General features: G+C 42.4%; 1 protein-coding gene across 1 annotated transcript; it reads left to right on the top strand.

Annotated features, from left to right (window-relative positions):
- Positions 1 to 14,805: 14,805 nt before the first annotated feature.
- On the top strand, positions 14,806 to 59,934 carry LOC106585440 (protein crumbs homolog 2). Its single transcript, XM_014171636.3, has 13 exons — positions 14,806 to 15,085; positions 20,501 to 21,196; positions 21,433 to 21,628; positions 22,231 to 22,370; positions 22,978 to 23,163; positions 23,336 to 23,449; positions 50,096 to 51,088; positions 51,318 to 51,877; positions 52,059 to 52,224; positions 54,688 to 55,549; positions 55,665 to 55,781; positions 57,589 to 57,715; positions 57,974 to 59,934. The coding sequence occupies exons 1-13, from the start codon at positions 15,016 to 15,018 to the stop codon at positions 58,193 to 58,195; spliced, it is 4,449 nt and encodes a 1,482-aa protein (XP_014027111.1). The 5' UTR covers positions 14,806 to 15,015; the 3' UTR covers positions 58,196 to 59,934.
- The last annotated feature ends 12,155 nt before the right edge of the window (positions 59,935 to 72,089 follow it).

Here is a 72,089-nt window from a genome sequence, read left to right as displayed (position 1 = left end):
AGCTTCTCTTATGTATTTCATTTTGAGTTTGCATCTCAATATTACATTTTATACTGTATACATCACAGAAGACTGAAATATAACAAAACCTATTGACATAGAAACACGTTTTTTTTCGGCTGTTAAAAAAAAAGGTTTATTAATTAGGAAATTATGAAAGATATTAGTAACATTCCACCCATGAGGCCACTAGAGGGCGAGTTGGTCATGTGACTCCAGGATAGGGCAACACGCTTGATGTCATCTCTAGTGTAAAAGCCCCATCAGGCGTGAGCTGCTTGTTGAAATCTTACACTGTAGCAGCGCAAATCTCTTGTGGAGCTGGCGTGTTCATGCCCAGGTTTCGTTGAAATTAATAGGAGTGTCTCACGCTCTGCAAAAGTTAGGCCTATGCGTTCCATCTGATGGAGCAGGTCAGTAAAGCAGATTTTTCTGCTACCTCATTGTTGTTTTATTAAGAGACTGACAAGTTATAGCATTTGTGTGTGTAAACAACTATTTTCCCATTTCTGGGCAAGTGAACATAATCTTCGGGCAATCAAAAAATACGACTGATTTGGCAGATGGGAAATACCTTTCTGACCTTAAAATTAGTCTCTGTGTGGGACATGACAGTGATTAATCAGATGTAAAACGGTTTTATATGAGCTTTGATGAGAACAGAGTTTTTCTAATCAGGTCACAGTTTTAAACTCCTGGAAAAACTCCTGGCCCTGTAGGGAGGATGAAAACCCTATCAAACAGCAGCAACCTTGTACTTGTTCATACTTATTATATTTTAAAACTTACTGGGGGTTTCAGTTGCACAGACAGAACTGGAATTAGACAATATAACTAACTAACAGGCATGAGCTTCTTTGATGTAGGGTTGCATCATGTAGGCCCATATATACAGTACATTTGTAATTCAAAAGTTACAGGTCTAGCCTGTTACAGGTCTAGCCTGTCATCACTATTTGTTGATTTATAATATTTTTTTATTATGGGAGGTTTCGTAAATTCACTCTGGCTATCTACTCCGATTTCAGAGCACTCTCATCTGAGTGTGCCAGAGCACAGAATAACTGATTAATTTACGAACGCTCAACACCAGTTGAATATTTTAATATGTTTTAAAATGTAATCTTTATTTAACTAGGCAAGTCAGTTAAGAACAAATTCTTATTCATAATGACGGCCTCCTGGGGAACACTGGGTTAACTGCCTTGTTCAGGAGCAGAACGACAGATTTATACCTTGTCAGCTCAGGGTTTCGAGCCAGCAACCTTTCGGTTACTGGCCCAACGCTCTAACCACTAGGCTACCTGCCACCCAACAATCAGTTAGCAAGTCTGAAATGTCATAGTTTCCTCGGTCCGACTAGCACGTGAACAAAGGATTCCCCACTTAATTCAATGAGGATTACAGTTGCGTTTGCAAATCATTCTTTACCTTTAACCTAGCAATTACATTACCAAACGTGTGCACTTGAATAGTGATGGGTAACCAAGGCTTTCTGAAGGCTTTGGCACTTTCACCGAAGGTACCACGTTCATCTGTACAAACAATAGTACGCAAGTATAAACACCATGGGACCACGCAGCCGTCATACCACTCAGGAAGGAGACGCGTTCTGTCTCCTAAAGATGAACGTACTTGGTGCGAAAAGTGCAAATCAATCCCAGAACAACAGCAAAGGACCTTGTGAAGATGCTGGAGGAAACAGGTACAAAAGTATCTATATCCACAGTAAAACGAGTCCTATATCGACAACCCGAAAGGCTGCACAGCAAGGAAGAAGCCACTTCTCCAAAACCGCCAAAAAAAGCAAGACTACGGTTTGCAACTGCACATGGGGACAAAGATCGTACTTTTTGGAGAAATGTCCTCTGGTCTGATGAAACAAAAATAGAACTGCTTGGCCATAATGACCATCGTTATGTTTGGAGGAAAAAGGGGGAGGCTTGCAAGCTGAAGAACACCATCCCAACCGTGTTGTGGGGGTGCTTTGCTGCAGGAGGGACTGGTGCACATCACAAAATAGATGGCATCATGAGGGAGGAAAATTATGTGGATATATTGAAGCAACATCTCAAAACATCATTCAGGAAGTTAAAGCTTGGTCACAAATGGGTCTTCCAAATGAACAGTGACCCCAAGCATACTTCCAAAGTTGTGGCAAAATGGCTTAAGGACAACAAAGTCAAGGTATTGGAGTGGCCATCACAAAGCCCTGACCTCAATCCTATAGACAATTTGTGGGCAGAACTGAAAAAGCGTGTGCGAGCAAGGTGGCCTACAAACCTGACTCAGTTACACCAGCTCTGTCAGGAGGAATGAGCCAAAATTCACCCAACTTATTGTGGGAAGCTTGTGGAAGGCTACCTGAAACATTTGACCCAAGTTAAACAATTTAAAGGCAACGCTACCAAATACTAATTGAGTGTATGTAAACTTCTGACCCACTGGGAATATGATGAAAGAATTGAAAGCTGAAATAAATCATTTTCTCTACTATTATTCTGACATTTCATATTCTTAAAATAAAGTGGGGATCCTAACTGACCTAAGACAGGGAATTTTTACTACGGTTAAATGTCAGGAATTGTGAAAAACTACATTCTTATCACACACATAATATGAAATGACCTAACATACAGTCAGAGATGTCATGGCTATCCTACTGTGAACATTAGGAATGTAATCTTTACCTTACAGCTCTCCACACCTGGTACATGTCAGAGCGAGAATAAGCATCAATGGACAGCCAATCAGCAAAGAGCTCTTCACCAAATACTTCTGGGAGGTGTATGCCCAGTTAGAGGCTACAAAGTTATAGTATGTCTTCATAGAGAGTTGAAGAATGAACACTGATGTAGCCCATCACTCTCAAAGAAACTCTCTGACCCTTTCTTGTTATGACTGTGTCACTGCACTGATCCTTAGGACTCCCATGGAGTTAGTATGCCGGCCTATCTCCGCTTCCTCACGATCCTGGCGTTCCATGTCTTCCTATAGGAGAGGGTAACATTCACATACCCTGTCACATGTACAGTTTGTTTACAAATGTACTAACGACCAAATCAATTGATAACAGTTGTAAACCATTCTGAGCAGTATCTCTCTATATAACAGATGGATTTATCTGTAGAGGCTGTGATTTGAAGGGCCTATGACTGTACAAACATCATCAAGTATTTTTGCTGCATATCATAAAGGCTATATTATCAAAGTCAAACATAAGATTGATTAGTTACAGAATCCGTATTCACTTATTTTTCTTTCTGACATTTGGTGAACAGGAAGCCATGGGTTTCTGGGATCTCCTCCTTAGGAATTGATCAAGTATACTAGGAGACACCATAGAGGAGAAAGCATGTATATTTCAGATGAGAGTAATGCATGTTGTGTTGTGTGAGGTCAACCTATGCACTGTGTACCTGTGGCATTATTCTTACTATCTATTTAAAAAAAAAATTGTATTTAACTAGGCAAGTCAGTTAAGAACAAATTCTTATTTACAGTGACGGCCTACCCCGGCCAAACCCGGACGACGCTGGGCCAATTGTGCGCCGCCCTATGGGACTCCCAATTACAGCCGGATGTGATACAGTCTGGATTCAAACCAGGGATTGTAGTGACGCCTCTTACACTTTGATGCAGTGCCTTAGACCGCTGTACCACTCAGCCTGTCTGGAGGGGTGAATGTAGTTGAATAAAGTCCTATCTCTCCTCAGCCAGGGGTGCCAGCATTCACTGTTCTACCGGACAGAGCCGAAGAGACTGGGGTGAGTCACTGGGGCATTTTCTCATGGCTTTGGCATAAAACCAGTAGATTTGCATTGATTTTGCTATGCATTTGTTTGAGTGCACGCATATTTCACATGCTGAGTTGAACCCCTCTCCCCTGCCTTGTGTAGTGTCCCCTGTGGGTATGTCCAGATCTGGAGCAGTATGAAGTTGGGGCTGACCCTCTATGTCTGGGCCTGGCTGGACAACAGCAGCGCTGCAATGCATCACTTGCCCTGCAGCACAGCAAGACCTGGCTACACTGCTACCAACAGTCTGGTGTGTGTGTGTGTGTGTGTGTGTGTGTGTGTGTGTGTGTGTGTGTGTGTGTGTGTGTGTGTGTGTGTGTGTGTGTGTGTGTGTGTGTGTGTGTGTGTGTGTGTGTGTGTGTGTGTGTGTGTGTGTGTATGTGTGTGTGTGTGTGTGTGTGTTAGATTATAACTTGCAAAGTATGACAATGTTATTCTAGCTAGTGTGGGAACGTATTTCTCAAAATAACAGCACACATTCCAATTGTGATGAGGTTCAGTGACTGTGTGCCTCTGCTTACTTGCAGATGACACAACACAGATTAAACACTGAAATAGACAAAATATCAAATCTTCTCACTTTGTTGTCCTAGCAGCCATGCTAGTTTGATTCGACTGTGTTTTGTCCCAACATCACTGAAACTATTACAGAAAACAATGTAGGTGAGTTATCTTCTCTCTCTGGGCTTCTCTGTCTGGGGTTTTAACAGACAAGTCGTGCAAATAAATGTTTATTTACTGGAGCAAAACTGCCACAATAAATATATGATTACACAAGTTGGAATATTTGTTTTCTTGGCTGTGTAAAAAATCATGCTACCACATTCATTGTCCAGCTGTGAAAAATGTCTTAGATGTGTGTGTGTAGTCCTTTACTCTCTTTGTGTGCTCTGCTTTTTTACAGATCAGCAGAATTTCAATGTGTTGGTGGAGAACATGCTCACCCGTTGCCTGGACAATGAGAGCAGCTAGCAGAGCCTGAGTGGGAGAGAAGCAGCAGGGATCTGAGTCAGGCTGCTGATACAGGACAGGTTCCCCCTGCTGGCCAAGACCATGACACACACCCTGGTCTTCCCCTGCATCGTCAGCGCCCTCCAGTGGATCAGTCAGGGAAGGGACACTGTGCTGGCTACTGCAGGGAGCCACTATCTCAAATCAAATTGTATTTGTCACATGCACCGAATACAACAGGTGAAATGCTTATTTAACAGTTTAGCTCGGCCCAACCTGGGCTTGAACCAGGGACCCTCTGCACACATCAACAACTGACACCCACGAAGCATCGTTACCCATCGCACCACAAAAGCCGCGGCCCTTGCAGAGCAAGGGGAATAACTACTTCAGGTCTCAGAGCGAGTGAGTCACCCGATTGAAACGCTATTAGCGCGCACCACCGCTAACTAACTAGCCATTTCACATCGGTTACATTTACATACAAGCCCTTAAGCAACAATGCAGTTCAAGAAATAGAGTTAAGAAAATGTTTACTAAATAAACTAAAGTGAAAAAAAAAGAAAATAATTAATAATCTATATATTTTTTTAAAGTAACAGAAGAAAATGACATAACAACAACGAGGCTATATACAGGGGGTACGGGTACCAAGTCAATATGCAGGGGTACAGGTTAGTCGAGGTCATTTGTAAAGTGTCTATGCATAGATAATAAACAGCGAGTAGCAGCTGTACATAGTCCGGGTGATTAATTGTTCAGCAGTCTTCCAGTACAACCCAGTGTCATGGCTAAAGCAGCACCACTAAGAGAGGCAGCCCACGTCTCTGGCCTGGTCGCAGGTAGTCTACACTTGGTAGGAGTGGCTCTGAAACACCTGGACCCCTCGCTCGACTCCTAATGGATTATTGGCACAGTGGTTTGGATTCTGCTTGGATCAGTAGTTAGTTTGGATCCGTCTGGCTGTTTTTTATGTAGGACATTGAGATACACTCAATGTTTGACAGGTATTATATTTGAGGTGTTTACAGCTAAGGGTCATCTTGAATAGAGGTGTGCTCTTTGTCCAGTGCGCTGTACTCATGTTGCTCTGTCAGTGCAGGAGCTTTTATACTATGAAGTTATGCTGTTGGCCTACTGTCAGCTAGTTATATTTCTTCCTGATAGAACTTGAAGTTTTTTGATTTTCTCAGGGTGATTAAATTATGATTGTGTTGGATTGTATTTTCTCTTAGAAGTATTTTTTTGACTAATGTACATAACGAAAATTAAAGTAGAAATTGTTTCTAAATAGTTGTCATTTTTTTAAAATGAATTGTGAGTAAATATTTATTTTCATGTTCATTTGTACCCTAGCCTAGCACTGCCTGTTCATGCGTACAGACTGCCACATATTCCCCGACCTTTGCTAGAGTTGCCCTGAAACAGAACAACATGCCTGTCTGTCTCTGTCTGCATGCCCCCTCAGTGAATGAATTCCCTGTAATGTCTTAGGTAAGCTTACAGACAGACACAATCTTAAAAGCTAAATGGAATGCAATATTTTGCCATTAGCTTTACCTTCAAAATATTACGAGAGGAAGTTTGCTCCAATCCCCTTATCCTGTCTGAATCCTTTCATTACTTCAGCATCTGAGGGGGGTATCGCTATGGCCAGGCCGGTGAAAGAAAGGGTTAAAGTGGGATGTTTGTGTGGGTTCAGGGCCCCGCTAGGGGACTAGTGTCTCTCTCTCGCTTATTAGCCTCTCATCAAGATTACCATAGACACAAGGTCATAGGAGAGGAGCCCTACAATCTTAGAAAAGAAATTAGAACCTAGAACCTAAAAAACAATCTTCCTGAACTTTGAATAGAAAATATGATTAGTGGCATTTAATGAAACTGTTATACGAATCAGTAAACATTTTCATGCTGAGCACAGAGATTTAGCCATACATCCTCTCAGGATATATTGGATATTGCTGCTGGACTGCATGTTACAGTAGATTGAAAGCCTCAGTGACAAGCACATCAAAAGAGCAGAATATACACCAAACACACAATGAAACTAAAAAGACGATCCAATAGGATGTTACATTGAACATATACATTTCAATACATTTAGTCAATAGGATTTCAGAGGCAATAGAGTAATTAGAAAGGCTAGTTCTGATGAGGATATTAGTGTAGCTGCTGCTTGCTGCTAGTTGACGGAGATCACCTTTCCCCTTCAATGAGAAACTGCAGGGATTTGGTCATGAATCTGCAGCGCCTCTGCTCTCTGAGAAGATTGTACTATTTAGAATCCCATTACAGCAGGGACTCCTATTACAGGTCCCTGACTGAAGCTCTGGGAGTGGCGGCGGTAAGCAGACCGCAACACTGCAGTTATACTGTATCAAAGTAGGGTGTCCAATCCAAAACAAATTTAGAGCAATGGGTAAAATAATACATTGTGTAGATCATTCTCTAAGAAAATCAATGGTCCAAACCTAATGTCGCTACCATAATCTGTTCAAAAGTTATTGGAATGTTTACCCTTGTAGGATGGCTAGATTTTAGGTGACTTAATCAATTGAGGCTAGAGAAAAAAAAACTGTAAAATTGCATGGCGTCAGCTAGGCTGCAAGAATTAAGGCTACTGGCTACCTGACAGACTCACTTTCCCATTGAACTCCTCATCTTTCTCCTCGAATCCGCTGGACATAAAACAATATAGAGGTAAGATGGATATCGATTTTGAGTCATGACGTAGTATTTGTCATATTTTAGAATACGCTCTTCATATTAATTCAAAATAATGTTATTTTCAAAGATTTAGAATATGGTGTAATTGCAGACCACAATTCGGGGTGTTTATTGATGTGGCTGTTCGCTGATATCAGGAAATGCCCATTGATAAACTCTATGGGGGTGCCACAGGGTTTAATTCTCGGGCCGACTCTCTTCTCTCTATACATCAATGATGTCGCTCTTGCTGCTGGTGATTCTCTGATCCACCTCTACGCAGACGACACCATTCTGTATACTTCTGGCCCCTCTTTGGACACTGTGTTAACTAACCTCCAGATGATCTTCAATGCCATACAACTCTCCTTCCGTGGCCTCCAACTGCTCTTAAATGCAAGTAAAACTAAATGCATGCTATTCAATCGATCACTGCCCGCACCTGCCCGCCCGTCCAGCATCACTACTCTGGACGGCTCTGACTTAGAATATGTGGACAACTACAAATACCTAGGTGTCTGGTTAGACTGTAAACTCTCCTTCCAGACTCACATTAAGCATCTCCAATCCAAAATTAAATCTAGAATCGGTTCCCTATATCGCAACAAAGCATCCTTCACTCATGCTGCCAAACATACCCTCGTAAAACTGACCATCCTACCGGTCTTCGACTTTGGCGATGTCATCTATAAAATAGCCTCCAACACTCTACTCAACAAATTAGATGCAGTCTATACTGTGCCATCCGTTTTGTCACCAAAGCCCCATACACTACCCACCACTGCGACCTGTACGCTCTCGTTGGTTCGCCCTCGCTTCATACTCGTCACCAAGCCCACTGGCTACAGGTTATCTACAAGTCTCTGCTAGGTAAAGCCCCGCCTTCTCTCAGCTCACTGGTCACCATAGTAGCACCCACTCGTAGCACGTGCTCCAGCAGGTATATCTCACTGGTTCCCCAAAGCCAATTCCTGCTTTGGTCACCTTTCATTCCAGTTCTCTGCTGCCACTGACTGGAACAAACTGCAAAAATCACTGAAGCTGGAGACTCATATCTCCCTCACTAGCTTTAAGCACCAGCTGTCAGAGCAGCTCACAGATCACTGCACCTGTACATAACCCATCTGTAAACAGCCCATCTATCTACCTCATCCCCATATGGTATTTATTTATTTATCTTGCTCCTTTGCACCCCAGTATCTCTACTTGCACATTCATCTTCTGCACATCTACCATTCCAGTGTTTAATTGCCATATTGTAATTACTTCGCCACCATGGCCTATTTATTGCCTTAACTCCCTTATCTTACCTCATTTGCACTCACTGTATATAGACTTTTTGTTAATTTTTTTCTACTGTATTATTGACTGTATGTTTTGTTTATTCCATGTGTAACTGTGTTGTTGTATGTGTCGAATTGCTATGCTTTATCTTGGCCAGGTCGCAGTTGCAAATGAGAACTTGTTCTCAACTAGCCTAGCCTACCTCAACTAGCCTACAGTGGGAAGGCTTTCCACTGGATGTTGGAACATTGCTGTGGGGATTTGCCACAAGAGCAATAGTGATGTCGGGCCCTGATGTTGGGAATTTAGGCCTGGCTCGTAGGTGTTTGATGAGGTTGAGGTCAGGGCTCTGTGTAGGCCAGTCAAGTTCTTCCAAACCGATCTTGACAAACCATTTCTGTATGTACCTCGCTTTGTGCACGGGGGCATTGTCATACTGAAAAAGTAAAGGTCCTTCCCCAAACTGTTGCCACAAAGTTGGAAGCACAGAATCGTCTAGAATGTCATTGTATGCTGTAGCGTTAAGATTTCCCTTCACTGGAACTAAGGGGCCTAACCCGAACCATAAAAAACAGCCCCAGACCATTATTCCTCCACCAAACTTTACAGTTGGCACTATGCATTGGGGCAGGTAGCGTTTTCCTGGCATCCACCAAACTCAGTTTAGTCTGTTGGACTGCCAGATGGTGAAGCTTCATTCATCACTCTAGAGAATACGTTTCCACTGCTCCAGAGTCCAATGGCGGCAAGCTTTACACCACTTCAGCCGATGCTTGGTTTGCGCATGGTGATCTTAGGCTTGTGTGCGGCTGCTCAGCCACGGAAACCCATTTCATGAAGCTCCCAACAAGCAGTTATTGTGCTGACGTTGCTTCCAGAGGCAGTTTGGAACTCGATAGTGAGTGTTGCAACCGATGACAGATGATTTTTACGTGCTATGCGCTTCAGCATTCGGCGGTCCCGTTCTGGGAGCTTGTTTGGTTTACCACTTTGCAGCTGAGCCGTTGTTGCTCATAGACGTTTCCACTTCACATTAACAGCACTTACAGTTGACCGGAGCAGCTCTAGCAGGGCAGAAAATTGACGAACTGACTTGTTGGAAAGGTGGCATCCAATGATGGTGCCACGTTGAAAGTCACTGAGCTCTCCAGTGAGGCCATTCTATTGACAATGTTTGTCTATGGAGATTTTATGGCTGTGTGCTCGATTTTATACACTTGTCAGCAACGGTTGTGGCTAAAATAGCCGAATCCACTAATTTGAAGGGGTGTCCACATACTTTTGTGTATCTATAGTGTACCTGCCATTGGTCAGTTCCAATGTTATGAGACTGATGGGTTCTCGACACATATGATTTGTTTACATAGCAGGTTAGGGTGAATTAGCGTGGCAGGTTAGGTGAAATAGCGTGGCAGGTTAGGTGAAATAGCGTGGCAGGTTAGGTGAAATAGCGTGGCAGGTTAGGTGAAATAGCGTGGCAGGTTAGGTGAAATAGCGTGGCAGGTTAGGTGAAATAGCGTGGCAGGTTCGGAGACTGAGGTTTAGGTTAAGAAAAGTGTTAGAGTTATTTTTACAAAAACAAGCGTATCTCTGTGAAATGTCAACGGAGCACTGAGTGTGTTCCAAGCTTTTTATTTTCAAAGCCTTTTACATGTAATTCTGCTCGTGTCGTGTTAATTTAGCTTTTTGCAACCAGCAAACAACTTTGAAGACGACAATCACGAAAATGTAAAATCCTCAAAAGTTGTTATGAGAAATCAGCACCGCTATGTCAGCAGAATTCTGTGCTTGTTATGTATTAGGTTACGACATCCGACTTTTTTGATATAATGTTAAAGATATGTTAGAAAAAGTCCCCACTGAATGATTCAGAACACGAATAATCATATTTGTCTCGGTAAAATGTATTTTATAACATAAGGAAGTGAAATGTCATCTTCTGTCTGGACACCCTAATCAGAGGCTCAATACTCTGTGAGGTAGCAGCAATGCAACTACTGAAGTAACTTAGAAGAAAATAAGATTTTAATGGGGAGAAAACATTCTCCTTCTTCAAAGTGTAGCTGCTGTGGATGTAATCCGATGAATGTGAGACAACAAAGGTAATGTTGGATTATATATCCAATGGGGTCTGAATGCCCTCCAGTCTTCTGCTGTTCCTGCATTCTCTGTTGTTAAAATGAAAAAGAGGAACTATAAGCCAGTGGAGCTGGGGGTCACAAGTGGTACACGGACCTCTTTGAGATGTCAAAATTGTTTAGGGTCAGGCTTGAAGTTCAGCAGCTTTTCTAAGGTTTTGCACAGAGTATGTCTCCATGTGAATATGTGTGTGTGTGTGTGTGTGTGTGTGTGTGTGTGTGTGTGTGTGTGTGTGTGTGTGTGTGTGTGTGTGTGTGTGTGTGTGTGTGTGTGTGTGTGTCTGCGTGCACGTGTGGGCTTTAGGGAGGACAGTGCAGAGTGTGTGATTGAACAGGCAGATTAAGCTCCAGTCTGGGCCTTTATAAGAAGTCTCATAAATCCTGGGGGTTCCCCGTCTCTAAGAAAGGTGGGCAGTGTCAGATGGTACTTGGTCTGTGAAAGCTCAGCCCCAGAGGCCATCACTCTTTCTCTCAGCATCACTCATGCATGCTCTATTCCCTCTCAATGGCAGTAAAAGTGTAGTAAAAGTGTTAATAGATTCAGTGGCATGAGATCATAGCAGAGGGAAGTCGGGGTGCTGAAAAATCTGATTACATTTCTAAAATTAATAATAAATAAACACATACCACAAAAGTAGTGCACTGGGCCTTTAATAGTTCTGTATTATTAGCAGACCGATATAGCTTTCTGCAGCTCGCCCCCCCCCCCCCCTAAAAAACTACTTCCCATGGCTATGCATGAGATACGCTGCCATAAACCTCTATTATTGCTTAATGACAGAATTAGCATTAGTTGGTCATCACCTCCCCATACTCATCCTTCCACCCCCTGTAAACAACCCACTGTTAAAACCTGCTTGTTCTAACAGCAAGCCAGCATTCAGTCACTGGTCTACCTGTAGATTCTCAATATTACAGTGCCAGTGCCACCCATATCAAGGAACAGCGCCTATAAACAGGAAGCCGTCATTGATTCACAACATTTCCATACAATGCTGCTGTAAAGTCAGAGGTGCTTTGGGCTTCCTGTCACAATGGTAATCTCAGAGGCACAGAGCAGAGGGGATGTCATGGCATGTGTGTGTTTTAATCATAGTCTAATGGTCATGTTTGTTTGCTCACAGACCACCTAGCTTAAAGGGGTTTCTTTCTAAAGCCTCTTCTCGATCACTAGCCCAGCAGCCCTTTAGCCCAGCCCTTTAGCCCTTTAGCCCAGCCCTTTAGCCCAGCCCTTTAGCCCAGCCCTTTAGCCCAGCCCTTTAGCCCTTTAGCCCAGCCCTTTAGCCCAGCCCTTTAGCTCTTTAGCCCTTTAGCCCAGCCCTTTAGCCCAGCCCTTTAGCCCAGCCCTTTAGCCCTTTAGCCCAGCCCTTTAGCCCAGCCCTTTAGCCCTTTAGCCCAGCCCTTTAGCCCAGCCCTTTAGCCCTTTAGCCCAGCCCTTTAGCCCAGCCCTTTAGCCCAGCCCTTTAGCCCAGCCCTTTAGCCCTTTAGCCCAGCCCTTTAGCCCAGCCCTTTAGCCCAGCCCTTTAGCCCAGCCCTTTAGGCCATATGGTATATGACTGGTAAACTGGAAACTCCATAGTGGGCAGACAGATTTGTTGTGCTTCCAGCACTAATCTGGGTAGTATACTGTTTTATGACGTAGGATAACTACCCTTATCATGGTTACCCAAATTGCTGGTGGGACTGGGATTAGTGCATATAGCTTTTCCGTAGTACATCACTTCTCTGCAGTAGATCTTGTTTCACTAGTTTATTTTTAGCAGGCTAAACACTGATAAGCTCCTAACTTATCATTCACATAATAAGCTGTTTATGTTGATCAATAAGAACATTTAGACCCTATGTATAACCAATTGTTATAGACTTCAGATAATAACTTCATCGACTTTATATAATTATTATAAACATGTCTCCAGGATTTCAGCAGTTTTATAAAAATTCCTGTCTTTTTACTCAGACTAGGGAAGAAGATTACCTCATCAATCATGTCTGCCCACAGACCCTTGACCACATATAACAAACATTGGTCTGGGGGTGTGTCTATGACTGAGGAGGACCTACACAGGCACAGCTATAAATCTAATGATAAAGCATACGGCCAGGGTCCTACAATAACAAACATCCTCTTAGATAGATAAGGCATTTCACTGGAACCTGAAGATTAAACATAAGTAACACAAGTAATTTTAAATAAAGTTTTCAAATGTTCCAATTACCATCAGAACTATTTAAAAAACAATAATTTTTCAGAGATCAAAAGGGATAAATAGTCTAGTGATCTTGAAATTGTTTCTACTTTACAACATCCACTCTAACAGATCAACTATTCAAATGCTTAAATGATCTTCTCATGATTTCTTCATCTGCCTGTGCTCATTACTGAGTTGGCCGAACAACTGACAAACTGGAACTGTCTTTAGGTCCTTCCCTCTCTTTTGTCTTGGTGCTTAATGAAAGCTGCAGCCGTCACTGTGATCCTGCCAGGCAGTAATGCTGAGAGGTGCTCTGCTCTGCAGTCTGTCACTCTGTCACACTCAGGCTCCCATACTGCAGGTTGGGTTTGCGTGTTGCTGGGATGAATGGAGCTAGACTTATCTCTGGCCTGCTCTGGTGCCAAGTGTTTAATTAAACTCTGTGTCATTCCACTCCCAGTATGCTGTAGTTATGCCTGGCCTGGGTTTAGGACTGCTCTGGGGGGCGGAGGGGCTACCCAGCTGCCATGGGGGGCTCCTCTGTCCCGCTAGGTGTTAGAGCGCGGTGGGATAAGTCCCCCACTCACAAAGGATCCGGCTAGCCATTGATGGACCCCTCGTACACTCAGTAAACCTGGACTGGACCTCTCTCCACTCCAGAAACTGTTGTAAGGCTGGTGCAGGAGGCTATAGTGACATTAAAGTCTGGCTTAACACATTTATAAAAGAGGCAGGGATACTTTTGAGAGAAAAATCTTGTTAAAGTGGGTTCAGTATCATGGTCTACTTTGATTCATATCAACAGGTGCATTTGTTGTTGGTCCACACTGCCATAAAACTACACTGAACAAAAATCTAAACACAACATGTAAAGTGTTGGTCCAATGTTTCATGAGCTGAAATAAAATATCCCAGAAATGTTCCATATGCACAAAAAGCTTATTTCTCTCAAATGTTGTGAAGAAATTTGTTTACATCGCTGTTAGTGAGTATTTCTAATTTGCCAAGATAATCCATCCACCTGACAGGTGTGGCACATCAAGAATCTGATTAAACAGCATGATCATTACACAGGTGCACCTTGTGCTGGGGACAATTAAAGACCTCTCTAAAATGTGCAGATTTCTAAAGTGTTGAGGGAGTGTGCAATTGGCATGCTGACTGCAGGAACGTCCACCAGAGCTGTTGCCAGAGAATTTAAAGTTAATTTCCATACCAACAGCCTCAACGTTGTTTTAAAAAATTTGTCAGTACGTCCAACCGGCCTCCCAACCACAGACCACGTGTATGACATCGTGTGGGCGAGCGGTTTGCTGATGTCAGTGTTGTGAACATGGGCAGGCATAAGCTACAAGCAACAAACACAAGACCATTTTATGGATGGCGATTTGATGTGATTTGCAATTTGAATGCACAAAAATACCATGACGAGATCCTGAGGCCCATTGTGAGCCCCATTTTTTTTTATATGTCTGTGACCAACAGATTGATTGATTTCCTCATATGAACTGTAACTCAGTCAAATCAATGAAATTGTTGCATGTTGCGTTTATGTTTTGTTTCAGAAAGTGAAATAAAGTGGGGAGAGAGGAATGAAGAGAGAGGAGGAAAGAGGACAAAGGGGTGTAGTAGAAAGAGAGAGTGCTAAAGAGAGAAACAGTCCATGTCAGTGAATCCAGGCCATGTTTTCTTTGGCCTCTCTCTGCAGGGTGATTACTCTGCCTTACTCTAGCCAGCCAAGCTCTGTCCCCAGAGAGCTCACACACACACTCACAGTACTGACTACTGACCAAGCATGGAGAGCCTGCAGCACACTTCCAGCTAACTTCTATTAGAGCAGAGAGTTGATCGGCTGGACCAGTATGCTGGGCGGGGACCCTGTGGAGGAGTGACAGGCAGCAGTTCTCAGGCTGGACGTTACGGGACCCAGTGGGTCCCATCACTGCCATGGAGTTTGGGAGGTTTCTTTTCAAGTCCCAAAGAACTTTGCTGCTCAGCATGATAATGTTCAAACTGGGTAGGACTGTTGATCAACTACTAGGTGTATGAATACTAGGATATTCCATGTGTTGTTGTGAGTGTGAATAGTGAGAAGTGTGTGTGCACTTGTATGTGTGAGTATTAATGGGGAAAGTAGTGATGTGAAAATGTGTGTGTGTGTATATCTGTGTATGTGTGTGTGTGTGTGTGTGTGTGTGTGTGTGTGTGTGTGTGTGTGTGTGTGTGTGTGTGTGTGTGTGTGTGTGTGTGTGTGTGGGTGGGTGTAGGAGATAGGGACAGGGCTGTAATAGGGCATTAGCAAGGTGGGAAGATGTTACAGGAGGACAAGTGGTAGTAGCCAGCTGGCAGACAGGTTGTTGTAGTTGATGTTAAGCTGAGTGCAGTCTCCCTTCAATAAGTCATTTATTCTTTAATTATACGGCTGGTCCTATTTATACATCTCTTTAAGAGAACCAAGATAGACTTGCCCCAAGAAGAGAGCTATCAAACATTTGTAACATAGCATACATAAAACAAGAATTGTGGTAAAACATATGTCACTATAATTTATCATCCACTACTATGTTCGACAACTAAAGATATAATTGTTTGAGCGCTTATCATTAATTAATTCATAGTTCACAGTCAACTAACACGGTGAGATAATTGGCTTTTGTTATTAATCTCTGATAACCCATGTCTTCTATGATAGGAGCATTAAGATTAGTAGAGAGATGAAGACAGGAGGGATTGTGGGGTGGGATTGGGGTGCCGTTGGGTGGAGGCTATTTTGAACCCCACCTAATGATGCATTGACCCATTTTTCCTGCGGCCCTGTGGGAAGCGTCTGAACCTCGTTAAATTGGGCAGACTGACAGGACGGGACGGCTAGAGTGGATTGCATGCAGGGGCCATTGTTACCCATCACCATGGTGACGGGTTAAGAGTCTGCACCACTTTTTGTCTAATCTATGAATGGAGAGAGAGGCAAGTGTTCGGAGAAGTGTGGAAAAACAAACACTATATTTAGATTTTATGGCTGATGGAAAAATATCTACAGTATTGAATCAACCATTGTTCATAGAAAATACTATCTTGACAACAATATGGCTCCTTTAATGTTAAACCCACACAAAACACAAACCTTTAAATCTCTGACTGACATCACAGGATAACTGTGACTAAATGTGTGAGAATTTGTGCTTTTTAAAGCGAAGTGAATCACCACAGTGTAGCCTTTTGAGTATGAATACAGTTTAGGAGAAAGCTCAACACTGGCATGGCTTGGATAACAGTCCCCTGTGGTGACCAAATAGAATTCCTCTAACTAGAACTTGTGTTAGAGCCAGGAGCGTCCTCTCACATTAGTCATGGCATCATTGGTCCATACCTCACAGTGTGGGTTTCAATTGACATTTGACTTGGAGTATATGTAAAGGTTATGTTTGGCTAACTATTGTTGGTAACTGTTATCACGGGGCAGGGGAAAGAAGTTCTCCTATATAATAACTATTAATCATCTATTATCTTCCTGCTGCGTTCTCCCACACTGTTAGAGGGATGCTCTGACAGACTCACTCTAGAGTTGAGGCTGACAACTCTCTGTTCTTTTACTCTACCTGCGTACTAAGTTAGGATGGTCCCATGACAAGTATCTGGCTCTGCTCTGTGTTTATCTTGATTCCTGGGGGTCAAGTGCTTGGTGCAGTGCAGTGCCAGAGAACAGCGCTGTAATCTGCCCATAACCATGATTTATGAACTGTTTCATGACACGGGAGGCAGCAATGACATCAACACATTGGAATGTTTCAGGGATGACTGGTCTGGCTGCAGCAGGATAGACCAGTCAGAGACCCCCACTGTCTAAACCAATCACCACCCCCCACACTACTACTAGTCTGATATGGGGTCCATGTGTACCAGCTACACTACACTACTTAAGCATCTTTGGGTCTTATAAAACTGCTATATACACTGAGTGCACAAAACATTAGGAACACCTTACTAATATTCAGTTGCACCACCTTTTGCCTTCAGAACAGCCTCATTTTGTCAGGGCATGGACACTACAAGCTGTTGAAAGCGTTTCACAGGGATGCTGGTCCATATTGACTCCAATGCTTTCCACAGTTGTGTCAAGTTGGCTGGATGTCCTTTGGGTGGTGGACCGTTCTTGATACACACGGGAAACTGTTTAGCATGAAAAACCCAGCAGTGTTGCAGTTCTTGACACACTCAAACCGGTGTGCCTGGCAACTACTACCATACCCATACCAGATCCTGTTCAAAGGCACTTCAATCTTTTGTCTTGCCCATTCACCCTCTGAATGGCACACATACACAATCCATATCTCAACTGTCTTAAGGCTTAAAATCCTCCCCTTCATCTACACTGATTGAAATGGATTTAACAATTGACATCAGTAAGGGATCATAGCTTTCATCTGGATTCACCTGGTCAGTCTGTCATGGAAAGAGCAGGTGTTCTTAATGTTTTGTATACTCAGTGTATATACGATATTACATTACTGACATACTGCTCTTCCCCCAGGTATCAGTAACGGCACCTTGGAGAGCAATGCTCTGCAGTTCACTGCTAACGGCTCGCTAGTTGCCTCTGTGACCAGTACCTGTTCCTAATGTTTTGTACACTCAGTGTAAATCCTATGCATTATGATTATGTCTGGAGGATGAGAGTGTTAACATGTGTGCATGTTAAACACACTCTCTAGTATAAAGGGAACACCATGAGTTAAGGGAAGCTTGTGGGTTGATGGGTTGAGAGTAGGAGGAACTGATTAAACTGGGGGCTGAAACCAACATTCCAGTGTGTCTGGGGTATCAGGGCATTAGTAGAGAACAGGGAAGGTGTTTCGAACAGACAGATTACAGCAGGGGAAGCAGACTGACTGACAGCAAGTAGACAATGACACATTGCCTTACAGTAGTAAATGATCAGTGGTCAGTGGTCTCCAACACTTGTCATGGAGAGCAACAAGTTGTGCTGACTTTTGCCAATAATCACAAACCTGATCACACACAACTAATCTATGTGATGATAAGTTGATTGATTGAATCAGGTGCTGAACTCGATCAAAAGCCTGCCCACCCTGCAGCTCTTCAGCACGATGGGTGGTCACACTACAGTAACAGGTGTAGGTGTTAGGGTTAACATGAAGGTACCAGATAGGTGTTAGGGGTGACAAAGGAGGGATATACTGTATGTAGACGTGCTAAAAGGCATGGGGCGACAGGTAGCTTAATGGTTAGAGCGTTGGACTAGCAACTGAAAGGTTGCAAGATTGAATCCCCGAGCTGACAAGGTACAAATCTGTCGTTCTGCCCCTGAACAAGGCAGTTAACCCACTGTTCCTAGGCTGTCATTAAGAATATGAATTTGTAGTAGGTGTTACTATGGATAGAGGGATGGGTGTTTTATAAGGAGTGGTGACTAACAACCCACTGGCATACACTGGTTGAATCAATGTTGTTTCCCCTCATTTAAATTAACCAATCAACCAATGTGGAATAGACATAGAATTGATGTCTGTGCCCAGTGGGAAGGGACAGAGAAGTATTCACAATGTGAACCCTTTAAGATAAGCTGTGAGTGACAGAAACAACTCTCATGTTAAAAATCCCTTAAATACAATATAAACAACACCAGCATATTGAATAACTCTGATAAGCCAGAAGCTATACATCTGTGTTCATTAAGTCGATACTTTAGTAATCTAATCAAATCAGGATTTAAGACAACATACACATTTCAAAAACGTAATGTTTTATGAGGAACACATTATCAGGACTCACACAGCATTTACATTTGACATTTTAGTCATTTAGCAGACACTTTTATCCAAAGCAACTTATTTACTATGACTGATGTGGTTGTCTCATCTATCTATCTTAAGATAAATGCACAATTTACAGTTAGTACCTTTATCTTAACATAGATAGATAGATGAGACAACCACATTTTTCTTCAATAAAGCAGCAAAGAGCAAAGTCAGTGCTAGTGGGGGGAGGAGAGGAGGGGGGGGGATGTGGGTTTGTTTAAGATACTCTTTGAAGAGGTAGTGTTTCAGATGTTTTCGGAAGATGGGAAGGGACTCTGCTGTCCTAGCTTCAGAGGGAAGCTGGTTCCACCATTGGGGTGCCAGGACAGAGAAGAGATTGGACTGGGCTGTGCGGGAGGGGTAGGAGGGCCAAGAGACCAGAGGAGTACTTGGGTTGGGGTGTAGGGTTTGAGTATAGCCTGAAGGTAGGGAGGGGCAGTTCCACAGTTTTGTCCCCTTTATATTCAAATATTTTAGCACTGTAAGCTTATTCTTTTCCATAAAGGAAATTCTGCAAAGATAGTGTTTGCTATGTCCTCAACAACTATAGCGGAAAATCGAACCAGGGTCAAACAGTCTGTGATTATTAAACTAGTGAATGACAACCTGATGCATTGTGTATTATGATGGGCCGTGCGGTCTGAACCAAGTTAGAGAAGTAGTGGTCAGAGTGAAGGGATCTAACATTGATGAAGTCTCAGCTAACAGCTGCTCACACAATGATTGTGTAATGAAGTTACTCCTAACACCATCCGCTGTGTTCACGGTAGAGACTAGAGAGAGAGGGAAGTGGGGCTTTTTACTCTTCATTAAGAGAGTGCTCTGTAAGCGCCTCAAAATCAGAGACAAAGGGAGATGTCAAAGGTACTGTAGCTGGTGTATTAGTCTACTAATGAGCTTGTAGGATGTCACGCCTATAAAAACTCTCAGTGCTACTACTTGGTAATCTCACTGGCAATGTTCCCTCAAAAAAAATGTAGGCACTGAGCAAATTTCAGGTCTGCTGAGCACAAACTTGAACCTTGTGAAAATTCTGTGCGACTTCTGGCATGCGTTTATTGTGAACACTGAGGCTGTACCCGCTTTAGGCTACTGTGGATATTTGATCATAATGTAGGCCTATCAGAATGGCCTACTATCAAAATCAATGGATAAAATGCATCCCATAACATTTTAACATGGAAAAACTGCAGCGGCTCTATCATTCAGCCTACAGTAGCAGTTAATGTGTGGTGTTCAATGTAGGCCTACATTCCATGAGACTTTTGAAAAAAACATGCAGGGCTTGACATTAACCTGTTTATCCACTTGTCCTTCAGACAAGGAGGTGACTGACAATATGTTGTTTGATGCAAGAAACCACTTTACAAAATAAAGTCAATTATTATCCCCATACCAATATTACAGAGAATCAGACACATTATGCTACCCTCTGCCTATTGGCTACTTAACTTATGCAAGCCTGTCTCAAAATACAACACTGCCCCTTTAACAGATAAAATGCTCTTTACCTGACTCGCTTTTGAAAGCGAGTTTCATCAAGTCATACTTTGGAGCTTGATAAGGTCTACTTGTTCATGTTAAATACTGAGTCTTTTATTTCTTGCCAACAGGTATACTGTGCACAGCAGCAGACCAGTGTCTGTCATCCCTGTGTCAGAATGGAGGTACGTGTTTGGACTATATGGGTAACTACACGTGTCTCTGCCCCAGATGGCCAGTCCACTACACAGGCAAGGACTGTAAGGAGCTGTACGACCCCTGTGTCTACGATGCCACTTGCACCAACTGTACCAGCACACTGGGCACAGGGGTCTACACTTGCCACTGCCCCGTCGGCTTCGCAGGGACCAACTGCACACTCAACATCAGCAGGTGTTTGAGCAACCCATGTAAAGGAGGTGTCAGGTCTCACTGTGTGGACACGGTGGATGGCTACACCTGCCACTGTCCCCCTGGCTATGGAGGAGAGGAGTGCCAGGAGAGGATCAGGGACTGCTCTGAGGAGCCGTGCCATAACGATGCCACCTGTGTTGGCACACCGGATGGGTACGTGTGCCAGTGCGGCCCGGGTTTCCAGGGGAGGGACTGTGAGGAGAACATAGATGACTGTAAGTCAGTCCCCTGTCAGAACGGAGCCATCTGTAAAGACGGCGTCAACGGATACCAGTGCTTCTGTGTGCCTGGTTTCCAAGGCTACCACTGCAACCTGGACATTAACGAGTGTGCATCGCGGCCGTGTGAGAACAACGGGACCTGTGCCAATGAGGTGGACCACTATGAGTGCAACTGTCTTCTTGGATTCAAAGGTGAGACAGTCTCTGTTTAGGTCAGTGCAATACATCCTGCTGTCTTAGAGTGTTAGGGAACTACCCTTTCTTCTTAATTCAATGCCTTTAGTTAAGAGTTCATTACTGAACCAACCTCATATAGAAAATACAAACGTTTGACACACCATGTTCAGTGTTGCTCCATTAGACCTCAGAGTTGTTTTCCTCATGGTGAAACCCATCATATGAAGCTGTGTCTGTGCTGTGTGTGGCAGGAGTGAACTGTGAAGTGGAGATAGATGACTGTGAGGAGCAGCCCTGCCAGAATGGAGCCAGCTGCCATGACCATGTGGGTCTGTACACATGTGAATGTGTGTCCGGGTACGAGGGCCATGAATGTGAGCTGGACATTGATGAGTGTGCCAGTGGACCCTGTCTCAACGAGGGCAACTGTACAGACCTGGTGAACAGGTAAGGCGGCTCCTACTCTCTCTCCTCTTATAGGCTGAATCAGCTGCTTAACCCCAATGTGTCGGTGAGCAGTATGTCAGCCGAGGGATTCCTTCCAGACAGTAAAGTTTAACAGGGCAAGGATAAGGATCAATCCGCTTATTCGGATGGTAATTAATCATGAGGTTGGGAAGTTAGGAAAACCTGATAGAGCTTCATCAGACCTGGGTTGATAAGACAGAGATACATTAGATTGAACCAATTACATTTGTTTGTCAAAAAATGCCCTAAAGGTGGTCTAAGGAGTCGTAGAGGTCTAAGCTGTTTAGGATCAGGCCCACTGCTGTTTCAACATAATCTCACCTCTATCTTTCCTCTCTACCTTTGTCCTGTCCAATAAAACTAAATAACGCAAGGAGTGGGACTGCCCCACAAAAAAACTACTTGAGGGTGGAAAGCCTGTAGCTCAGAAATCATATACTAGATTAGAAACTTCACAGCTAAGGCTGTTTAACATATCTACTGGCTGCGCTGAGATCCCACCGCATTTTTATACATCAAAGCTGTCCCAGTTTCACTGAAATAAGATGGATCTAATTTGCCTCTGTAACTTTCCTCCTCAGCTATGAGTGTGACTGCACTGGGACAGGCTTTACAGGAGAGCAATGTGAAGTGGACATCCCAGAGTGTGCTTCTGACCCCTGCCAGAATGGAGCTACCTGCGTAGAGGGAATCAACCAATATGGCTGTGTCTGCTGGCCAGGTACACACACCAAATACTCCCGCTGTGTACCCACTTCTCACTAAATGAGGCAGTGGTAACATGTCTGCATTGCTTTCGCTACACTACAGGAAGTACTACACATGCAGAGATTATTGGACAAGGCAATTTGATCTGCTATCTGACACTAAAACAGCGAGTGTATGGCAACATCCTAAGTGTCAGGAGTATGATGAAATGAAAAACTCCAGGCGCAGTCTTTTAGAGACATTTGAAACCCTCTTCTTGGTAAGATTGGGTTCTTGGAGTTACCCAGACGTAAATCAATGAGATAAACGGTAAAAGGTATGTAGTTTAGAGGACAAGAAGGAGGAGTGGTATGAGACATAGTGAAAAACCTATAATAGTCTGTAATAGTGTAGTACTGTGGTGTTACACCACAGTGCCATCTAGTGCAGAACTGGTGCAGCTGCAGGGCCATGAGCAGTAGGAAAACAAAGATGACCCTCAATAATATATCATAATATGGGAGAACACATCATATTGTTGTGTTTTGATGCATAAAGACATGATGATAGATACTGTATGTGTGTATTGAACAAGGTGGTACTGTGTGGTCCTGTTTTAACAATGGCTGTGTGCAATGCAGGTTATGAAGGGAAGAACTGCCAGGTGGATATAGACGAGTGTGAGCCGGAGCCCTGTGAGAATGGAGGAGAGTGTTTCCAGCGCTCAGAGTTGCTGTACTATGGGGTGCTGTCTGGACTGGAAGACAGGGAGTTCAACTATGAGGATGCAGCTGGGTTCCTCTGCCACTGTCAACCTGGGTTTGCTGGTAAGCCAAAAGACTCATATTCATACTTGATGACCTCATGATCATTGAATAGGACAGGATCCTTTAAGAATAAGATCTGGTTGAATTGGAATCCTTTGATATTGTAGTCAATGTTAATTTGAGTTAAGGGTAAGTTATTGAGTAAGTAAGTAATGCGTCCTGTCTCTTGCAGGAGAGAGCTGTGAAGTGAATGTGGACGAGTGTGAGTCCGCCCCGTGTCAGAACGGAGGGAGCTGTGAGGACCTGGTCAACTCATATTGGTGTGTCTGTCTACCTGGGTTTACAGGTAAGACTGTCTCTCTTTTTCACTGTGTAATAATACAGCTCTTTATGTGCAAAGAACCCCTGACCTGCTCTTAATATATTTAAGTTTACAGAGAAAATGAACCCTCCCCCCTTGACGGTAGAGAGAAACATGTTTGTTTTAAAGTTAATTTCCTGCAATTCTACATATTTTGCCAAGGGGCAGAGAGAACACTTTTCTAGTTTTACAGCTAATTTCCTACAATTCTGCACATTGTGTAATGACTTATGCCATCTTAATATGATGTGTGTGTGAGAATGACTAACACAATCAATGGGGGCCCCCTGAAGATCAGGGCCCCTGGGCATGTGCCCTGAGTGCCCGTTCGGTATTTGGCCATGATTACTACAAGTTTAGATAGCTGGCTAGACTAACTACCAATCTGATGCATAACCAAAATGAAACCTGGTGTATTCTACTATTCTTACTCTCAATAGTAAGTTGAGACCCCGACTGAGTTCTTTATTGGGTCGGGGACCCCCTGATGGCCGGGGGCCCTAATTGACCGGTTATTGCACTTATGCCTAAACACGGCCCTGGAAATCCCATAGTGATATCTCTTTGGAGATGCTTGCTGAGCAGTGAGAAAAACAATAATTGGTTAATCCTGCCACTGCTGATCATTCCGGCTGGAACTGGTCTGCTTGGGCATTAGAAAACTTTAATACCGCCATCAGTCAAAACAGAGATAAAACCACTTTGAAAGTTTGACCTTGAGTTTTAGTACAAGTGAAGGTGGGAAGCAAAACCACCCATGAATAACTCTGAAAAACAACTGAATATAGTATTTATCCAGTTTCTTGGGTGACCTGCCGTGTACAGGGGTTTGACAGGGCAGGTATTTGTTCATTTGGATCCCCATTAGTTTTTGCAGAAGCATCAGCTACTCTTCCTGGGGTCCTCAAAAAAACTTTACAAAACAAAACACTGATACACTAACAGACATGGATAGTCACAAAGTGAAAATGCAATGATTCACAAACAATACAACTAAAAAACGAATATAAACAATACAACTAAAAAACAATGTGTGTGTTAGAGTGTGTCTGTGTGTGTGTGTGTTTGTGTGTCCCCGCCGTTCCATGAGATGTTGTTAAATCCGTTTTGAAAGGTGATTTTGCTGTTTGCTTGAGTAATTGGAGATGGAAGGGAGTTCCATGCGATCATGGCTCTGTATAATACTGTGCGTTGCCGTGAATTTGTTTTGGACTTGAGGACTGTGTAGAGGGGAGTCCATATGGAGGGGCAAGGCAGTCGAAGAACAACAAAGCCCGTAAAACCTGCTGCCATATGTCAATAGTCCTGGCTGGGCATTAAACATAGGTCTTTCCTCTAGTTTACCAGGGGAGAGAGAGATTACCTCAAAGCTGCTTAGGCCTTATCAACTGCTAATGAATGAAAGCAGACACGAAGACCCTCTCATCACAAAAACAAAACCTGTTACCAATTAGTACAGAATGCATTGTGATACTCCTAGTCCTAGGCTATTTGCACTGTAAGCATACTTCCATATATTGTAACCAGGCATCAGCAAAATAGAGGGGACATAACACATACGTGCACAACAAAATAATATGACTGCATATTATCTGTAATTCCATGAGTTTCCTTTGCACGTGCAGATATAGTACTCAGGAACTGGATACACAAATGACATAGAACCCCCCCATCCCAGCCCACCTTGACCCTCCTTTCCCCCGATGTTTTACTGAGCTAAAAAAAAAAAATGTTAGTCATTTACCAGAAGCTCTTATCCAGAGTGACTTACAGTAGTGAGTGCATACATTCTCATCTATTTTTTCTTTTTTTCTTTTTTGTTAGTCAAGCTCAGCCCCTCTACTCACAAGCCCATCTCTTGTGATTAAAATGTCATCTGCCACGAGTGGGCATCCATAACATCAATCAGGAGGGACTGCAGCCCAACATTCCTGTTGTCAGCACTGAAAGAAGCCAGCTGGGTGGGAGGCTTAGAGCCCTGGCTGGGCTGGGCTGCCGAGGGAAGGAGGCATGCAGGCAAAAGGGAGGGAGAGAAGGAGGGTGGGCTAGGCTTGTGTAATCACTTCTGCCTGCCTGGTACAGAGGGGAGTGTATGGACTGTGTGTATGTGTGTGTGAGTGTGTGTGTGTGTGAGAGAGGGAGAGAAGGGGCACGAGTTGGATCTCTTCTGTTAAGCTATATGTGTGTGATTACTGCTCTGGGAGAATGAGGGGGCTACTGCTACTACTGCTGCTGGTGTGGTGTGGGTCATGGGGACAGACAGGTAAACACCTCCGATTTACAGTACAGGGAAGGGCTGCTAGGACAGGCTGTGTGTTTATGTGGGGGAGGTATGGGGCTGGAGGAGGGTGCATGGAGAATTGTTATTGTTTTTACTTGTGTGGAGAGGAGTTTTAGTAGGTTTTGCTGATGCATAAACTTTCTGGGCTCATTTCTTACTAAGTGTATTAAAGTCCCATTGATTTACTATATATATACTGTAAATAATCTGGCAATATTCTTCACAGCAAGTGTTTTTTTTACTGTGATTTGGCTGGAATGCAGAAAGAAAAGGAGCAACTGGGCTACCATCCCTATCGATATTTCTACTGTCAGATCAATTCAATTAACTTCCCAGTCATTACTTTAATAGTGTAAGGCTACCTTCATCAGTAATTTCATCATTAGTAAACTGTCATAGACTAATCAAGTGCTTCCTGGTGTACACTGTCTCATGCGTGCCAGTGGACTTAGTTCCATATCTGATTAACTTATTGGTTTGGTTAGGGAGACTCTGATTAACTTATTGGTTTGGTTAGGGGGACTCTGATTAACTTATTGGTTTGGTTAGGGAGACTCTGATTAACTTATTGGTTTGGTTAGGGTGATTGATTAACTTATTGGTTTGGTTAGGGAGACTCTGATTAACTTATTGGTTTGGTTAGGGAGACTCTGATTAACTCATTTGGTTTGGTTAGGGAGACTCTGATTAACTCATTTGGTTTGGTTAGTGAGACTCTGATTAACTTATTGGTTTGGTTAGGGAGACTCTGATTAACTCATTTGGTTTGGTTAGGGAGACTCTGATTAACTAATTTGGTTTGGTTAGGGAGACTCTGATTAACTCATTTGGTTTGGTTAGTGAGACTCTGATTAACTTATTGGTTTGGTTAGGGAGACTCTGATTAACTCATTTGGTTTGGTTAGGGAGACTCTGATTAACTCATTTGGTTTGGTTAGGGAGACTCTGATTAACTCATTTGGTTTGGTTAGGGAGACTCTGATTAACTCATTTGGTTTGGTTAGGGAGACTATGATTAACTTATTGGTTTGGTTAGGGAGACTCTGATTAACTTATTGGTTTGGTTAGGGAGACTCTGATTAACTCATTTGGTTTGGTTAGGGAGACTGATTAACTTATTGGTTTGGTTAGGGAGACTCTGATTAACTTATTGGTTTGGTTAGGGAGACTGTGATTAACCGATTGGTTTGGTTAGGGAGATTGATTAACTTATTGGTTTGGTTAGGGAGATTGATTAACTTATTGGTTTGGTTAGGGAGACTCTGATTAACTTATTGGTTTGGTTAGGGAGACTCTGATTAACCTATTGGTTTGGTTAGGGAGATTGATTAATTTATTGGTTTGGTTAGGGAGACTGATTAACTTATTGGTTTGGTTAGGGTGACTCTGATTAACTTATTGGTTTGGTTAGGGAGACTGATTAATTTATTGGTTTGGTTAGGGAGACTATGATTAACTTATTGGTTTGGTTAGGGAGACTCTGATTAACTCATTTGGTTTGGTTAGGGAGACTCTGATTAACTTATTGGTTTGGTTAGGGAGACTCTGATTAACTTATTGGTTTGGTTAGGGAGACTGATTAACTTATTGGTTTGGTTAGGGAGACTCTGATTAACTCATTTGGTTTGGTTAGGGAGACTGATTAACTCATTTGGTTTGGTTAGGGAGACTGATTAACTTATTGGTTTGGTTAGGGAGACTCTGATTAACTCATTTGGTTTGGTTAGGGAGACTCTGATTAACCTATTGGTTTGGTTAGGGAGACTATGATTAACTTATTGGTTTGGTTAGGGAGACTATGATTAACTTATTGGTTTGGTTAGGGAGACTCTGATTAACTTATTGGTTTGGTTAGGGAGAATCTGATTAACCGATTGGTTTGGTTAGGGAGATTGATTAACTTATTGGTTTGGTTAGGGAGATTGATTAACTTATTGGTTTGGTTAGGGAGACTCTGATTAACTTATTGGTTTGGTTAGGGAGACACTGATTAACCTATTGGTTTGGTTAGGGAGATTGATTAATTTATTGGTTTGGTTAGGGAGACTGATTAACTTATTGGTTTGGTTAGGGTGACTCTGATTAACTTATTGGTTTGGTTAGGGAGACTGATTAATTTATTGGTTTGGTTAGGGAGACTATGATTAACTTATTGGTTTGGTTAGGGAGACTCTGATTAACTCATTTGGTTTGGTTAGGGAGACTCTGATTAACTTATTGGTTTGGTTAGGGAGACTCTGATTAACTTATTGGTTTGGTTAGGGAGACTGATTAACTTATTGGTTTGGTTAGGGAGACTCTGATTAACTCATTTGGTTTGGTTAGGGAGACTGATTAACTCATTTGGTTTGGTTAGGGAGACTGATTAACTTATTGGTTTGGTTAGGGAGACTCTGATTAACTCATTTGGTTTGGTTAGGGAGACTCTGATTAACCTATTGGTTTGGTTAGGGAGACTATGATTAACTTATTGGTTTGGTTAGGGAGACTGATTAACTTATTGGTTTGGTTAGGGAGACTCTGATTAACTTATTGGTTTGGTTAGGGAGACTCTGATTAACCTATTGGTTTGGTTAGGGAGACTCTGATTAACTCATTTGGTTTGGTTAGGGAGACTCTGATTAACTTATTGGTTTGGTTAGGGAGACTGATTAACTCATTTGGTTTGGTTAGGGAGACTCTGATTAACTCATTTGGTTTGGTTAGGGAGACTCTGATTAACTCATTTGGTTTGGTTAGAGAGACTGATTAACTTATTGGTTTGGTTAGGGAGACTGATTAACTCATTTGGTTTGGTTAGGGAGACTGATTAACTCATTTGGTTTGGTTAGGGAGACTCTGATTAACTAATTTGGTTTGGTTAGGGAGACTCTGATTAACTAATTTGGTTTGGTTAGGGAGACTCTGATTAACTTATTGGTTTGGTTAGGGAGACTCTGATTAACTTTTTGGTTTGGTTAGGGAGACTCTGATTAACTCATTTGGTTTGGTTAAGGAGACTCTGATTAACTAATTTGGTTTGGTTAGGGAGACTCTGATTAACTCATTTGGTTTGGTTAGAGAGACTGATTAACTTATTGCTTTGGTTAGGGAGACTGATTAACTCATTTGGTTTGGTTAGGGAGACTGATTAACTCATTTGGTTTGGTTAGGGAGACTCTGATTAACTCATTTGGTTTGGTTAGGGAGACTGATTAACTTATTGGTTTGGTTAGGGAGACTCTGATTAACTCATTTGGTTTGGTTAGGGAGACTCTGATTAACCTATTGGTTTGGTTAGGGAGACTGATTAACATATTTGGTTTGGTTAGGGAGACTCTGATTAACTCATTTGGTTTGGTTAGTGAGACTCTGATTAACTTATTGGTTTGGTTAGGGAGACTGATTAACTTATTGGTTTGGTTAGGGAGACTCTGATTAACTAATTGGTTTGGTTAGGGAGACTGATTAACTTATTGGTTTGGTTAGGGAGACTCTGATTAACTCATTTGGTTTGGTTAGGGTGACTCTGATTAAATCATTTGGTTTGGTTAGGGAGACTGATTAACTTATTGGTTTGGTTATGGAGACTCTGATTAACTTATTGGTTTGGTTAGGGAGACTCTGATTAACTCATTTGGTTTGGTTAGGGAGACTGATTAACTCATTTGGTTTGGTTAGGGAGACTCTGATTAACCTATTGGTTTGGTTAGGGAGACTCTGATTAACTTATTGGTTTGGTTAGGGAGACTGATTAACTTATTGGTTTGGTTAGGGAGACTATGATTAACTTATTGGTTTGGTTAGGGAGACTGATTAACTTATTGGTTTGGTTAGGGAGACTATGATTAACTTATTGGTTTGGTTAAGGAGACTCTGATTAACTTATTGGTTTGGTTAGGGAGACTATGATTAACTTATTGGTTTGGTTAGGGAGACTCTGATTAACTCATTTGGTTTGGTTAGGGAGACTCTGATTAACTCACTTGGTTTGGTTAGGGAGACTCTGATTAACCTATTGGTTTGGTTAGGGAGACTCTGATTAACTTATTGGTTTGGTTATGGAGACTGATTAACTTATTGGTTTGGTTAGGGAGACTGATTAACTCATTTGGTTTGGTTAGGGAGACTGAATAACTCATGTGGTTTGGTTTGGGAGACTGATTAACTTATTGGTTTGGTTAGGGAGACTCTGATTAATTCATTTGGTTTGGTTAGGGAGACTCTGATTAATTCATTTGGTTTGGTTAGGGAGACTCTGATTAACTTATTTGGTTTGGTTAGGGAGACTCTGATTAACTCATTTGGTTTGGTTAGGGAGACTCTGATTAACTTATTGGTTTGGTTAGGGAGACTGATTAACTCATTTGGTTTGGTTAGGGAGACTCTGATTAACTTATTGGTTTGGTTAGGGAGACTCTGATTAACTCATTTGGTTTGGTTAGGGAGACTCTGATTAACTTATTTGGTTTGGTTAGGGAGACTCTGATTAACTCATTTGGTTTGGTTAGGGAGACTCTGATTAACTTATTGGTTTGGTTAGGGAGACTCTGATTAACTCATTTGGTTTGGTTAGGGAGACTCTGATTAACTTATTGGTTTGGTTAGGCAGACTCTGATTAACTCATTTGGTTTGGTTAGGGAGACTCTGATTAACTTATTGGTTTGGTTAGGGAGACTGATTAACTCATTTGGTTTGGTTAGGGAGACTGATTAACTCATTTGGTTTGGTTAGGGAGACTCTGATTAACTAATTTGGTTTGGTTAGGGAGACTCTGATTAACTCATTTGGTTTGGTTAGGGAGACTCTGATTAACTTATTGGTTTGGTTAGGGAGACTCTGATTAACTTTTTGGTTTGGTTAGGGAGACTCTGATTAACTCATTTGGTTTGGTTAAGGAGACTCTGATTAACTAATTTGGTTTGGTTAGGGAGACTCTGATTAACTCATTTGGTTTGGTTAGAGAGACTGATTAACTTATTGCTTTGGTTAGGGAGACTGATTAACTCATTTGGTTTGGTAAGGGAGACTGATTAACTCATTTGGTTTGGTTAGGGAGACTCTGGTTAACTAATTTGGTTTGGTTAGGGAGACTGATTAACTTATTGGTTTGGTTAGGGAGACTCTGATTAACTTATTGGTTTGGTTAGGGAGACTCTGATTAACTCATTGGTTTGGTTAGGGAGACTCTGATTAACTCATTTGGTTTGGTTAGGGAGACTCTGATTAACTCATTTGGTTTGGTTAGGGAGACTGATTAACTCATTTAGTTTGGTTAGGGAGACTCTGATTAACTCATTTGGTTTGATTAGTGAGACTCTGATTAACTTATTGGTTTGGTTAGGGAGACTGATTAACTCATTTGGTTTGGTTAGGGAGACTGATTAACTCATTTGGTTTGGTTAGGGAGACTCTGATTAACTAATTTGGTTTGGTTAGGGAGACTCTGATTAACTAATTTGGTTTGGTTAGGGAGACTCTGATTAACTTATTGGTTTGGTTAGGGAGACTCTGATTAACTTTTTGGTTTGGTTAGGGAGACTCTGATTAACTCATTTGGTTTGGTTAAGGAGACTCTGATTAACTAATTTGGTTTGGTTAGGGAGACTCTGATTAACTCATTTGGTTTGGTTAGAGAGACTGATTAACTTATTGCTTTGGTTAGGGAGACTGATTAACTCATTTGGTTTGGTTAGGGAGACTCTGATTAACTTATTGGTTTGGTTAGGGAGACTCTGATTAACTTATTGGTTTGGTTAGGGAGACTCTGATTAACTTATTGGTTTGGTTAGGGGGACTCTGATTAACTTATTGGTTTGGTTAGGGAGACTCTGATTAACTTATTGGTTTGGTTAGGGTGATTGATTAACTTATTGGTTTGGTTAGGGAGACTCTGATTAACTTATTGGTTTGGTTAGGGAGACTCTGATTAACTCATTTGGTTTGGTTAGGGAGACTCTGATTAACTCATTTGGTTTGGTTAGTGAGACTCTGATTAACTTATTGGTTTGGTTAGGGAGACTCTGATTAACTCATTTGGTTTGGTTAGGGAGACTCTGATTAACTAATTTGGTTTGGTTAGGGAGACTCTGATTAACTCATTTGGTTTGGTTAGTGAGACTCTGATTAACTTATTGGTTTGGTTAGGGAGACTCTAATTAACTCATTTGGTTTGGTTAGGGAGACTCTGATTAACTCATTTGGTTTGGTTAGGGAGACTCTGATTAACTCATTTGGTTTGGTTAGGGAGACTCTGATTAACTCATTTGGTTTGGTTAGGGAGACTATGATTAACTTATTGGTTTGGTTAGGGAGACTCTGATTAACTTATTGGTTTGGTTAGGGAGACTCTGATTAACTCATTTGGTTTGGTTAGGGAGACTGATTAACTTATTGGTTTGGTTAGGGAGACTCTGATTAACTTATTGGTTTGGTTAGGGAGACTCTGATTAACCGATTGGTTTGGTTAGGGAGATTGATTAACTTATTGGTTTGGTTAGGGAGATTGATTAACTTATTGGTTTGGTTAGGGAGACTCTGATTAACTTATTGGTTTGGTTAGGGAGACTCTGATTAACCTATTGGTTTGGTTAGGGAGATTGATTCATTTATTGGTTTGGTTAGGGAGACTGATTAACTTATTGGTTTGGTTAGGGTGACTCTGATTAACTTATTGGTTTGGTTAGGGAGACTGATTAATTTATTGGTTTGGTTAGGGAGACTATGATTAACTTATTGGTTTGGTTAGGGAGACTCTGATTAACTCATTTGGTTTGGTTAGGGAGACTCTGATTAACTTATTGGTTTGGTTAGGGAGACTCTGATTAACTTATTGGTTTGGTTAGGGAGACTGATTAACTTATTGGTTTGGTTAGGGAGACTCTGATTAACTCATTTGGTTTGGTTAGGGAGACTGATTAACTCATTTGGTTTGGTTAGGGAGACTGATTAACTTATTGGTTTGGTTAGGGAGACTCTGATTAACTCATTTGGTTTGGTTAGGGAGACTCTGATTAACCTATTGGTTTGGTTAGGGAGACTATGATTAACTTATTGGTTTGGTTAGGGAGACTATGATTAACTTATTGGTTTGGTTAGGGAGACTCTGATTAACTTATTGGTTTGGTTAGGGAGAATCTGATTAACCGATTGGTTTGGTTAGGGAGATTGATTAACTTATTGGTTTGGTTAGGGAGATTGATTAACTTATTGGTTTGGTTAGGGAGACTCTGATTAACTTATTGGTTTGGTTAGGGAGACACTGATTAACCTATTGGTTTGGTTAGGGAGATTGATTAATTTATTGGTTTGGTTAGGGAGACTCTGATTAACTTATTGGTTTGGTTAGGGTGACTCTGATTAACTTATTGGTTTGGTTAGGGAGACTGATTAATTTATTGGTTTGGTTAGGGAGACTATGATTAACTTATTGGTTTGGTTAGGGAGACTCTGATTAACTCATTTGGTTTGGTTAGGGAGACTCTGATTAACTTATTGGTTTGGTTAGGGAGACTCTGATTAACTTATTGGTTTGGTTAGGGAGACTGATTAACTTATTGGTTTGGTTAGGGAGACTCTGATTAACTCATTTGGTTTGGTTAGGGAGACTGATTAACTCATTTGGTTTGGTTAGGGAGACTGATTAACTTATTGGTTTGGTTAGGGAGACTCTGATTAACTCATTTGGTTTGGTTAGGGAGACTCTGATTAACCTATTGGTTTGGTTAGGGAGACTATGATTAACTTATTGGTTTGGTTAGGGAGACTGATTAACTTATTGGTTTGGTTAGGGAGACTCTGATTAACTTATTGGTTTGGTTAGGGAGACTCTGATTAACCTATTGGTTTGGTTAGGGAGACTCTGATTAACTCATTTGGTTTGGTTAGGGAGACTCTGATTAACTTATTGGTTTGGTTAGGGAGACTGATTAACTCATTTGGTTTGGTTAGGGAGACTCTGATTAACTCATTTGGTTTGGTTAGGGAGACTCTGATTAACTCATTTGGTTTGGTTAGAGAGACTGATTAACTTATTGGTTTGGTTAGGGAGACTGATTAACTCATTTGGTTTGGTTAGGGAGACTGATTAACTCATTTGGTTTGGTTAGGGAGACTCTGATTAACTAATTTGGTTTGGTTAGGGAGACTCTGATTAACTAATTTGGTTTGGTTAGGGAGACTCTGATTAACTTATTGGTTTGGTTAGGGAGACTCTGATTAACTTTTTGGTTTGGTTAGGGAGACTCTGATTAACTCATTTGGTTTGGTTAAGGAGACTCTGATTAACTAATTTGGTTTGGTTAGGGAGACTCTGATTAACTCATTTGGTTTGGTTAGAGAGACTGATTAACTTATTGCTTTGGTTAGGGAGACTGATTAACTCATTTGGTTTGGTTAGGGAGACTGATTAACTCATTTGGTTTGGTTAGGGAGACTCTGATTAACTCATTTGGTTTGGTTAGGGAGACTGATTAACTTATTGGTTTGGTTAGGGAGACTCTGATTAACTCATTTGGTTTGGTTAGGGAGACTCTGATTAACCTATTGGTTTGGTTAGGGAGACTGATTAACATATTTGGTTTGGTTAGGGAGACTCTGATTAACTCATTTGGTTTGGTTAGTGAGACTCTGATTAACTTATTGGTTTGGTTAGGGAGACTGATTAACTTATTGGTTTGGTTAGGGAGACTCTGATTAACTAATTGGTTTGGTTAGGGAGACTGATTAACTTATTGGTTTGGTTAGGGAGACTCTGATTAACTCATTTGGTTTGGTTAGGGTGACTCTGATTAAATCATTTGGTTTGGTTAGGGAGACTGATTAACTTATTGGTTTGGTTATGGAGACTCTGATTAACTTATTGGTTTGGTTAGGGAGACTCTGATTAACTCATTTGGTTTGGTTAGGGAGACTGATTAACTCATTTGGTTTGGTTAGGGAGACTCTGATTAACCTATTGGTTTGGTTAGGGAGACTCTGATTAACTTATTGGTTTGGTTAGGGAGACTGATTAACTTATTGGTTTGGTTAGGGAGACTATGATTAACTTATTGGTTTGGTTAGGGAGACTGATTAACTTATTGGTTTGGTTAGGGAGACTATGATTAACTTATTGGTTTGGTTAAGGAGACTCTGATTAACTTATTGGTTTGGTTAGGGAGACTATGATTAACTTATTGGTTTGGTTAGGGAGACTCTGATTAACTCATTTGGTTTGGTTAGGGAGACTCTGATTAACTCATTTGGTTTGGTTAGGGAGACTCTGATTAACCTATTGGTTTGGTTAGGGAGACTCTGATTAACTTATTGGTTTGGTTATGGAGACTGATTAACTTATTGGTTTGGTTAGGGAGACTGATTAACTCATTTGGTTTGGTTAGGGAGACTGAATAACTCATGTGGTTTGGTTTGGGAGACTGATTAACTTATTGGTTTGGTTAGGGAGACTCTGATTAATTCATTTGGTTTGGTTAGGGAGACTCTGATTAATTCATTTGGTTTGGTTAGGGAGACTCTGATTAACTTATTTGGTTTGGTTAGGGAGACTCTGATTAACTCATTTGGTTTGGTTAGGGAGACTCTGATTAACTTATTGGTTTGGTTAGGGAGACTGATTAACTCATTTGGTTTGGTTAGGGAGACTCTGATTAACTTATTGGTTTGGTTAGGGAGACTCTGATTAACTCATTTGGTTTGGTTAGGGAGACTCTGATTAACTTATTTGGTTTGGTTAGGGAGACTCTGATTAACTCATTTGGTTTGGTTAGGGAGACTCTGATTAACTTATTGGTTTGGTTAGGGAGACTCTGATTAACTCATTTGGTTTGGTTAGGGAGACTCTGATTAACTTATTGGTTTGGTTAGGCAGACTCTGATTAACTCATTTGGTTTGGTTAGGGAGACTCTGATTAACTTATTGGTTTGGTTAGGGAGACTGATTAACTCATTTGGTTTGGTTAGGGAGACTGATTAACTCATTTGGTTTGGTTAGGGAGACTCTGATTAACTAATTTGGTTTGGTTAGGGAGACTCTGATTAACTCATTTGGTTTGGTTAGGGAGACTCTGATTAACTTATTGGTTTGGTTAGGGAGACTCTGATTAACTTTTTGGTTTGGTTAGGGAGACTCTGATTAACTCATTTGGTTTGGTTAAGGAGACTCTGATTAACTAATTTGGTTTGGTTAGGGAGACTCTGATTAACTCATTTGGTTTGGTTAGAGAGACTGATTAACTTATTGCTTTGGTTAGGGAGACTGATTAACTCATTTGGTTTGGTAAGGGAGACTGATTAACTCATTTGGTTTGGTTAGGGAGACTCTGGTTAACTAATTTGGTTTGGTTAGGGAGACTGATTAACTTATTGGTTTGGTTAGGGAGACTCTGATTAACTTATTGGTTTGGTTAGGGAGACTCTGATTAACTCATTGGTTTGGTTAGGGAGACTCTGATTAACTCATTTGGTTTGGTTAGGGAGACTCTGATTAACTCATTTGGTTTGGTTAGGGAGACTGATTAACTCATTTAGTTTGGTTAGGGAGACTCTGATTAACTCATTTGGTTTGATTAGTGAGACTCTGATTAACTTATTGGTTTGGTTAGGGAGACTGATTAACTTATTGGTTTGGTTAGGGAGACTATGATTAACTTATTGGTTTGGTTAGGGAGACTGATTAACTTATTGGTTTGGTTAGGGAGACTATGATTAACTTATTGGTTTGGTTAAGGAGACTCTGATTAACTTATTGGTTTGGTTAGGGAGACTATGATTAACTTATTGGTTTGGTTAGGGAGACTCTGATTAACTCATTTGGTTTGGTTAGGGAGACTCTGATTAACTCATTTGGTTTGGTTAGGGAGACTCTGATTAACCTATTGGTTTGGTTAGGGAGACTCTGATTAACTTATTGGTTTGGTTATGGAGACTGATTAACTTATTGGTTTGGTTAGGGAGACTGATTAACTCATTTGGTTTGGTTAGGGAGACTGAATAACTCATGTGGTTTGGTTTGGGAGACTGATTAACTTATTGGTTTGGTTAGGGAGACTCTGATTAATTCATTTGGTTTGGTTAGGGAGACTCTGATTAATTCATTTGGTTTGGTTAGGGAGACTCTGATTAACTTATTTGGTTTGGTTAGGGAGACTCTGATTAACTCATTTGGTTTGGTTAGGGAGACTCTGATTAACTTATTGGTTTGGTTAGGGAGACTGATTAACTCATTTGGTTTGGTTAGGGAGACTCTGATTAACTTATTGGTTTGGTTAGGGAGACTCTGATTAACTCATTTGGTTTGGTTAGGGAGACTCTGATTAACTTATTTGGTTTGGTTAGGGAGACTCTGATTAACTCATTTGGTTTGGTTAGGGAGACTCTGATTAACTTATTGGTTTGGTTAGGGAGACTCTGATTAACTCATTTGGTTTGGTTAGGGAGACTCTGATTAACTTATTGGTTTGGTTAGGCAGACTCTGATTAACTCATTTGGTTTGGTTAGGGAGACTCTGATTAACTTATTGGTTTGGTTAGGGAGACTGATTAACTCATTTGGTTTGGTTAGGGAGACTGATTAACTCATTTGGTTTGGTTAGGGAGACTCTGATTAACTAATTTGGTTTGGTTAGGGAGACTCTGATTAACTCATTTGGTTTGGTTAGGGAGACTCTGATTAACTTATTGGTTTGGTTAGGGAGACTCTGATTAACTTTTTGGTTTGGTTAGGGAGACTCTGATTAACTCATTTGGTTTGGTTAAGGAGACTCTGATTAACTAATTTGGTTTGGTTAGGGAGACTCTGATTAACTCATTTGGTTTGGTTAGAGAGACTGATTAACTTATTGCTTTGGTTAGGGAGACTGATTAACTCATTTGGTTTGGTAAGGGAGACTGATTAACTCATTTGGTTTGGTTAGGGAGACTCTGGTTAACTAATTTGGTTTGGTTAGGGAGACTGATTAACTTATTGGTTTGGTTAGGGAGACTCTGATTAACTTATTGGTTTGGTTAGGGAGACTCTGATTAACTCATTGGTTTGGTTAGGGAGACTCTGATTAACTCATTTGGTTTGGTTAGGGAGACTCTGATTAACTCATTTGGTTTGGTTAGGGAGACTGATTAACTCATTTAGTTTGGTTAGGGAGACTCTGATTAACTCATTTGGTTTGATTAGTGAGACTCTGATTAACTTATTGGTTTGGTTAGGGAGACTGATTAACTCATTTGGTTTGGTTAGGGAGACTGATTAACTCATTTGGTTTGGTTAGGGAGACTCTGATTAACTAATTTGGTTTGGTTAGGGAGACTCTGATTAACTAATTTGGTTTGGTTAGGGAGACTCTGATTAACTTATTGGTTTGGTTAGGGAGACTCTGATTAACTTTTTGGTTTGGTTAGGGAGACTCTGATTAACTCATTTGGTTTGGTTAAGGAGACTCTGATTAACTAATTTGGTTTGGTTAGGGAGACTCTGATTAACTCATTTGGTTTGGTTAGAGAGACTGATTAACTTATTGCTTTGGTTAGGGAGACTGATTAACTCATTTGGTTTGGTTAGGGAGACTCTGATTAACTTATTGGTTTGGTTAGGGAGACTCTGATTAACTTATTGGTTTGGTTAGGGAGACTCTGATTAACTTATTGGTTTGGTTAGGGGGACTCTGATTAACTTATTGGTTTGGTTAGGGAGACTCTGATTAACTTATTGGTTTGGTTAGGGTGATTGATTAACTTATTGGTTTGGTTAGGGAGACTCTGATTAACTTATTGGTTTGGTTAGGGAGACTCTGATTAACTCATTTGGTTTGGTTAGGGAGACTCTGATTAACTCATTTGGTTTGGTTAGTGAGACTCTGATTAACTTATTGGTTTGGTTAGGGAGACTCTGATTAACTCATTTGGTTTGGTTAGGGAGACTCTGATTAACTAATTTGGTTTGGTTAGGGAGACTCTGATTAACTCATTTGGTTTGGTTAGTGAGACTCTGATTAACTTATTGGTTTGGTTAGGGAGACTCTGATTAACTCATTTGGTTTGGTTAGGGAGACTCTGATTAACTCATTTGGTTTGGTTAGGGAGACTCTGATTAACTCATTTGGTTTGGTTAGGGAGACTCTGATTAACTCATTTGGTTTGGTTAGGGAGACTATGATTAACTTATTGGTTTGGTTAGGGAGACTCTGATTAACTTATTGGTTTGGTTAGGGAGACTCTGATTAACTCATTTGGTTTGGTTAGGGAGACTGATTAACTTATTGGTTTGGTTAGGGAGACTCTGATTAACTTATTGGTTTGGTTAGGGAGACTCTGATTAACCGATTGGTTTGGTTAGGGAGATTGATTAACTTATTGGTTTGGTTAGGGAGATTGATTAACTTATTGGTTTGGTTAGGGAGACTCTGATTAACTTATTGGTTTGGTTAGGGAGACTCTGATTAACCTATTGGTTTGGTTAGGGAGATTGATTAATTTATTGGTTTGGTTAGGGAGACTGATTAACTTATTGGTTTGGTTAGGGTGACTCTGATTAACTTATTGGTTTGGTTAGGGAGACTGATTAATTTATTGGTTTGGTTAGGGAGACTATGATTAACTTATTGGTTTGGTTAGGGAGACTCTGATTAACTCATTTGGTTTGGTTAGGGAGACTCTGATTAACTTATTGGTTTGGTTAGGGAGACTCTGATTAACTTATTGGTTTGGTTAGGGAGACTGATTAACTTATTGGTTTGGTTAGGGAGACTCTGATTAACTCATTTGGTTTGGTTAGGGAGACTGATTAACTCATTTGGTTTGGTTAGGGAGACTGATTAACTTATTGGTTTGGTTAGGGAGACTCTGATTAACTCATTTGGTTTGGTTAGGGAGACTCTGATTAACCTATTGGTTTGGTTAGGGAGACTATGATTAACTTATTGGTTTGGTTAGGGAGACTATGATTAACTTATTGGTTTGGTTAGGGAGACTCTGATTAACTTATTGGTTTGGTTAGGGAGAATCTGATTAACCGATTGGTTTGGTTAGGGAGATTGATTAACTTATTGGTTTGGTTAGGGAGATTGATTAACTTATTGGTTTGGTTAGGGAGACTCTGATTAACTTATTGGTTTGGTTAGGGAGACACTGATTAACCTATTGGTTTGGTTAGGGAGATTGATTAATTTATTGGTTTGGTTAGGGAGACTGATTAACTTATTGGTTTGGTTAGGGTGACTCTGATTAACTTATTGGTTTGGTTAGGGAGACTGATTAATTTATTGGTTTGGTTAGGGAGACTATGATTAACTTATTGGTTTGGTTAGGGAGACTCTGATTAACTCATTTGGTTTGGTTAGGGAGACTCTGATTAACTTATTGGTTTGGTTAGGGAGACTCTGATTAACTTATTGGTTTGGTTAGGGAGACTGATTAACTTATTGGTTTGGTTAGGGAGACTCTGATTAACTCATTTGGTTTGGTTAGGGAGACTGATTAACTCATTTGGTTTGGTTAGGGAGACTGATTAACTTATTGGTTTGGTTAGGGAGACTCTGATTAACTCATTTGGTTTGGTTAGGGAGACTCTGATTAACCTATTGGTTTGGTTAGGGAGACTATGATTAACTTATTGGTTTGGTTAGGGAGACTGATTAACTTATTGGTTTGGTTAGGGAGACTCTGATTAACTTATTGGTTTGGTTAGGGAGACTCTGATTAACCTATTGGTTTGGTTAGGGAGACTCTGATTAACTCATTTGGTTTGGTTAGGGAGACTCTGATTAACTTATTGGTTTGGTTAGGGAGACTGATTAACTCATTTGGTTTGGTTAGGGAGACTCTGATTAACTCATTTGGTTTGGTTAGGGAGACTCTGATTAACTCATTTGGTTTGGTTAGAGAGACTGATTAACTTATTGGTTTGGTTAGGGAGACTGATTAACTCATTTGGTTTGGTTAGGGAGACTGATTAACTCATTTGGTTTGGTTAGGGAGACTCTGATTAACTAATTTGGTTTGGTTAGGGAGACTCTGATTAACTAATTTGGTTTGGTTAGGGAGACTCTGATTAACTTATTGGTTTGGTTAGGGAGACTCTGATTAACTTTTTGGTTTGGTTAGGGAGACTCTGATTAACTCATTTGGTTTGGTTAAGGAGACTCTGATTAACTAATTTGGTTTGGTTAGGGAGACTCTGATTAACTCATTTGGTTTGGTTAGAGAGACTGATTAACTTATTGCTTTGGTTAGGGAGACTGATTAACTCATTTGGTTTGGTTAGGGAGACTGATTAACTCATTTGGTTTGGTTAGGGAGACTCTGATTAACTCATTTGGTTTGGTTAGGGAGACTGATTAACTTATTGGTTTGGTTAGGGAGACTCTGATTAACTCATTTGGTTTGGTTAGGGAGACTCTGATTAACCTATTGGTTTGGTTAGGGAGACTGATTAACATATTTGGTTTGGTTAGGGAGACTCTGATTAACTCATTTGGTTTGGTTAGTGAGACTCTGATTAACTTATTGGTTTGGTTAGGGAGACTGATTAACTTATTGGTTTGGTTAGGGAGACTCTGATTAACTAATTGGTTTGGTTAGGGAGACTGATTAACTTATTGGTTTGGTTAGGGAGACTCTGATTAACTCATTTGGTTTGGTTAGGGTGACTCTGATTAAATCATTTGGTTTGGTTAGGGAGACTGATTAACTTATTGGTTTGGTTATGGAGACTCTGATTAACTTATTGGTTTGGTTAGGGAGACTCTGATTAACTCATTTGGTTTGGTTAGGGAGACTGATTAACTCATTTGGTTTGGTTAGGGAGACTCTGATTAACCTATTGGTTTGGTTAGGGAGACTCTGATTAACTTATTGGTTTGGTTAGGGAGACTGATTAACTTATTGGTTTGGTTAGGGAGACTATGATTAACTTATTGGTTTGGTTAGGGAGACTGATTAACTTATTGGTTTGGTTAGGGAGACTATGATTAACTTATTGGTTTGGTTAAGGAGACTCTGATTAACTTATTGGTTTGGTTAGGGAGACTATGATTAACTTATTGGTTTGGTTAGGGAGACTCTGATTAACTCATTTGGTTTGGTTAGGGAGACTCTGATTAACTCATTTGGTTTGGTTAGGGAGACTCTGATTAACCTATTGGTTTGGTTAGGGAGACTCTGATTAACTTATTGGTTTGGTTATGGAGACTGATTAACTTATTGGTTTGGTTAGGGAGACTGATTAACTCATTTGGTTTGGTTAGGGAGACTGAATAACTCATGTGGTTTGGTTTGGGAGACTGATTAACTTATTGGTTTGGTTAGGGAGACTCTGATTAATTCATTTGGTTTGGTTAGGGAGACTCTGATTAATTCATTTGGTTTGGTTAGGGAGACTCTGATTAACTTATTTGGTTTGGTTAGGGAGACTCTGATTAACTCATTTGGTTTGGTTAGGGAGACTCTGATTAACTTATTGGTTTGGTTAGGGAGACTGATTAACTCATTTGGTTTGGTTAGGGAGACTCTGATTAACTTATTGGTTTGGTTAGGGAGACTCTGATTAACTCATTTGGTTTGGTTAGGGAGACTCTGATTAACTTATTTGGTTTGGTTAGGGAGACTCTGATTAACTCATTTGGTTTGGTTAGGGAGACTCTGATTAACTTATTGGTTTGGTTAGGGAGACTCTGATTAACTCATTTGGTTTGGTTAGGGAGACTCTGATTAACTTATTGGTTTGGTTAGGCAGACTCTGATTAACTCATTTGGTTTGGTTAGGGAGACTCTGATTAACTTATTGGTTTGGTTAGGGAGACTGATTAACTCATTTGGTTTGGTTAGGGAGACTGATTAACTCATTTGGTTTGGTTAGGGAGACTCTGATTAACTAATTTGGTTTGGTTAGGGAGACTCTGATTAACTCATTTGGTTTGGTTAGGGAGACTCTGATTAACTTATTGGTTTGGTTAGGGAGACTCTGATTAACTTTTTGGTTTGGTTAGGGAGACTCTGATTAACTCATTTGGTTTGGTTAAGGAGACTCTGATTAACTAATTTGGTTTGGTTAGGGAGACTCTGATTAACTCATTTGGTTTGGTTAGAGAGACTGATTAACTTATTGCTTTGGTTAGGGAGACTGATTAACTCATTTGGTTTGGTAAGGGAGACTGATTAACTCATTTGGTTTGGTTAGGGAGACTCTGGTTAACTAATTTGGTTTGGTTAGGGAGACTGATTAACTTATTGGTTTGGTTAGGGAGACTCTGATTAACTTATTGGTTTGGTTAGGGAGACTCTGATTAACTCATTGGTTTGGTTAGGGAGACTCTGATTAACTCATTTGGTTTGGTTAGGGAGACTCTGATTAACTCATTTGGTTTGGTTAGGGAGACTGATTAACTCATTTAGTTTGGTTAGGGAGACTCTGATTAACTCATTTGGTTTGATTAGTGAGACTCTGATTAACTTATTGGTTTGGTTAGGGAGACTGATTAACTCATTTGGTTTGGTTAGGGAGACTGATTAACTCATTTGGTTTGGTTAGGGAGACTCTGATTAACTAATTTGGTTTGGTTAGGGAGACTCTGATTAACTAATTTGGTTTGGTTAGGGAGACTCTGATTAACTTATTGGTTTGGTTAGGGAGACTCTGATTAACTTTTTGGTTTGGTTAGGGAGACTCTGATTAACTCATTTGGTTTGGTTAAGGAGACTCTGATTAACTAATTTGGTTTGGTTAGGGAGACTCTGATTAACTCATTTGGTTTGGTTAGAGAGACTGATTAACTTATTGCTTTGGTTAGGGAGACTGATTAACTCATTTGGTTTGGTTAGGGAGACTGATTAACTCATTTGGTTTGGTTAGGGAGACTCTGATTAACTCATTTGGTTTGGTTAGGGAGACTGATTAACTTATTGGTTTGGTTAGGGAGACTCTGATTAACTCATTTGGTTTGGTTAGGGAGACTCTGATTAACCTATTGGTTTGGTTAGGGAGACTGATTAACATATTTGGTTTGGTTAGGGAGACTCTGATTAACTCATTTGGTTTGGTTAGTGAGACTCTGATTAACTTATTGGTTTGGTTAGGGAGACTGATTAACTTATTGGTTTGGTTAGGGAGACTCTGATTAACTAATTGGTTTGGTTAGGGAGACTGATTAACTTATTGGTTTGGTTAGGGAGACTCTGATTAACTCATTTGGTTTGGTTAGGGTGACTCTGATTAAATCATTTGGTTTGGTTAGGGAGACTGATTAACTTATTGGTTTGGTTATGGAGACTCTGATTAACTTATTGGTTTGGTTAGGGAGACTCTGATTAACTCATTTGGTTTGGTTAGGGAGACTGATTAACTCATTTGGTTTGGTTAGGGAGACTCTGATTAACCTATTGGTTTGGTTAGGGAGACTCTGATTAACTTATTGGTTTGGTTAGGGAGACTGATTAACTTATTGGTTTGGTTAGGGAGACTATGATTAACTTATTGGTTTGGTTAGGGAGACTGATTAACTTATTGGTTTGGTTAGGGAGACTATGATTAACTTATTGGTTTGGTTAAGGAGACTCTGATTAACTTATTGGTTTGGTTAGGGAGACTATGATTAACTTATTGGTTTGGTTAGGGAGACTCTGATTAACTCATTTGGTTTGGTTAGGGAGACTCTGATTAACTCATTTGGTTTGGTTAGGGAGACTCTGATTAACCTATTGGTTTGGTTAGGGAGACTCTGATTAACTTATTGGTTTGGTTATGGAGACTGATTAACTTATTGGTTTGGTTAGGGAGACTGATTAACTCATTTGGTTTGGTTAGGGAGACTGAATAACTCATGTGGTTTGGTTTGGGAGACTGATTAACTTATTGGTTTGGTTAGGGAGACTCTGATTAATTCATTTGGTTTGGTTAGGGAGACTCTGATTAATTCATTTGGTTTGGTTAGGGAGACTCTGATTAACTTATTTGGTTTGGTTAGGGAGACTCTGATTAACTCATTTGGTTTGGTTAGGGAGACTCTGATTAACTTATTGGTTTGGTTAGGGAGACTGATTAACTCATTTGGTTTGGTTAGGGAGACTCTGATTAACTTATTGGTTTGGTTAGGGAGACTCTGATTAACTCATTTGGTTTGGTTAGGGAGACTCTGATTAACTTATTTGGTTTGGTTAGGGAGACTCTGATTAACTCATTTGGTTTGGTTAGGGAGACTCTGATTAACTTATTGGTTTGGTTAGGGAGACTCTGATTAACTCATTTGGTTTGGTTAGGGAGACTCTGATTAACTTATTGGTTTGGTTAGGCAGACTCTGATTAACTCATTTGGTTTGGTTAGGGAGACTCTGATTAACTTATTGGTTTGGTTAGGGAGACTGATTAACTCATTTGGTTTGGTTAGGGAGACTGATTAACTCATTTGGTTTGGTTAGGGAGACTCTGATTAACTAATTTGGTTTGGTTAGGGAGACTCTGATTAACTCATTTGGTTTGGTTAGGGAGACTCTGATTAACTTATTGGTTTGGTTAGGGAGACTCTGATTAACTTTTTGGTTTGGTTAGGGAGACTCTGATTAACTCATTTGGTTTGGTTAAGGAGACTCTGATTAACTAATTTGGTTTGGTTAGGGAGACTCTGATTAACTCATTTGGTTTGGTTAGAGAGACTGATTAACTTATTGCTTTGGTTAGGGAGACTGATTAACTCATTTGGTTTGGTAAGGGAGACTGATTAACTCATTTGGTTTGGTTAGGGAGACTCTGGTTAACTAATTTGGTTTGGTTAGGGAGACTGATTAACTTATTGGTTTGGTTAGGGAGACTCTGATTAACTTATTGGTTTGGTTAGGGAGACTCTGATTAACTCATTGGTTTGGTTAGGGAGACTCTGATTAACTCATTTGGTTTGGTTAGGGAGACTCTGATTAACTCATTTGGTTTGGTTAGGGAGACTGATTAACTCATTTAGTTTGGTTAGGGAGACTCTGATTAACTCATTTGGTTTGATTAGTGAGACTCTGATTAACTTATTGGTTTGGTTAGGGAGACTGATTAACTTATTGGTTTGGTTAGGGAGACTCTGATTAACTAATTGGTTTGGTTAGGGAGACTGATTAACTTATTGGTTTGGTTAGGGAGACTCTGATTAACTCATTTGGTTTGGTTAGGGTGACTCTGATTAACTCATTTGGTTTGGTTAGGGAGACTCATTAACTTATTGGTTTGGTTATGGAGACTCTGATTAACTTATTGGTTTGGTTAGGGAGACTCTGATTAACTCATTTGGTTTGGTTAGGGAGACTGATTAAGTTATTGGTTTGGTTAGGGCGACTCTGATTAACCTATTGGTTTGGTTAGGGAGCCTGATTAACTAATTGGTTTGGTTAGGGAGACTGATTAACTTATTGGTTTGGTTAGGGAGACTATGATTAACTTATTGGTTTGGTTAGGGAGACTGATTAACTTATTGGTTTGGTTAGGGAGACTATGATTAACTTATTGGTTTGGTTAAGGAGACTCTGATTAACTTATTGGTTTGGTTAGGGAGACTATGATTAACTTATTGGTTTGGTTAGGGAGACTCTGATTAACTCATTAGGTTTGGTTAGGGAGACTCTGATTAACTCATTTGGGTTGGTTAGGGAGACTCTGATTAACCTATTGGTTTGGTTAGGGATACTCTGATTAACTTATTGGTTTGGTTAGGGAGACTGATTAACTTATTGGTTTGGTTAGGGAGACTATGATTAACTTATTGGTTTGGTTAGGGAGACTGATTAACTTATTGGTTTGGTTAGGGAGACTATGATTAACTTATTGGTTTGGTTAAGGAGACTCTGATTAACTTATTGGTTTGGTTAGGGAGACTATGATTAACTTATTGGTTTGGTTAGGGAGACTCTGATTAACTCATTTGGTTTGGTTAGGGAGACTCTGATTAACTCATTTGGTTTGGTTAGGGAGACTCTGATTAACCTATTGGTTTGGTTTTGGAGACTCTGATTAACTTATTGGTTTGGTTAGGGAGACTGATTAACTTATTGGTTTGGTTAGGGAGACTGATTAACTCATTTGGTTTGGTTAGGGAGACTCTGAATAACTCATGTGGTTTGGTTTGGGAGACTGATTAACTTATTGGTTTGGTTAGGGAGACTCTGATTAATTCATTTGGTTTGGTTAGGGAGACTGATTAACTTATTTGGTTTGGTTAGGGAGACTCTGATTAACTCATTTGGTTTGGTTAGGGAGACTCTGATTAACTTATTGGTTTGGTTAGGGAGACTCTGATTAACTTTTTGGTTTGGTTAGGGAGACTCTGATTAACTCATTTGGTTTGGTTAAGGAGACTCTGATTAACTCATTTGGTTTGGTTAGGGAGACTGATTAACTTATTTGGTTTGGTTAGGGAGACTCTGATTAACTCATTTGGTTTGGTTAGGAAGACTCTGATTAACTTATTGGTTTGGTTAGGGAGACTCTGATTAACTCATTTGGTTTGGTTAGGGAGACTCTGATTAACTTATTGGTTTGGTTAGGCAGACTCTGATTAACTCATTTGGTTTGGTTAGGGAGACTCTGATTAACTTATTGGTTTGGTTAGGGAGACTCTGATTAACTCATTTGGTTTGGTTAGGGAGACTGATTAACTTATTGGTTTGTTTAGGGAGACTCTGATTAACTTATTGGTTTGGTTAGGGAGACTCTGATTAACTCATTTGGTTTGGTTAGGGAGACTCTGATTATCTCATTTGGTTTGGTTAGGGAGACTGATTAACTTATTGGTTTGGTTAGGGAGACTCTGATTAACTTATTTGGTTTGGTTAGGGAGACTCTGATTAACTTATTGGTTTGGTTAGGGAGACTCTGATTAACTCATTTGGTTTGGTTAGGATGACTCTGATTAACCTATTGGTTTGGTTAGGGAGACTGATTAACTTATTGGTTTGGTTAGGGAGACTGATTAACTTATTGGTTTGGTTAGGGAGACTGATTAACTCATTTGGTTTGGTTAGGGAGACTGATTAACTCATTTGGTTTGGTTAGGGAGACTCTGATTCATTTATTGGTTTGGTTAGGGAGACTGATTAACTTATTGGTTTGTTTAGGGAGACTGATTAACTTATTGGTTTGGTTAGGGAGACTGATTAACTTATTGGTTTGGTTAGGGAGACTGATTAACTTATTGGTTTGGTTAGGGAGACTCTGATTCATTTATTGGTTTGGTTAGGGAGACTATGATTAACTTATTGGTTTGGTTACGGAGACTATGATTAACTTATTGGTTTGGTTAGGGAGACTCTGATTAGCTCATTTGGTTTGGTTAGGGTGACTCTGATTAACTCATTTGGTTTGGTTAGGGAGACTGATTAACTTATTGGTTTGGTTATGGAGACTCTGATTCATTTATTGGTTTGGTTAGTGAGACTGATTAACTTATTGGTTTGTTTAGGGAGACTGATTAACTTATTGGTTTGGTTAGGGAGACTGATTAACTTATTGGTTTGGTTAGGGAGACTGATTAACTTATTGGTTTGGTTAGGGAGACTCTGATTCATTTATTGGTTTGGTTAGGGAGACTATGATTAACTTATTGGTTTGGTTACGGAGACTATGATTAACTTATTGGTTTGGTTAGGGAGACTGATTAATTTATTGGTTTGGTTAGGGAGACTCTGATTAACCTATTGGTTTGGTTAGGGAGACTCTGATTAAATAATTGGTTTGGTTAGGGAGACTGATTAACTTATTGTTTTGGTTAGGGAGACTATCATTAACTTATTGGTTTGGTTAGGGAGACTCTGATTAACTTATTAGTTTGGTTAGGGAGACTATGATTAACTTATTGGTTTGGTTAAGGAGACTCTGATTAACTTATTGGTTTGGTTAGGGAGACTATGATTAACTTATTGGTTTGGTTAGGGAGACTATGATTAACTTATTGGTTTGGTTAGGGAGACTATGATTAACTTATTGGTTTGGTTAGGGAGACTCTGATTAACTCATTTGGTTTGGTTAGGGAGGCTGATTAACTCATTTGGTTTGGTTAGGGAGACTCTGATTAACCTATTGGTTTGGTTAGGGAGACTCTGATTAACTTATTGGTTTGGTTAGGGAGACTGATTAACTTATTGGTTTGGTTAGGGAGACTGATTAACTCATTTGGTTTGGTTAGGGAGACTCTGATTAACTCATTTGGTTTGGTTAGGGAGACTGATTACCTTATTGGTTTGGTTAGGGAGACTCTGATTAATTCATTTGGTTTGGTTAGGGAGACTCTGATTAATTCATTTGGTTTGGTTAGGGAGACTCTGATTAACTTATTTGGTTTGGTTAGGGAGACTCTGATTAACTCATTTGGTTTGGTTAGGGAGACTCTGATTAACTTATTGGTTTGGTTAGGGAGGACTCTGATTAACTCATTTGGTTTGGTTAGGGAGACTCTGATTAACTTATTGGTTTGGTTAGGGAGACTCTGATTAACTCATTTGGTTTGGTTAGGGAGACTCTGATTAACTTATTGGTTTGGTTAGGGACACTCTGATTAACTCATTTGGTTTGGTTAGGGAGACTGATTAACTTATTGGTTTGTTTAGGGAGACTCTGATTAACTTATTGGTTTGGTTAGGGAGACTCTGATTAACTCATTTGGTTTGGTTAGGGAGACTCTGATTAACTCATTTGGTTTGGTTAGGGAGACTGATTAACTTATTGGTTTGGTTAGGGAGACTCTGATTAACTTATTTGGTTTGGTTAGGGAGACTCTGATTAACTTATTGGTTTGGTTAGGGAGACTCTGATTAACTCATTTGGTTTGGTTAGGGAGACTCTGATTAACCTATTGGTTTGGTTAGGGAGACTGATTCACTTATTGGTTTGGTTAGGGAGACTGATTAACTCATTTGGTTTGGTTAGGGAGACTGATTAACTCATTTGGTTTGGTTAGGGAGACTCTGATTCATTTATTGGTTTGGTTAGGGAGACTGATTAACTTATTGGTTTGGTTAGGGAGACTGATTAACTTATTGGTTTGGTTAGGGAGACTGATTAACTTATTGGTTTGGTTAGGGAGACTGATTAACTTATTGGTTTGGTTAGGGAGACTCTGATTCATTTATTGGTTTGGTTAGGGAGACTATGATTAACTTATTGGTTTGGTTACGGAGACTATGATTAACTTATTGGTTTGGTTAGGGAGACTGATTAATTTATTGGTTTGGTTAGGGAGACTGATTAATTTATTGGTTTGGTTAGGGAGACTCTGATTAACTTATTGGTTTGGTTAGGGAGACCCTTATGCTCCTGCTGAATCTGTCTGTGTGGCTGAGAATGACATGTCAAAACCCTTCAGCCAGATACATGTATAACATGAAGAACTAGTGGTGTGTTATGTTTTCGTTCCAGGTGTGCACTGCGAGGTAGACATCGACGAGTGTGAGAGCGAGCCTTGTCAGAACGGAGGGTCCTGCCACGACGGCGCCAATGCCTACACCTGTCACTGTGTGGAGGCGGAGCCAGGGGAGGAGCCGTGGGGCGGCCATAACTGTGACGTCCGTCTGATTGGCTGCAGGGAACATCTGTGTGAGAACGGAGCCCCCTGTGTGCCTATCCTAAGCCAAGAAGAGAATGGTAATGAGGACAGTGATGGGGATAGGAATGAACTAGAGCATGGCCACACCTGCCTTTGTCCCCCGGGCTTCACTGGGAAGCACTGCGGCATCCCCACCACCTTTTCCTTCAACACAGAGGGCTATATCCTCATTCAGCTCCCTCCTACAGCTAACAGGAGCAGGGCAGAAGTAGATCCCCATCACCACCACGTCCAGCTGCGCTTCAGGACCACTCTACCTGACATGCTTCTGTTCTACGGAGGGGCTGAGCACTACTTTGTGTCCCTGGAGATCGTGGGGACCCTCCTCAAGGCTAGAGCTGGATCAGGGAAGGAGCTACAGGCCACCTTCCATCTCCCAGTCAACAATGGAGACTGGCATGAGGCCAAAGTGACCATGGATGAGAAGCTGGTACTGAGGGTCAAAGGACCAGTCTGTGACAATGACAAGGGATGCATGGTGGAGAATGAAGGACACAATCAACTGGTCTTCTTCCAACATGGATCATTCCCAGAAGTCTATGTGGGGGGGGCCCCCCAGAAGTATCTGGACAACACAGACAGTAGGAAGGGTTTCATTGGCTGCATGGAGGATCTACAGGTTGACCACCATCGTGTTCTGCCACAGGATTTCTCTCTAGAGCACATCCAAGACATGGAGCTGGGCTGCAACAAGACTGACTGGTGTCATCCTGACCCCTGCCATCATCGTGGGCACTGTATTGACCTGTGGACTAGCTTCAGCTGTGAGTGTCATCGACCCTATCATGGCTCCCTGTGTGAAGAAGGTAAGAACTGTTATAGCTTTAAAAAAATTACTACTTTACTTTTTAGTTTTCAAATATTGCTTTTTAAATTATGTAAAAACTATACAATAATCTCTAAACACCAGGCGTTGACAATATACGGTCATTTACAGAGGGTTACTCAACTTACAACCAGTTTCCTTCAACTACACTGGTTTGTACAGGTTTTGTCATTCACGCTGAGAGCATTGCTTTTTGTTGCTTCCCTCAGAATACCCCTCATGGACATTCAGTAATGAAGAAACAGTGAGTTATGCTGCCTTCAACATCAACACAACTGATGGTGAGAACTTCAACATCTCCTTCTTCCTCCGCTCTCTGAATCCCAGCGGCCTGCTACTCCAGCTGCGGAGAGGGAGGAGGGCCTACCTCATCCTGTACCTGCGGGAGGGAACCCTGGTCTTCAACAGCCCCCCCACCACTCTGTTCTCTAACAGTACCTACTTCACCAGCGGACAGAGGGAGCTGGTCACTGTGACGATACGCCAGGGTCAGGTAGGGTTCAGCCAGGCTGGTACACAGCTCTCCCTGGGGAGGGTGAGGATGGAACGGGGGGATGTGGTGTACATTGGGGGTCTGCCGCCGGGGGAGTCCACTGCCCCCTGGGGAGGTCACTTCAAAGGCTGCCTGCAGGACATCACTCTGGACCACATGCAGCTGTATCCCAATCACACAAAGGAGGAGTGCCACACCCACGAAGCGTACCAGTGCTACTTCCCAAACAAAGCTGAGAACGTCTTGGATGGCTGTGTCAGTGATGAGGCATGCAAGGTACAGTAACATCAATGGCAACTTTAATCTTTAGAGATGTGTTACTGTAACTGCAGGAAGTGGGTGTAACTGTTCAAGGAAACTTGGTACAAGAGCTGACTAGATTTGTCAGGTTAGGGTCCTGATAAAGACTTTTGAGTTCAGTCTTTGTAACAGACACTAATTTCTAAGTTCTCCTCAGACTGGTCCCTGTCAGAATGGAGGAACGTGCATGGTCACCTGGAATGAATTTGAGTGCACCTGTCCCATGAACTTCTCTGGCAGGCGATGTGATACACGCGTGTGGTGTGTCAGTGACCCCTGTGTCATGGGTAGCCAGTGTGTGGATCTAGTTGACGGTTATGAGTGTAAGTGGACTTTTTTGATACATTATCTCACTCCCTCACTCCCTTTCTGACAGTCTCAGTCTCTTGCTCTCTTTCAGCCATAAACATGCACACAAAATAACAAATACAATATAATACTGAATATTACATATTGAAAGGTATGACTAAGAAGACCTTCCTAATATGGAGTTGCACCCTCTTTTGCCCTCAGAACAGTTTCAACACTACAAGGTGTCGAAAGCATTCCACAGGGATGCTGGCCCATGTTGACTCCAATGCTTCCGACAGTTGTGTCAAGTTGGCTGGATGTCCTTTGGGTGGTGGACCATTCTTGATACACATGGGAAACTGTTGAAAAACCCAGCAGCGTTGCAGTTCTTGACACAAAACGGTGCGCCTGACACCTAGTACCATACCCGTTCAAAGGCACCTAAAAATGTTGTCTTACCAATTCACCCTCTGATTGGCACACATACACAATCCATGTCTCAATTGTCTCAAGGCTTAAAAATCCTTCTTTATCCTGTCTCCTCCCCTTCATCCACACTGATTGAAGTGGATTTAACAAGTGACATCAATAAGGATTCACCTGGATTCACCTGGATTCACCTGGCCAGTCTACAGTGGGGGGAAAAAGTATTTGATCCCCTGCTGATTTTGTACGTTTGCCCACTTTTTTAATTTTAATTTTTATTTTTGTCATTTAGCAGACGCTCTTATTCAGAGCGACTTACAGTAGTGAATGCAAACATTTCATACATTTCATTTCAAGCATTTTTTTTGTGTTGTTTTTTTGTGCACCTACCCCCCGTGCACACACCATGCTGGCATTGCAAACACCATGCTCTACCGACTGAGCCACAGGGAAGCAAAGAAATTATCAGTCTATAATTTTAATGGTAGGTTTATTTGAACAGTGAGAGACAGAATAACAACAAAAAAACCAAGAAAAACGCATGTCAAAAAGGTTATAAAATGATTTGCATTTTAATGAGGGAAATAAGTATTTGACCCCTCTGCAAAACATGACTTAGTACTTGGTGGCAAAACCCTTGTTGGCAATCACAGAGGTCAGACGTTTCTTGTAGTTGGCCACCAGGTTTGCACACATCTCAGGAGGGATTTTGTCCCACTCCTCTTTGCAGATCTTCTCCAGGTCATTAAGGTTTTGAGGCTGACGTTTGGCAACTCGAACCTTCAGCTCCCTCCACAGATTCTATGGGATTAAGGTCTGGAGACTGGCTAGGCCACTCCAGGACCTTAATGTGCTTCTTCTTGAGCCACTCCTTTGTTGCCTTGGCCATGTGTTTTGGGTCATTGTCATGCTGGAATACCCATCCATGACCCATTTTCAATGCCCTGGTTGAGGGAAGGATGTTCTCACCCAAGATTTGACGGTACATGGCCCCGTCCATCGTCCCTTTGATGCGGTGAAGTTGTCCTGTCCCCTTAGCAGAAAAACACCCCCAAAGCATAATGTTTCCACCTCCATGTTTGACGGTGGAGATGGTGTTCTTGGGGTCATAGGCAGCATTCCTCCTCCTCCAAACAGTTGAGTTGATGCCAAAGAGCTCCATTTTGGTCTCATCTGACCACAACACTTTCACCAGTTGTCCTCTGAATCATTCAGATGTTCATTGGCAAACTTCAGATGGGCATGTATATGTATTCTTGAGCAGGGGGATCTTGTGGGGGCGCTGCAGGATTTCAGTCCTTCACAGCGTAGTGTGTTACCAATTGTTTTCTTGGTGACTATGGTCCCAGCTGCCTTGAGATCATTGACAAGATCCTTCCGTGTAGTTCTGGGCTGATTCCTCACCGTTCTCATGATCATTGCAACCCCACGAGGTGAGATCTTGCATGGAGCCCCAGGCCGAGGGGTATTGACAGTTCTTTTGTGTTTCTTCCATTTGCGAATAATCGCACCAAATGTTGTCACCTTCTCTCCAAGCTTCTTGGCGATGGTCTTGTAGCCCATTCCAGCCTTGTGTAGGTCTACAATCTTGTCCCTGACATCCTTGGAGAGCTCTTTTGTCTTGGCCATGGTGGAGAGTTTGGAATCTGATTGATTGATTGCTTCTGTGGACAGGTGTCTTTTTTACAGGTAACAAGCTGCGGTTAGGAGCACTCCCTTTAAGAGTGTGCTCCTAATCTCAGCTCGTTACCTGTATAAAAGACAACTGGGAGCCAGAAATCTTTCTGATTGAGAGGGGGTCAAATACTTATTTCCCTCATTAAAATGCAAATCAATTTATAACATTTTTGACATGCGTTTTTCTGGATTTTTTTGTTGTTATTCTGTCTCTCACTGTTCAAATAAACCTACCATTAAAATGATAGACTGATCCTTTTTTTATCAGTGGGCAAACGTACAAAATCAGCAGGGGATCAAATACTTTTTTCCCTCACTGTATGTCATGGAAAGAGCAGGTGTTCTTAATGTTTTGTATACTCAGTGTATATACGATACTGCTCTTCCCCCAGGTCTCACTAATGCCACCTTTGAGAGCAACGCTCTGCAGTTCACTGCTAACGGCTCGCTAGTCGCCTCTGTGACCAGTGTCTCCGTGGACATACGCACGCGGAAGGAGAACGGCGTGCTGCTGCGGGCCACTAACGGAGCAGAGGTCTTCTGTCTGGGTCTGCTCAACTCCTCCCTGCTAGTCAAACTACTGAGCGGCAACAGCCTGGAGTTGCAGGCATTCACCAGTGACCTGCCCATCTCAGATGGGGCCTGGCACCATCTCCACCTTGCCATGGCCGACCCCCTGAAACCTGTGTCCCGCTGGCGCCTCACTGTGGACGGGCGCAGGGTGGGCAGCACCATGGGCACAGCCGGGAATCTCAACTTCCTCAACGACACCACTGTGTGGATGGCAGAGAACTACACAGGCTGTCTGGGGGAGTTGAGGGTGGGAGGAGTCTACCTACCCCTGGTGGACGACCAGGATGCCCCCCAGGCAGCCCGGTTTATCAGGCAGAGGGGCCAGAAGCCCAAGATGGGGTGTGTTGGTGCCGATGTGTGCCAGTCCCAGCCCTGCCTCAACCAGGGCTTCTGCCAGGACCTCTGGAACCTGTTAAACTGCAGCTGTGCCCCAGGCTGGGAAGGACAGTTCTGCCAGAGGGACACAGATGAGTGTGCCTCAGGCCCCTGTGCCCATGGCACCTGCACAGACCTGCTGGCAGACTACTGGTGTGAGTGTCACAAAGGCTGGGGGGGCAGAGACTGTGATGAGGAGGTGGATGACTGCCTGGAGCACAGCTGTTTGAACGGGGGCTCCTGTCTGGACGGGACGGGCAACTACCACTGCGTCTGCCTCCCTGGATACAGCGGCCGCCGCTGTCAGTGAGTACCACAAACTTGTGCATGCTAGTGACTGGAAAAATCCCAACACTGTGTGTGTGTGTGTTTAGTTTGTGTAGAAGTTGTAATGACTCTATTATGTGTGTGTGTTCTGTAGGCGGAGATTCCCTCCACAGCAGTGTGATGAGGATACGCAGTGTGATAACGGTGGAGTCTGCATGGATGGGAACTTGGGTGCCAACTGCACCTGCAAGCCTGGATACACTGGGGACTGGTGAGATCACAAACCTATCATTTCATGCATTTCACATTTTCCATAGAAATACATTGGCTGGATCCATGGACACTAACATTTTTGTGGACTAAAATGCATGCTCAGTGGACTAGGCTTAAAGGTAAACTGCCTCTTAGAACCAACTTCTCTCGTTTTAAACGGCCTATGTGGCATCGATATGAGTCAGAAACATAAATTTTAGTGACAAAATTGTGTAAATAGGATAAAAAGTATAAATAGGATAATTTTGGTCATAAAGTCCTGTCCAATAAAGTCTCATCCAAAACAGAGAAAAAATGTATGAAATGTATGCATTCACTACTGTAAGTTGCTCTGGATAAGAGTGTCTGCTAAATGACTAAAATGTAAAATGTAAAAAAAACTACAGCACTAGGCTCACGTGGACTGGACAATAGACTAGTCCAGGCAAATGAAAAGTACTAGTGCTTACACCTACACATCATTTCTTATAAAGTAATCTAAAACATAACAGTGTACCAAAATGGATTATGATACTAGCTAATCACATTTTATAAAAGTATGAAAACTAAAATAGTTTGCCATGCATGATTAGCATGATCACTAACGTTTGCAATTTCAATTGATTGATAGCTGAGCTAGCCTAAATGTTAACGGCTTGTGCGTATGCTTGGTTCAGTATGAACACGCACAAAATGCTAGAAATAGCTTAGCTAGCCTAGACGCTAGCAGCTCGTTCTCCATACAAAAACTCACTAAATCCTGGCGTCAATCTTTCCCTTAATCCCTCACAGCATGTTCATATAGATAAGTGAGCGTTAATACCCAGTTCTCTCTTTTTAGTTCAGTTTTATACAACTTCTCAACAATTTGAAACGTAGTTTTTCTTCCATGGAATGGCGGTAGCTCTTCACGTTCCATTCTAGCTCTTTGTTTAGCATGTTGGCGCCAACTGGTGTATAACCTGAGGTTAGGAGAGGGACTAAGAGAATATTGAGTTTTGATTGGCTAAAAATAAACTGCAGCTTCTGACTGCTGATTTGTAATAGCTGTAAACTTAAACATATCAATAGCAATATAGTACAATATGATTGGTTACTGGAATCTCACTAGTAATGATAAGTATTCAACATTAGTTGACCTACGTTACAAATGCTTTTCCAACAGTCTTGAAGGAGTTCCCACATATGCTGAGCACTTGTTGGATGCTTTTCCTTCACTCTGCGGTCCAATTTATCCCAAACCATCTCAATTGGGTTGAGGTCGGGTGATTGTGGTTGTTTAACACTTTTTTTAGTTACTATAAGATTCCATATGTGCTATTTCATAGTTTTGATGTCTTCACTATTATTGCACAATGTAGAAAATAGAACAAATTAAGAAAAACCCTTGAATGAGTAGATGTGTCCCAACCTTTGACTGGTACTGTATATAAATTCAATCAAATAGCCTAGTGCACACACCAAAACTTTTCAAATGTCCAAATCAAAAGGCTATTTCACAGAGAAATGTGGACAGCAACATAATAAACTAAAGCATTGATCATTGGGAAAGAAATAAGAATGACTGCTAAGGCTTGATCCAAAAATGTAATAATTAAATAGGTAGCCTAGCCTACAAAACTAAAACAATCTTTATGTTCAAATCAAAAGGCCTAAATAACATGACATCATTAAAGCACTGTGTCCAGTAAACCAGCCCTATATGTCTAAGGTTAAAATGCTGTCTGTCAGTGGGTGGACAGGGCAAGGTCCCTGTTGTAAGTACAGCGAGCTGTGGGACTGCTGGTGTGTCACTGTTGTGTTGAACCCCTGAAGTTCTCTCCCAGGTGTGAGGCAGAGATAGATGAGTGTGAGTCCAGTCCCTGTCTCAACGGTGCTACCTGTCTGGACCGACTCAACAGCTTCCAGTGTATGTGTATGCCGGGCTTCAGCGGCACACAGTGTGAAAGCAATGTAAGTGACCACATACTGTATCTCCCCATATCGCACTCAGTAACTGACGGTCTGCATGTAACCAGTACATAGTGTAGGTGTATATGTTACAGTAGTCTAGTATGTAATGCTAATGTATGTTGAGTATCAAAAGCTTATACATAGACCAGATTGGATCAAAAGAGCTGATGTATTAAACTATTTAAACTGTAGTTCCTCTAATCTCAGTTTGAGTGAGAAGTAAGTTAGGCCTGTTGTCCTGCTCTGTCCCATCTGTAGAGACAGGAGCAGAGGGACCGTGTGCCCTGGCTAGTGGTGGCCATCCCTCTGGCCAGCCTGTGTGTGCTGCTGGCTGTGGTGGCCCTGGTCTTCATGGTGCTGACCGCCCGCAAGAAGCGCCAGTCAGAGGGCACCTACAGTCCCAGTGCCCAGGAGGTGGCAGGGGCACGGCTGGAGATGGGTAGCGTGCTCAAAGTGCCCCCTGAGGAGAGGCTCATATGAGCCCTACACACAACAGAAACACACACTTCCTTCGCTTGGCTGCATACACCTACACTCCCTGGTTCAGACACACAAACAGACAGGTGAGGACTGGTCAGACTCATTAAGAGGTGTCCAAGGGGTGGAAGGCCACCGGTGGTGTGGACATATGCCCTTACAGTGGTGCCCCCGCCACACTGCTGCTGCTGGGTCATGGTGGTGGGGGTGGTTAAACCCAGAGCTCATCCCTCTATGGAAAGAAGTGATGTGATCTGTCAGAGCCTCAGAGAAAGGCAGGACAGAGACGGTCTTCTTCCCAAGACCCGAGAAATGCTGTCGGGTTGAGTCTCCTCAGCTAATCCCTTCTCTGGAGTGATGAACCATACTTGATTCCAGTGTCTTTCTATAAAATACCTACCTGTGAACATTCTGTAGCCCACATTGATTATGTGTGAGTTCACACTAATGACGACTTTGATGGTTAAACATTGTAATTTTCTCGGGATGTGCACTATGTAAGTTAACAGGCTACACCAACAATGTAAATAATGATCTATTTCTAAATCTTTTATGTGTTTTTGTTCATGTCACTGTCTTATGCAAATGTATGAGGTGCTCCTAAAACTCCTAGAAAGTGGATTGAGACCATGTTAATGTTATCAGCTAACTTCAACTCTGATGCCACAGTCTTCAGACAGGTTGCATTTACCCAAACCTACACTCCTGTCTCTTCGTCTTCGCTCACCAGTGCCACTAACTTAACCAGCCAAGTGGTCGATGGACGTTTTCGCTCTCTGTAACTATGGATTTTGTACCACATTTATACTGTAACTGAGCTGAATGAAAGTAAGGCACTATATTTTTCTATCAAATTAGCTAGATATGAAGTTCATGCAGACCCTACTAAAGGCAAATAATTGAAAGATAAGTATTTGTTATGAATTTACTTCTAAATTAGTTTATGAATGAGTTGTTTGTATGTGCCTTCCTAACAGAATGGATGGAATGCTGACAAACCCAACATTTTACTCCTGTATATTGTATCTATATGTACGATGGAGCCATGTATTGTCTCAAAGGGAAACTCACTGTGATGATTTTATTGATGTCTTTGTGGAATACTGTAGAGCAGTATGACAGACAGATAGACAGAGCAAGCTGCCTGTTCCAGCTCTGTTGGGCCTCCTCCTCTTATTCCTGCAGGGCCGGATGATATTTTACTGGGAGGCATGTTACTGTGTATACACTGACATCATCTCTGCTCCAGTGCTGGATTTCACAGAATACATGCCAGGGTTGGGTTCAATTCAGTTTTCAATAAAGTCAATTCAGGAAGTGAACATAGCCCATTGCTTTCTATGGGCATTTTTCAATTCACAAAGTCAATTGTCAATTGAAAACTGATTTGACCCCAATCCTGGTACACCCTGGATTAATCTACAACAGGGGATAGACTGGACTGACCTGTATTTCAGCACTGAACAGTATGGTAGGAGCCTACACTGGACGCATCTCTACTCACGCAGCACAAAGTACAGTGTACTCAACAGTATGGGATGCTGGGTAAGCTACACTGGTATATACAAGGAGTATTCTGTGATTCTGTAAAATGTGATTGGATAGTAACACTGTAACATGATGTAATTGTATATAATGTGATTTATTCGAAATGTAAACGTTTCTGTTGGATTTCAAAAGTTAAAATTCTGCAAAAGAGCTCATGTAGAAGAAGGATAATAAAAACACAGTGGAGTAACGGATCTGCTGTGTATGTTTCTGTTTGGAACTATCTTAGAAGTCAACAGGTATCCTATAAGGCACGTGTCAAACTCATTCCACGGAGGGATGGATGTCTGCAGGTTTTTGCTCCACCCTTGTACTTGATTGATGAATTAAGGTCACTGATTAGTAAGGAACTCCCCTCACCTGGTTGTCTAGGTCGTAATTGAAAGGAAAAATCAAAAACCTGCAGACACTCGGCTCTCCGTGGAATGAGTTTGACATCCCTGCTATAAGGGGTTGACTATCTATTTGTTAAATAGAATTTGCAATTCAGTGCCTATGGTTTGTGTCTTTTAAATTAATGCAATGCTCCTGAATGGATCCCCTCTCTCAGTGCTGTAGCAAAAGAAGGGAATCAGGGAGGGAGTAGAGCGGCACAGTGCATGTTTGTAACGCCTTCATTTCATTGAAAAATAAATGATATAGAAATACAGTCTCTCACAAGCACAGGTCTGTTTCTTGGCTGGAAAAACAAAGTAAGAAAGGACCCTTCAGACACGACACAGAAATCTTCTCATCCCAAATGAAACGAAGAGTATGATTCCAGATTTAAAATGAGCTCACTGATCCAAGAGAATGGGAACTGGCCTATGATTTTGAAACGGAGGGGCCCATCCGGTCCAAGAAAATAATTCTAAATTACATCTTCTCTGCTGACATAATATGAGAACAACTGAGGGAACTACAATGATTTCACTCAAGTAAACCAAGAGGGAGAGGGACACAACCAGGATAAGGGCCAGAGATAGAGATGTGAAGCCTGATCCACAGGAGGGAGTGCTGAGCTTAGAAGAAACATTTGGGAAGGACTATTATTACAGTTTACAGTATTGCTGACAAAGGTGCTTACATTTAAAGGTTATGATATGTGAAAAAGTTAGAACAATGATGGTGGCTGAATATCCTGAGGGATCATTCAATTTACAGAAAAATCCTGTAACATCACAGTCTCCATCTTATCTCCTCCTCTTTCTCTCTCTTTCTCTCTCTTTCTCTCTCCTCTCACTTTGCACCATCCCTCCTTCCTCACTCTCTGGCCTCTTTGAAGAGCTCATGGTGAATTCCTTTGTGTCTTTATCATAACTCCCACCCTCAGAGCAGTGCAGTGGTGGTCAGTGCTTCTCTCCCTCCCTAATGAACAGAACTGCAGAGGAAAGGATTGCTGGCTGGCTTCTTCCCTGATCCACAGCGTGGGGGCGGAGGAGGCAGGAATGCTGGGCTGGAATCTACACACCCACGTATACACACACACACCGGGCAGCTCGCATTCCGATACCCCCCCAGCCATAAAAGAAGGTATAAAATATTCCTTACCTAGATATGATGTAATCTACTGTACAATGTCGAACATATTTACTTTTCTATTACTTTACTATCTTAACACAACCTTCCAGGTATCTGACACCTTACAGTAGATATATCATAAAAGCTTTCACAGACTCCAACACAATTTATACACAATGTTCTCAGCTTAGCTAAGCCTGATGAAGACAATTTAAAGCTGTGAATGCTACACTGTTTTTGTGAAAAAAAGATGATTGGTCTCATCTAATAAACTACATTTTCCTTGATCTGGGTACTCAGACTACACTAAGTATAGATAAGGAGGGAGAAAGGGAGATACATAAAGATAGACACAGTCAATAGAAAACTTGGACAAAGACAATCTAGCACCCAGCCTTGCACTGATCTCCAACAACACCCCTCCCCCCCCCCTTCTCCTCCTGAGCCCTGAGAGATGGGTGCCTGGTGTGCAGGGGCCCGCTCCCCCAGCGCTGCTGCGTGACAGCCCTGACAGACGAGGGCTGTTCCTGGGTAAGTATCATGTCAGGAGGAGGCGGCGCGCGCCAGTGTCAGCCATCATGATGCCAGCTCTCGCTCTAATGAGGGAGACGGCCGTCTCCTGCTCTCTCCCACGTGTCAGGAATCGCCGACAAATCAGAGGAGCGTCACGCCGGCCACAAATGATACGTTGACAAATGCAGATATTTCACATTTAATTGACACTAAGACATGGAGATGATCCCGCTGCCAGGACTTCTGAGGAGACAATGACACGGAGAGAGAGGGAGGAAGAGAGAGAGGGAGGAAGAGAGAGAGGGAGGAAGAGAGAGAGAGGGAAGGGGGGAAAGAGTGAGAGAGGAAATAGAAAAATAGGGGAAAGCAGAGATGTAAAAAGCTTTAGAGAAAAAATGATGTATGAATACGCTGGAAGGATGTTTAATATTTGTACAGCATGTCATTCTCCCTGTATTCTCCACACGTGTGGTTGAGGACGAGATTAAAAGCAGGCTAAGATTAGATGTGTGTTTCTGAGGCTTGTCAGCCCGCCGTGACAGCCTTGCGTGGGGAACGTCTGCACTGCATTGATACAGCAGCATTGAGGTTTACAGCTGATGGACTGTACTGTCACTGTACCAAACCCTGCCAATCATGAACTAGTCACTTAGCCAGGTGTGCCTTAAGTACACACATGTCTGTCACAAAGCTCTGGCAGACACAGGGTGAATTATGGATTCACTTGATATGGTAATAACTGCCTGTGTTTACACTCATAATAGACCCAACAAACATTTGGCTCTTCAGCCGGTAATAACAGGTGCACAATACTACAGAAATCATGCATTTGATTTCCAGACTTATTGCCTAAGATGTCTTTAATTGATCAGTATAGCTGTACATTCAGATTATTGTGCAGAATTACACAATTAAATCCCATTTGGTCTAATTGTTTTCAACAGACAGATTTCTCAACTCATATCTATGGCCCTGACCTGCTGGGTTTATTCAGGAGCTGCAATTCCCTTTTCTCACCATTAGAGAGCAAGAGCGAGCTGCAGGCCTGTACTGAGGAGGAGGGGGGCAGGAGGAGAGGAGAATACAATAAGAATGAATGTGTTTATTCCACATTTTGGGGTTTGTTCGTCAGATCCGTTTAAATGGAGAAACCTCACATCCTCCCCAGTCCTCCTGAATAAAGCTGTGGCCCAGAGTGCAGCTCACCCTGTCTCTGGCACCATGCAGACTCCCACACACACACACACACACACACACACACACACACACACACACACACACACACACACACACACACACACACACACCCCCCCCCCCCCCCCCCCCCCCCCCCCGTACTCCCCTCCGGTGCTAATAGTTAATTACTGGTCACTATGGAACATAATTACATATCTAGCTGTCATGCAGACTCTTGGATGTTAAATTGGACTAATGGGTGTGAACTATACAGCCAAATAATGACTCAATTGCATACTGTCTGATCTGTAAAAAACCCTGTTCCTTCTCACCTTAAAGTGTCTATTGGAATTGAAGCAACCAATACCTCAGGATTCCTTTGAGTTCAGCCTGAATCGCTTGACTTGAGGGTCTTTTTCTCACGGAAGCAGGAGTTTAAGAGGACTAAGTTTCATGCGGCGGCTTGGGTGTATATTTACTCTGCTGATGAGTATGTCTTAATTGTTAGCGTTGATGTAGCACAATGTGAATGGAATGTTAATGTGTACCCTAGGGTAGGGCTGATAGAGAGGGAAACATAGCTCATTACTGAGAGCGTCCCCTGAACAGCCCAGGAACAGTTCCAGCAACATTATTTTTCTCTCTAAATCATTATACACCTTATGCATTGCCTAACCACCGCTAAAACATTGCATCCCAATCGCCCTAAAGTGCCTGAAGGGTACAGATCACTCACGCTACATTGTCCAAGTCCCCTTTTCCACATCGCTCTGAGGTTCACAGCTCAAAGGTAGAGATCCGTGGCAGCCAGAGTGCCTGGTGGTGATTGGGTTAAGCTGTAGCACCAGACCCGACCCAGAGTGGTAGACAGACCAGAGGTCAGGGGTCACAGCCTCCACACAGAGGTCAACACCAGGGGTCACATCTGGGCCATGGTGGGCCCTAGACCTGTGGCTGGAGGGGTGGGGGAGGTGGGGGAAGTGGGATTAAAGCCTGGTGCTGTTTGTCTGAACTTGAAACAGGGGGATCTTGGGAGGAGGAGAACAACACAGCTAATTAGGAGAAAGAAGAGGAGAGGAGCTGACAGAGCCCAGCCAAATGGCTTGGTGCCAGCAAACAAAGGCAGCAGCGTGGCATGGCATGGCGTGGCGTGGCATGGCCGCGATGGATGGGGGAGAGAGCTTCATTGAATTCCGACAGGAGCTGAGGAAAGGAGGAATAGAAGGGGAGGGAAGGAGAGAGGGAGAAAGGCAGCAAGGGAGGGAGGGAGGGAGGGAGGGAGGGAGGGAGGGAGGGGAGGGAGGGAGGGGGAAGTAAGCGATGTAAAGTGGAAGGAAGTAGAGAAGGAGACAGAGAGAGTGGGAGGGAGGGAGGGAGAGTGAGGGAGGAGTGTGGGGATAGAGTAGAAGGGACACATGCAGGAGGAGAAATGAAAGTGTGTTTAATTAAGCTGAGGCTGGAGGGTCAGTTGAACCAGTCTGTCAGTGTGCTGTGAATACTTCTCTGTAGTGACCGTAAAAAAAGAACATTCCACCAGCCAGGCCCGTCTGAACGGACTACTGTGTGTGTGTGTGTGTGTCTTACATGCATGTGTTATGACTGTAATCAGTCTGGTATTTACAAGGCCAGCAGTACATATCTCGTATGCAAAAACCTGTTAATTTAGTGACCACATTGACCAGAGCATTGTATCCGATGGCACCTTCATCATTTAAGATTACCCTCATCCTCAGTCTTGGAGGACATTTCCGTAATGCAAAAACAATGTGCTGTGAAAAAATTACTGTAAACTTCATTATAATCTGGTAGCATGTCAGACAGTATTCTGCTGCATGGCCTACAGGTTAAGTCATAATGAGGTTTACAGTAACTTTTGCACTTTATATATCTACCTAATCTGTAGGCCATCCAGCAGAACACTGTCCCTTCCTTCCTTCCTTCCTTCCTTCCTTCCTTCCTTCCTTCCTTCCTTCCTTCCTTCCTTCCTTCCTTCCTTCCTTCCTTCCTTCCTTCCTTCCTTCCTTCCTTCCTTCCTTCCTTCCTTCCTTCCTTCCTTCCTTCCTTCCTTCCTTCCTTCCTCCTTCCTTCCTTCCTTCCTTCCTTCCTTCCTTCCTTCCTTCCTTCCTTCCTTCCCTTCCTTCCTTCCCTCTCTCTCTCCCTCTCTCTCTCTGACTGTGAAAGTGCTCCTTCCTCCTCTCCTCTCACCTGCTGAGTCAGACAAAGAGCCAGTGCTCTGAACATGAAAGGGTTCATACATATTGAAACCACAGCAGGTCTGTTTCTGCCCTCATTCATAATCCATATTCCCCAAGAGCTCCTAGAACAAAATGCCTATTAGAGTTTTGCCTTTTATATTAATTACAATGCATATTCTGCCGAGCCAGGTCCACACAACGTACCAGAATAAAGCAGCGACTATTGCCACCCATTAACTATGGGAATAATCAAATGAGCTTCTATAAATTGGAGGTAATGCATCTAGCCTCCAGGGAAGCTTTGGGTCAGTGAATCACTCTCCACCATGCAGACAAAGGAGAGGGACTTTAATGTGAATAGCAAGGTGTGATCCAACACAACTGTTTTTTTCATATCCTTCTTATGAGGAACGAAGAAAGACAAGAGTTTTAGCAATCAGCCTTTCCCATAACGATTTTAAATCAAATAAAAATATCCAATAAAATGTTATTTGTCACATACTTCGTAAACAACAGGTGACAACAGGTGACACTAACAGTGAAACGCTTTTCCAACAATGCAGAGTTAAACATCAACATTTATAAATAGTGAATAAAATACACAGTGAATAATGAATAAAAATAATGAGTAAAAATAACATGGCTATACACAGGGAGCAGTGGAGGCTGCTGAGGGGAGGACGGCTCATAATAATGTCTTGAAAGGAGCGACTTGAATGGTATAAAACATATGGAACCCATGTTTGATGTATTTGATACCATTCCACCTATTCCGCTCCAGCCATTACCACAAGCCTGTCCTCCCCAATTAAGGTGCCACCAACCTCCTGTGCCAGGGAGTAACAGTACCCAGTTGATGTGCAGGGGTACGAGGTAATTAAGGTAGCTATGTACATATACAGTGCTTTCAGAAAGTATTCACACCCCTTGACTTATTCCATATTTTGTTGTGTTACAGCCAGAATTAAAAATGTATTAAATAAAAAAAATGTGTGACTGGTGGACACACAATACCGCATAATGTCAAAATTAAATGTTGTTTTTTAAAATGTTTACAAATTAATTAACAATGAAAAGCTGAAATGTCTTGAGTCAATAAGTATTCAATCCCTTTGTTATGGAAAGCCTAAATAAGTTCAGGAGTAAAAATGTGCTTAACTAGTCACATAATTGTCACGTCCACTCCCGCTCCCCCACTCTGGCGTTCAACATCACCGGTCTACTAACCACCAGTCCTGGCAACCCATCTTAACGCACACCTGGCAACCATCATTACGTACTCCTGCTTCTCAGCATCAGTCACACCTGGACTTCATTACTCTCTTGATTACCTACCCTTTATATAGCACTCTTTACCCTCTTGCTCTTTTTCCAGTATCTCTACTTGCACATCTATCACTCCAGTGTTAATGCTAAATAGCAATTATTTCACCTCTATGGCCTATTTATTGCCTTACCTCCCTACTCTTCTACATTTGCACACACTGTACATAGATTTTTCTATTGTGTTTTCGACTGTACGTCTGTTTATGTGTAATTCTGTGTTGTTGTTTTTGTCGCACTGCTTTGCTTTATCTTGGCCAGGTCGAAGTTGTAAATGAGAACTTGCTCTCAACTGGCCTACCTGGTTAAATAAAGGTGAAATAAATAAAAACATTTGTTGTCAGTCATCAGGTAGTATTGTTTGTTTCCATGTCAGATGCTTGTTTTGTATCGGTCATTAAACGCACTAACTGCACCTGTTTCCTGACTCCTTGCGTCTATGTTACGATAATAAGTCGCCTGGACTCACTCTGTGTGCAATAAAAGTGTTTAACTTGATTTTTGAATGTTTAACTAATCTCTGTACCCCACACATACAATTATCTGTAAGAAAGAGGACTAAGCACACACCCCTGAGGGGCCCCGTGTTGATATGTGTTGTTGCCTACCCTCATCACCTGGGGTTGGCCCATCAGAAAGTCCAGTTGCAGAGGGAGATGTTCAATTCAAGGGTCCTGAGCTTGGTGATTCTGGTGAGTGCTGAGCTGTAGTCAATGAACAGCATTCTCACATAGGTCTTGGTCACTATGAATGTTGGTCATTGAAACAGAGGCAAAGGCTGTGATACTATCTTATCATACAATTTAATCATGTTTTCCAGTATTTTTTGAACCTTCATTTAACTAGGCAAGTCAATTAAGAACAAATTCTTATTTACAATGACGGCCTACCGGGGAATAGTGGGTTAACTGCCTTGTTCAGGGGCAGAACAACAGATTTTTACCTTGTCAGCTCAGGGATTCGATCCAGCAACCTTTCGGTTACTGGCCCAACACTCTAACCACTAGGCTACATGCCACCGCGAAATCATAGAAAAGAAGTGTCCGAACTTGAATGATTGAACAATGCCATAGATTGATGGCATCTACAGGAGAATTACAGTGTAAGCTTCTAACTTCTGTAAGAGACATAAAGTCACAAGCAAACAGAGGAGAAAAGGAGAAGGAGGAAAAAGGAGCTCACAGAAGAGAAAGCATTAAAGAGACAGGCCCGAGGCATCACCCCCTCCTCCCCTCTCTCCCCCCTCTCTCTACCCCACTCTCTATCCCTCCTCCCCTCTCTCCCCCCTCTCTCTACCCCACTCTCTATCCCTCCTCCCCTCTCTCCCCCCTCTCTCTACCCCACTCTCTATCCCTCCTCCCCTCTCTCCCCCCTCTCTCTACCCCACTCTCTATCCCTCCTCCCCTCTCTCCCCCCTCTCTCTACCCCACTCTCTATCCCTCCTCCCCTCTCTCCCCCTCTCTCTACCCCACTCTCTATCCCTCCTCCCCTCTCTCCCCCCTCTCTCTACCCCACTCTCTATCCCTCCTCCCCTCTCTCCCCCCTCTCTCTACCCCACTCTCTATCCCTCCTCCCCTCTCTCCCCCCTCTCTCTACCCCACTCTCTATCCCTCCTCCCCTCTCTCCCCCCTCTCTCTACCCCACTCTCTATCCCTCCTCCCCTCTCTCCCCCCTCTCTCTACCCCACTCTCTATCCCTCCTCCCCTCTCTCTCCCCTTTTCTCTCCACCACTCTCTCTCCCCCCCTCTCCACTGCCTACTCGCTATGTAGAATATGTCAGGTTTGGGAGAGGAGACGTCTCAGGACAGCTGTGTGTGTGTGTGTGTGTGTGTGCGTGTGATGGGGAGCTGATTAACAGAGCAGCGCGGCGAGGAGAGGAGCGCGGAACGAGATCCATGCAGCCCAAACAGAAACACACTCCATGCAAATGTGCTTGTCACTCTGACAGTATGTCTCAATTAAGGCCCAGAGCCGAGCTGAGCAAGTCCCTCCTCACCAAGGCTTCTGTCTGCGAGCTGCCTGCTTCACTGACCCCCCCTACTCACACTCACTTCCTTTAAGGGTGGAGAACAAATGAAAAGAACAAAGAAGAAAGGGAAGAATAGAAAGATAGGAGAAGAAAATCTTTCAACCGCCTGACAGCAGGAGAAATTCTTGAGAAGTGCTAGAAAATTGACAACTCCTGTAACACTGAGGTAAGACAGTAACGATAAGAGTGGTCAGAGCAACGCGGTGATGCTAGCTTTAGCTATAATGACAACAACGATGGCAAAACAATCAAACTAAGTCCCAGATAAACCCCCACTGTCAACAGCCACTCTGGAGACTGCTGCTGCTGGGTTTGACGTCTGCTGTGGCAGATTTCGCAACCGGAGCGGGATTTACCCAGGAGGACACACACACACACACACACACACACACACACACACACACACACACACACACACACACACACACACACACACACACACACACACACACACACACACACACACACACACACACACACACACACCATTTTAGCAGGGCTGGAGGCAGATTTGGGCAGGGCTGATGGGTGATGTGGCGGTGCTGCCTGGGTACAGGTGTTTAATTAATCTCCAGACATGTCAGAGGGAGAGGGGACAGCTGAATTGAGTGGGCTCCCCACGGCAGGCAGACAGGCAGAGAGAGGGAGAGGGGACAGCTGAGTTGAGTGGGCTCCCCACGGCAGGCAGACAGGCAGAGAGAGGGAGAGGGGACAGCTGAGTTGAGTGGGCTCCCCACGGCAGGCAGACAGGCAGAGAGAGGGTGAGGGGACAGCTGAGTTGAGTGGGCTCCCCACGGCAGGCAGACAGGCAGAGAGAGGGAGAGGGGACAGCTGAGTTGAGTGGGCTCCCCACGGCAGGCAGACAGGCAGAGAGATGGAGAGGAGAGGGAGTGGGACAGAGATGCTATCGCGTACTGCAGGGGTGTCTGTGTAGCACCCAGAGGACAGAAATGACACCTCATGTGATCTCCACACAGTAGGACTCTGTAAGCCTGTTACACGCCTATCAGACAGGCGCTATAGGGTGAGCACAGTGAAGACTCACATGTTCTCATAGGGTATGTGTTGTGTTGTATATGTGGGAGGAGGGCTGGGGGGTGAGAATGGGTTTTTAGGAGCTGGAGGTGTATGGGGAGGAGGGGTGGTTGAGTTTGCTGTCTAGTCTCTGTGTGGGTGGTTTCACCATGTTGCTCAGAGCTCAAGTGGGTAGTCCTGTCAGAGCAGAGTGGTAACTGGAATAGAGACCTCACCTGCTGTCTCACCTGCTGCCAAAACCTCTGTGCCAAAACCTCTGTTCCAAAACCTCTGTGCCAAAGCCTCCCTGTCTCAACTTCCCTGTCTCCACCTCCCTGTCTCCACCGCCCTGTCTCCACCTCCCTGTCTCCGCCTCCCTGTCTCCACCGCCCTGTCTCCACCTCCCTGTCTCCGCCGCCCTGTCTCCGCCGCCCTGTCTCCGCCTCCCTGTCTCCACCTACCTGTCTCCACCTCCCTGTCTCCACCTCCCTGTCTCCACCGCCCTGTCTCCACCTCCCTGTCTCCACCTCCCTGTCTCCACCGCCCTGTCTCCACCTCCCTGTCTCCACCGCCCTGTCTCCACCTCCCTGTCTCCACCGCCCTGTCTCCACCTCCCTGTCTCCACCTCCCTGTCTCCATCGCCCTGTCTCCACCTCCCTGTCTCCACCTCCCTGTCTCCACCTCCCTGTCTCCACCGCCCTGTCTCCACCTCCCTGTCTCCACCGCCCTGTCTCCACCACCCTGTCTCCACCTTCCTGTCTCTACCTCCCTGTCTCCACCTCCCTGTCTACACCTCCCTGTCTCCACCACCTTCCTGTGTCCACCTACCTGTCTGCACCTCCCTGTCCGCATCTCCCTGTCTGCATCCCCCTCTATGGGGGGATTCTATAGCTTAGATCTCACACACACTGCACAACGGCACAGAACATATGTATTGCAGACTAAAATACAAATGGAAGCCACAGCCATGACCAAGGACAAAGACAGAAAAGCAGCCTTTACCTTTATTATCTCAGCTAACCTGTTAAGTGCAATAGACTGTAACAAGGCTCAAGATTCAAGGCCTGGTTATTTCTGCATGTTCATGAATGTTGCATTTTACCACAAGCGGCTGGTGGCACCTTGATTAGGGAGGACAGGCTCATAGTAATGGCTGGGACAGAATGAATGGAATGTTATTGACACATCGAACACATGGTTTCCTTGAGCTTTATACCATTCCATCCACTCCATTCCAACCATCATTATGAGCCATCCTCCTGTCACCATCCTCCTGTTCATTTGACCTAATGAAACCCATAGCGGGTGGTAGCTGAAACAAAAGGCCTACACATTTAAGAGATTACATGTTACCCCAGGAAACCCATTGCAGTTGATAACTGTAAAAAGTCTATACTTTACCCCAGGATACCCATTATGGGCGGTAACTATAGAAACAAGGTTGCTATTCTCACGTAAAGGGAATTTAGTGGAAAGTGTTTGCAATGCACCTCTTTGTTATTGCGTTTCCATTTTCGTTGTCATGTTTTGGTCTTGCATTCAGTAGTGTCAATGAATCACATGATTATGAAGGTATAAATGTATGAAAGCGTGTATTCTTATTTGAAGTTTGGCCACACCTACGAATTCAAGGTTTTTTCCTTATTTTTACTATTTTACAAAGAAATAGTAGAAATAAAGACAGACCCTTGAATGACTAGATTTGTCCAAACTTTTGACTGGTACTGTACATAGATATACATGCATTTACAGTATAAATCATATTTGGTTGTTAGTATATAAAACATGCCCATGTCTCTCCCTCCTCAGAGTACAGGGCGAACCATAGAGATCCAGCCGACACAAATAAACCCAGTGATGATGTCTTCTGCCATTAGATATTCACACACACGTTCACACACTTCTCCAGTAATCTGCTTCCCCCAACAGTGTGTTGTGGTAGCCGGGCAGCTGCGGCAGTCGATTGATTGAGTGAAGAGGAGGAGAGAAGGAGGAGGAGGAGGAGGAGGGGCCGCAGGCCATGCACAGCTGAGGAGGAGACCTATCGGAAATCACTGGATTCTGAACAGGGCTGCCCCAGCTGGGCACACACGCGCCCAGGCACCCGCTATTCTCAGCCAGATACAAACAGTTAGCCAGAAACAGCCAGCCCGCTTCCACACTGAGGCTGGGAAGTACACTGTTTAGTACACTCCAAGGTAGCAGAGTGAGTGTATAGCACTATCAGTCCACACAGATATTCTTAACAACATGCTAGCAGTACTGTGAGTCCATAATATACAGCAGCCCAGAGTCCATGCAGCAGAGTAGCATGATGTGTCAGTAGCACAGCAGCACTGGGACTGTATATGCTACAAAACAGCAGCATTGGGACTGTATATGCTACAAAACAGCAGCACTGAGACTGTATATGATATAAAACAGCAGCACTGGGACTGTATATGATATAAAACAGCAGCACTGGGACTGTATATGCTACAAAACAGCAGCACTGGGACTGTATATGATATAAAACAGCAGCACTGGGACTGTATATGCTACAAAACAGCAGCACTGGGACTGTATATGATATAAAACAGCAGCATTGGGACTGTATATG

Source organism: Salmo salar, chromosome 24 (assembly GCF_965601325.2).
Source record: "Salmo salar chromosome 24, fSalSal1, whole genome shotgun sequence".
In the NCBI taxonomy this organism is placed as follows: Eukaryota; Metazoa; Chordata; class Actinopteri; order Salmoniformes; family Salmonidae; genus Salmo; species Salmo salar.
The sequence above is the reverse complement of the archived record's forward strand: the minus strand, read 5'-3'. Positions and strand labels throughout refer to the sequence as shown.

Bases quoted from the DNA above. Each gene is read 5' to 3' on its own strand.
- LOC106585440 (XM_014171636.3), top strand. From the start codon at position 15,016: ATGGAGTTTGGGAGGTTTCTTTTCAAGTCCCAAAGAACTTTGCTGCTC. The intron at 22,371-22,977 runs GTACACACACCA...TGTGCAATGCAG, and splicing joins TGGCTGTGTCTGCTGGCCAG to GTTATGAAGGGAAGAACTGC. The intron at 23,164-23,335 runs GTAAGCCAAAAG...TGTCTCTTGCAG, and splicing joins CTGTCAACCTGGGTTTGCTG to GAGAGAGCTGTGAAGTGAAT.